This window comes from Eucyclogobius newberryi, unplaced genomic scaffold (genome assembly GCF_026437365.1).
Source record: "Eucyclogobius newberryi isolate DKJ021-1_F unplaced genomic scaffold, fEucNew1.0.hap1 SCAF_2, whole genome shotgun sequence".
In the NCBI taxonomy this organism is placed as follows: Eukaryota; Metazoa; Chordata; class Actinopteri; order Gobiiformes; family Gobiidae; genus Eucyclogobius; species Eucyclogobius newberryi.
In genome coordinates, this window is record NW_027315834.1 from 10,644,547 (window position 1) to 10,695,595 (window position 51,049).

A 51,049-nucleotide genomic window follows, 5' to 3' on the forward strand; every position below is an offset into this window, starting at 1 on the left:
GACGCATCTCTCGCCGCGCTGTGGCGCACAAGAGAGAACTTCACCTTGCGTCATGGACTGCTGGTGTTTGCCTCTGAGATCCTCACTGCACCCGCATTTGTGGTACCTCAGAGCCTCCGGGGGGTTATGCTGACGCACGCACACGACGCGCCAACAGCCGGCCTCCGGGGGGTCAACACTACATACAAACTCTTGACTGACCGACAGAGGACCCTCCCCCTACAAACCGGGAGAGGTTAGCATCGCAACCGCCTACACCACCCACCAATACATGTCGGACTTACAGGAGCACCTGAAAGCGACTTTCTCTTTCGCTCAGAAGAAGCTTGAGAAAAGTGCAAAGGATTGCAAGGCTTACTACGATCAGAAAGCCCCAAACGACGAGCTCCAGATCGGGGACAAGGTATGGTATTACATCTTAGCGCACCCGATCGGACAGACAAGAGACTGGCTAACCAAGCTAACCCGAAAGCTCCTCCCACGTTGGTCGGGACCCTACGAGATTGTCAACAAACGATCTCCGGTGGTGTACCATGTGAAGATCACCAAAGGACGCAGAGAACCTACTCTGAAGTGGGTTCATCGCAACCAAATCAAAGCGCACCAAAACCCCATGGGACATGTCAGGGATGCCGATAGTTCCAACTAGAACACAACTCTGACAAACACATGCCCGTTAGGGACTGTACTAACAATTGTTTTGCACGGATTGTAAAGTCTACTAACCCTAACCACTAAAACCTAATCATCAAAGAATTACGTGTTAGTGTCTCTAAAAACATCCCCAGATGTATGTTGACAGAAGCATGTGGTCACAACGCCTCCTCCTGATGGCATGTGACACTTACAGACCCCAGACGTTATTGCGTATCGTGATAGCAATACATGACAGTACCGGCGGCGTTTGCGGTTAAAAACCTGTGACCGCAGGCAGCGCGTGCCCAACCTTCGCGGCGGTGCGAGACCAGGTCACAGAGACCCGGGCTAAAATAGTTGGGGGGCCGTTGACTCGTGAACACTTCCCTCCAAGAGGCGACCCTCCACTATGACGAGCATGACACAGCAGCACGAGTTGTTCTGTCCCGACGACACCTAACACAGGCTCCACCTACTGGAGCTTGAAAAATTTTAGCCAAATCCCCGACTTACAGCTGGTCCTAAGCCCGCAAAGTCCCTACCACTAGCCTCGTATGTTAATCTCCCCTGCATGCAAACCATAGAGTAGAATATTCTGTCACCTGTTTCGAACAGAAGCGGTCCAACCTAGAAGTTGCCCCTTCGCTAGGGTGAAACGTATGTCAGGAACCTTGTTAACCACTTTCGTTTTTTCCAGACATCCACTTCGATCTAATTTTGTACCTTGATACTACGTAAGCTACCTCGGTGTCTTAGAATCTTGTTTCTACGCCCAAATTCTTGCACTAGGAGTCAAGAGCTCTTGCATGGTTTACCACTCCCTCTCAGGATGATGTGCTGAGAGCTAGTAGCCTAGGGATAGTGTAACACCCACTAGCACCTGCCCCTCAGCCCAAATAGGATAAAGCGACCAGTCCAGGTTCAGAGGTTTACCCAAATCATGCCACTCTGTGCCGCTCGCTGACTCGGTAAGGACATTCCCTTTGACATTTGCCCGATGCTTCTTCATCGGAGAACCAACGGCCAATCGGGGGGTTGTAGGGGAATGGAGATGGACATTCCCCGGCCAGATAACAGAAAATCTCTCTTTGAACATTGGGGGTTTTCGTTCTCCCTCTCTCCCTCACCGCAGGGAGCTGCTGTGACTTTTTTTTGTGTGATAACAGACCTTCTCCCCAGTGACTTTCAGGACGATGCCCCAATGAAAACCATGTTTTATGTGATTATGCCATGAATGTTCGTCTGAATCAACTCCATACACCGCATGTTTCACCTTGTGTTACGTATTTTTCCACTGTTTAAGGTTTATATTCCCAATGCTTTAACTCAAGTGCCCATCACAGGTGAAAGAAGATGTAAAATGTATCTACCTCAAGAAATAATGTGTACAAACTGCCCAAAAGTGTTCAACGTGTAAATGTTAAAACAGGGTTTAAATGTTTTGCCATTATTTATGTTACTCCAGCTTTATTTTCTCGGCCAGGAAAGGTTAAACGGGAAGTCCGCGCAGTAGCGCCCGCCCCTTTCGCTCCCAGCATGCCCTGCGGGTCAGGTATCAAAAGGACGCTCCAAGCTAGAAACGCTCTCTTGCTCCGCTCTTCTCTTCTCATCCCCTTTGTGTTCAAGCTTTTGTCTTGTCTCTTGGAAGCCGTCGCCACGGACGAGCCTTTCACCTTTTTCCTTTGTCTCAACGATAATCCGTCCGACACGTGGTCGACAAGGCCGGGCCAGCCCTGGACTCTGAAACCACCTGGAACTAAGCTTAAGCGCTAAACCGGCCTGAGACTATCTTTGCTACCTCGTTTTTCGCTTTTTGAAGTAACCTACGCCGTTTACGTGGATCAGCGCTAGGTTCTCATCTGAGGAGAGGCCGCGTGAGGAGCTAACACGCCGCCAAAGCGTTCTACCGCGAAGGAACTCCCGGACATCGCCCCGTTGCCACCGGCGACAAGGACCTTACAGCCGCCGCTGCCTCCTCCGCTCCACGCGACGCATCGCTCCGCGGCCGCCGCCCGCTTCAAGGACGTCGCAGCACACCGCTCCACGCGACGCATCGCTCCGCGGCCGCCGCCCGCTTCAAGGACCTCGCAGCACGCCCCCTGCCTCCGCCGCCACACCGCTCCACGCGACGCCTCGCTACAGATCTCGTCCGCGGACAAGGACCAGCCGGACCGAGTCTCTACAAACCGTAAGCCGAGTCCAGTGTGCGGTTCTTTTGTGGCGTGGTTTGGGTAGAGCTCAGCTGTTCCTCCTCCTTTAGCTTCTCACTTTCCCTCTTTTTGATATAGATTAGCATAGACACGTTTGATTATCAAAGGCAAAACCCTGGTTTAACATTATCTGCATGAAATATGCTGTTAAATCTGATATAACATCACCTGTGATTTACCTGTGCGCATTTCTGCTCCGATGTTTTTGATTACCCTTTTGATAAATAAACTACACGAAAGAGTTATTGACTATTGTTTGTTTGAATAGACTATGTGTAAGTCCCTGAATCGTGAAACACCCTTCAGACCTTTTTAACGAGCGCGATTAAGGACCGTGTCTTAGCTCTTTGGGTTTAACCCTGGTGCCCCGTCTTGTCTCGTTTCTGCTAAGAAATCTCCCTTAATCATAAACTGAATACCTGTAGTTTGAGACCCTACAACATTGTGGTTGCCTCTGACAGCCTCTCTGAACTGCAAAGCATTAAATCTGGTAAATCGGATCGCAGGCAAGATATTCTATACAGCATCTTCTATCAGATACTCTCTCTGTCCAGGAAGGATGTGAGGTTCTCCTTCATTGGGGTTCCTGCACATGTTGGGGTGGATGGTGATTTCTGGCTAAAAAGCTCCTTAGGCGGCCGTCAATTGATGTGGTGGTTGAAACTTCTCAAAATAGGTTGAAGCCTAAAAGACGAAATATTTTTCGTCTCTCTCTGGACCCCCTCCCCCCCTCAAAAGACTAAAAAAAATATGTCTGGCTTCACATAAAATTTTACGCGTTGATAAAACGATAGTAGTTTGATAGACCCTGCTCACCCCTAGTGAACATCCCTGAACATCCTTTGGTATGTTTATATTTAGAAGTTATGAACTCTCCAAATAATGTCACCTGTTGCGCATGTTTGTTTACTCAATCCACATGGTCCACGGGCCCTAGGGGCCCTACGGCCATTCAACCCAAACTGTGAGATGACCACATTGAGATAGTCTCAAGAGGATGAGAGAGTGAGAAACTAATGTTTCTTGTCAAAACCTGTAATTGTAAATTGCCTGTGTTTAGACCTTAGACATGATGTCAGAGTGACAGAAGCAGAACACGTGAGAATCTCACGTCTTCTGTGACGTGAGACTTGGCCGAAACCTCATGCGGGTTTGTTTTGTTTCCTTCTTCCGGGCAGTGCGTAGTCACGTTACTAGAGCCAAATCTCTTGATCATTTGCTGCGCCGCGTCTTGCCGCAAAAAGCTTTTCCAACTTTTCTGCACCAGCCGCATTGGCGCTCCCCGCACTGGCCACGGTGCGCCGTGCTCCCCCGCATGCACCCGCCGTGCTCTGCGCACGCACCCGCCTCCTAATGTTGTCCTAATGTTCGTTGCTGATAGAGTTTCAAAACAATTACTGCCACAACGATGTATTGAAGCTTCAAAGCAACAAGAGGAAAGCAAGAGGAAAAATATTAAGTATTTTCAGCTTCAACCCATTTTGAGATGATCCCTAAGCAAACTTGAAATCAAGCCTATTATTAAGAGTCATGAGTATAAACTTTGGCAGGACTTTTGGAATCCTTGTGATACTGGACGGCATCTGTATCAGATACAAAGTAGTGTTGTCCATGCAGATCATGGGCAGTAACGCGAGGGAAGACAGAGCCTTTCCTCGCATGATAATGGGCCACATTGGACTCAATTGGTCGCTGAGTAGGATAGGCAAACATCCCACCTTTTCAGTTGGCAAGAAGTTGTCATATAGGCGATACACTGATTCTTTTGATAGGTTCTTCTGGCAGTTCTTACAGTTCTTCACACAACTGCATTAGCTTTCTTGTATTCAATGAGGGCATTCGTAGTGTGAAGACCCTTTACCTTCTTAAATGCCTTATTTCTTGTCCTCAAGTAATAAAGCTCAACATCATTTGAGTGCTCACAATTATTTATTAAATTATTAAAATTCAACATCTTTAAGCGCAGATTGGACAATGGTGTTTCCAACTGAAAGATAAAAGAATTATGTGCGGTGTAAAAACATCACCATTGTCCAGGGTGGTGGAACACAGTCCCTCCAGTTATAAACATTTCTATGATACATTTTACGGTGTATTTGAATTATTTTGCTTTTAGCATGGCCTACAAGCAATATAGTTTTTCCAAAATTCTTACAATTTTGCACAAAATTCTATTTTGTCATCCCAATCATAAAAGTCCTGCCCTGTCATGTCTGTGCTCCTTTCCTGTCTGTCCTCCTGTCTGTGCCCTGTCTGTCCTCCTGTCTGTGCTCCTGTCTTGTCTGTGCTCCTGTCTGTGTCCTATCCTGTCTGTGCTCCTGTCCTGTCTGTGCTTCTGTCTGTGCTCCTGTCTGTGCTCCTGTCCTATCTGGTTAATTTATTTTAAATGGGTTTCAAATTATAAAAAACTTAGGACCGTATTGAGTAACAATGTAAACCGACATATTTATTTTGAATGGGGGAAAAACAAAACATAAAAAGCCAACAAGTTGAGGACTTTTCACAATTTACAGGTTTGCTTGATATTGTTAAATTGCTATGGAAACGGTCCAAATGTATCTTCCTTCTGAAATCCATGGACAATAATTCAGAGTAAAACAAATACAGTAATCAGCACAACTATTGTGCGTAAATTCTAGTGCTAGTGCCACCCAGTGGTCACTTACTAAAACCACATCTTCCAGCGTTTTAAGTTCAAACTGCTCCTTCTATAATTTTTTTCCAGGGTTTTGTTTGGCAGGCAAAATACACATACGGTAATGGAAACTATCAGTGCTCACATGTCGGGAACCTCTTGGAAATAGCATAAAATAAAAATGTGAAAAAATACATTGCAAAACAGCTCAATGTTGTGCTTTATTACACGTTGCGTCTGAACGTGCCTGGAAGACAAAACTCCGGACCTTTTGACAAGTTCTCCCGCAGGCAAAATCACTGCAAGACGTCTTAAGATTTCTGACGAACTTTATTAGGGCTAATGCGTTAAAACTGTCGCATTTTGATGCAATAGGAAGCGAGTTAAGAACCGTGAAATAGTTTTGCACGTTCCTACAGAAGCCTTTTTGGCGCTGTTTATTACACTGCCTTCTGTAAGTGACGCTCTTCTTCTTGACTCTTCAGAAACAACGCGCGCTCTCGTTTGTTTTCAGCTCGTTAACTGAAAATGAAGTCAGTCGTGTTTTGTAGTTTTCAGAAAGTTTTCCAGAAATCGGTAAACGTCAATTAACCCCCGTGTGTGCGTTTGTTGTGGGGCGTGCGTCATGGTTACGTCCGCTTACGCCGGGACCGTTTTTGCGTCTTTGAGTTGTGCCGTTCTCAAGGCAACGGACAAGTGTGAGGTCCAACAATCTGCAAAGAGAATGAAAAGAGAGGCGAGCTGCTGCTGCTGCTGGTGAGTTTTCAGGTTGTGTTTTATTTAGATGGCAGATTGAAGTGTTTATGTTGTGCGTTTGTCGAGTCTGACGCGTTTTGTCGCGTTGTGCAAAGTCTGGGCTCCAACTTTGAATCGTGTTCTTGTTTTTTGCTCCACGGATCAGCTGAGAACAGAAATACTGAGCTGTAAAGTGCACATTGTGTTCTTCTGCAGGGCTCTTCTTGCAGACATGTTTGGCTGATCCTTGTATTTATTTATTTATTTATTTGTGTTTGTTATGGACTTTTCCTCCTGGGGTCCACATAATAACAACTTCAAATGTTGAAATGTAAACATCAAAACATGACCAGAGATCAGAACAATAATTATAATCATAATCATAATACTACTAGAAATAATGGAAAATAATCATAATAATGTTAGAATGACATAGATAAAAATGATAAAAGTCCAATTGGGACCAAGTGTGTTGATTTTTTCTAAACTTTGATTTAAAGTTTCTGGTAGAAAACACCGGCTAAAACTGTTGCTTTTTGATCAGTGAATATTATATTGAAACTTGTTATAGTAACATTACATACACTATGTACTTACACTTACATTATTATTCAGCATCATAATATTCAACTGTAAATAATTGCTGATAATCCAATAAAGGTTCTCTTATATTAACATTCCCATTTAACACATTTTGTCTGTATATAAATATATACGGTATATATAACTTTTAGTTTGTACTTGTCACTTGTTTGAACTTGATTTAACAAAATCTGCAGGAAATAAATTATTCTTTGTCCTCAGGCAAAACACATAATGTGTCAGGGACTTTCCAAAGCGTCCAAATCCCCGCTCCTGACTGCAAACAGAACATGGACATGCAGGGGCCTCCAATTATATTCTCCTGGGGCCAGATTATTCCAAGGGCTAAGGTCCAGGGGCCGGAAATCACACCAACATTTTATGTTTTATCCACAAACAACTCAAACAACACTAGCACAATTCAACGACATTAATCCATTTAGGTCTAAAGCAGGACTAAAGCAGGACTAAAGCAGGACTAAAGCAGGACTAAAGCAGGACTAAAGCAGGTCTAAAGCAGGACTAAAGCAGGTCTAAAGCAGGACTAAAGCAGGACTAAAGCAGGACTAAAGCAGGTCTATAGCAGGACTAAAGCAGGACTAAAGCAGGTCCAAAGCAGGTCTAAAGCAGGACTAAAGCAGGTCTAAAGCAGGACTAAAGCAGGTCTAAAGCAGGACTAAAGCAGGACTAAAGCAGGACTAAAGCAGGTCTAAAGCAGGACTAAAGCAGGACTAAAGCAGGACTAAAGCAGGACTAAAGCAGGACTAAAGCAGGTCTAAAGCAGGACTAAAGCAGGTCCAAAGCAGGTCTAAAGCAGGTCTAAAGCAGGTCTAAAGCAGGACTAAAGCAGGACTAAAGCAGGACTAAAGCAGGTCTAAAGCAGGACTAAAGCAGGTCTAAAGCAGGTCTAAAGCAGGTCTAAAGCAGGACTAAAGCAGGACTAAAGCAGGTCCAAAGCAGGTCTAAAGCAGGACTAAAGCAGGTCCAAAGCAGGTCTAAAGCAGGTCTAAAGCAGGTCTAAAGCAGGACTAAAGCAGGACTAAAGCAGGACTAAAGCAGGTCTAAAGCAGGACTAAAGCAGGTCTAAAGCAGGTCTAAAGCAGGTCTATAGCAGGACTAAAGCAGGACTAAAGCAGGACTAAAGCAGGTCCAAAGCAGGACTAAAGCAGGTCTAAAGCAGGTCTAAAGCAGGTCTATAGCAGGACTAAAGCAGGTCTATAGCAGGACTAAAGCAGGTCTAAAGCAGGACTAAAGCAGGTCTATAGCAGGACTAAAGCAGGTCTAAAGCAGGACTAAAGCAGGACTAAAGCAGGTCTAAAGCAGGACTAAAGCAGGTCTAAAGCAGGACTAAAGCAGGACTAAAGCAGGACTAAAGCAGGTCTAAAGCAGGACTAAAGCAGGTCCAAAGCAGGTCTAAAGCAGGTCTAAAGCAGGTCTAAAGCAGGACTAAAGCAGGACTAAAGCAGGACTAAAGCAGGTCTAAAGCAGGACTAAAGCAGGTCTAAAGCAGGTCTAAAGCAGGTCTAAAGCAGGACTAAAGCAGGACTAAAGCAGGACTAAAGCAGGTCTATAGCAGGTCTAAAGCAGGTCTGAGGCAGGACTAAAGCAGGTCTAAAGCAGGACTAAAGCAGGTCTAAAGCAGAACTAAAGCAGGACTAAAGCAGGACTAAAGCAGGACTAAAGCAGGACTAAAGCAGGTCTAAAGCAGGTCTAAAGCAGGTCTAAAGCAGGACTAAAGCAGGACTAAAGCAGGACTAAAGCAGGTCTAAAGCAGGTCTAAAGCAGGTCTAAAGCAGGTCTAAAGCAGGACTAAAGCAGGACTAAAGCAGGACTAAAGCAGGTCTAAAGCAGGTCTAAAGCAGGACTAAAGCGGGTCTAAAGCAGGTCTAAAGCAGGACTAAAGCGGACTAAAGCGGGTCTAAAGCAGGACTAAAGCGGGTCTAAAGCGGGTCTAAAGCGGGACTAAAGCGGGACTAAAGCATGTCTAAAGCAGGACTAAAGCAGGACTAAAGCAGGTCTAAAGCAGGTCTAAAGCAGGTCTAAAGCAGGACTAAAGCAGGACTAAAGCAGGACTAAAGCAGGTCTAAAGCAGGTCTAAAGCAGGTCTAAAGCAGGACTAAAGCAGGACTAAAGCAGGTCTAAAGCAGGTCTAAAGCAGGACTAAAGCAGGTCTAAAGCAGGTCTAAAGCAGGACTAAAGCGGGTCTAAAGCAGGACTAAAGCGGGTCTAAAGCAGGTCCAAAGCAGGTCCAAAGCAGGACTAAATCAGGACTAAATCAGGACTAAAGCAGGACTAAAGCAGGTCTAAAGCAGGTCTAAAGCAGGTCTAAAGCAGGTCTAAAGCAGGTCTAAAGCAGGTCTAAAGCAGGACTAAAGCAGGACTAAAGCATGCCTAAAGCAGGTCTAAAGCAGGTCTAAAGCAGGACTAAAGCTGGACTAACGCAGGTCTAAAGCAGATCTAAAGCAGGTCTAAAGCAGGACTAAAGCAGGACTAAAGCAGGACTAAAGCAGGACTAAAGCAGGTCTAAAGCAGGTCTAAAGCAGGACTAAAGCAGGACTAAAGCAGGACTAAAGCAGGACTAAAGCAGGACTAAAGCAGGACTAACGCAGGTCTAAAGCAGATCTAAAGCAGGTCTAAAGCAGGACTAAAGCAGGACTAAAGCAGGACTAAAGCAGGACTAAAGCAGGACTAAAGCAGGTCTAAAGCAGGTCTAAAGCAGGTCTAAAGCAGGTCTAAAGCAGGACTAAAGCAGGTCTAAAGCAGGTCTAAAGCAGGTCTAAAGCAGGACTGAAGCAGGACTGAAGCAGATCTAAAGCAGGACTAAAGCAGGACTAAGCAGGACTAAAGCTGGACTAAAGCTGGACTAAAGCAGGTCTAAAGCAGGTCTAAAGCAGGACTAAAGCAGGACTAAAGCAGGACTAAAGCAGGACTAAAGCAGGTCTAAAGCAGGACTGAAGCAGGACTAAAGCAGGACTGAAGCAGGTCTAAAGCAGGACTGAAGCAGGACTGAAGCAGATCTAAAGCAGGACTAAAGCAGGACTAAGTAGGACTAAAGCAGGACTAAAGCTGGACTAAAGCAGGTCTAAAGCAGGTCTAAAGCAGGTCTAAAGCAGGACTAAAGCAGGACTAAAGCAGGACTAAGCAGGACTAAAGCAGGACTAAAGCTGGACTAAAGCAGGTCTAAAGCAGGTCTAAAGCAGGTCTAAAGCAGGACAAAAGCAGGTCTAAAGCAGGACTAAAGCAGGTCTAAAGCAGGTCTAAAGCAGGACTAAAGCAGGACTAAAGCAGGACTAAAGCTGGACTAAAGCTGGACTAAAGCAGGACTAAAGCAGGACTAAAGCAGGACTAAAGCAGGACTAAAGCAGGACTAAAGCAGGACTAAAGCAGGACTAAAGCTGGACTAAAGCAGGTCTAAAGCAGGTCTAAAGCAGGTCTAAAGCAGGACAAAAGCAGGTCTAAAGCAGGACTAAAGCAGGTCTAAAGCAGGACTAAAGCAGGACTAAAGCTGGACTAAAGCTGGACTAAAGCAGGACTAAAGCAGGACTAAAGCAGGACTAAAGCAGGACTAAGTAGGACTAAAGCAGGACTAAAGCTGGACTAAAGCAGGTCTAAAGCAGGTCTAAAGCAGGTCTAAAGCAGGACTAAAGCAGGACTAAAGCAGGACTAAGCAGGACTAAAGCAGTACTAAAGCTGGACTAAAGCAGGTCTAAAGCAGGTCTAAAGCAGGTCTAAAGCAGGACAAAAGCAGGTCTAAAGCAGGACTAAAGCAGGTCTAAAGCAGGTCTAAAGCAGGACTAAAGCAGGACTAAAGCAGGACTAAAGCTGGACTAAAGCTGGACTAAAGCAGGACTAAAGCAGGACTAAAGCAGGACTAAAGCAGGACTAAAGCAGGACTAAAGCTGGACTAAAGCAGGTCTAAAGCAGGTCTAAAGCAGGTCTAAAGCAGGACAAAAGCAGGTCTAAAGCAGGACTAAAGCAGGTCTAAAGCTGGACTAAAGCAGGTCTAAAGCAGGTCTAAAGCAGGTCTAAAGCAGGACAAAAGCAGGTCTAAAGCAGGACTAAAGCAGGTCTAAAGCTGGACTAAAGCAGGTCTAAAGCAGGTCTAAAGCAGGTCTAAAGCAGGACAAAAGCAGGACAAAAGCAGGTCTAAAGCAGGTCTAAAGCAGGTCTAAAGCAGGACAAAAGCAGGTCCAAAGCAGGTCTAAAGCAGGACTAAAGCAGGACTAAAGCTGGACTAAAGCTGGACTAAAGCAGGACTAAAGCAGGACTAAAGCAGGACTAAAGCAGGTCTAAAGCAGGACAAAAGCAGGACAAAAGCAGGTCTAAAGCAGACCTAAAGCAGATCTAAAGCAGGACTAAAGCAGGACTAAAGCAGGACTAAAGCAGGACTAAAGCAGGACTAAAGCAGGACTAAAGCATGTCTAAAGCATGTCTAAAGCATGTCTAAAGCAGGTCTAAAGCAGGTCTAAAGCAGGACTGAAGCAGGACTAAAGCTGGACTAAAGCAGGTCTGAAGCTGGACTAAATCAGGACTAAATCAGGACTAAATCAGGACTAAATCAGGACTAAAGCAGGACTAAAGCAGGACTAAAGCAGGTCTAAAGCAGGTCTAAAGCAGGACAAAAGCAGGACAAAAGCAGGTCTAAAGCAGACCTAAAGCAGATCTAAAGCAGGTCTAAAGCAGGACTAAAGCAGGTCTAAAGCAGGTCTAAAGCAGGTCTAAAGCAGGACTAAAGCAGGACTAAAGCAGGACTAAAGCAGGACTAAAGCAGGACTAAAGCAGGTCTAAAGCAGGTCTAAAGCAGGTCTAAAGCAGGACTAAAGCAGGACTAAAGCAGGACTAAAGCAGGACTAAAGCAGGTCTAAAGCAGGTCTAAAGCAGGTCTAAAGCAGGACTAAAGCAGGACTAAAGCAGGACTAAAGCAGGACTAAAGCAGGACTAAAGCATGTCTAAAGCATGTCTAAAGCATGTCTAAAGCAGGTCTAAAGCAGGTCTAAAGCAGGACTAAAGCAGGTCTAAAGCAGGACTAAAGCTGGACTAAAGCAGGTCTAAAGCAGGTCTAAAGCAGGTCTGAAGCAGGACTAAAGCTGGACTAAAGCAGGTCTGAAGCTGGACTAAATCAGGACTAAATCAGGACTAAATCAGGACTAAATCAGGACTAAAGCAGGACTAAAGCAGGACTAAAGCAGGTCTAAAGCAGGTCTAAAGCAGGTCTAAAGCAGGTCTAAAGCAGGTCTAAAGCAGGACTAAAGCAGGACTAAAGCATGCCTAAAGCAGGTCTAGCGCAGGACTAAAGCTGGACTAACGCAGGTTTAAAGCTGGACTAACGCAGGTCTAAAGCAGATCTAAAGCGGGACTAAAGCTGGTCTAAAGCAGGACTAAAGCAGGTCTAAAGCAGGTCTAAAGCAGGACTAAAGCAGGACTAAAGCAGGTCTAAAGCAGGAGTAAAGCAGGTCCAAACCAGGACTAAAACTTGACTAAAACTGGACTAAAGCAGGTCTAAAGCGGGTCCAAACCAGAACTAAAACAAGACTAAAACAGGTCTAAAACAGGACTGGTCTAAAAGGTAATTTCAAATATAATTTTCGGTTGTTGGTCCAAGATTGCCCTTGCACATGAGGGAAGCTGGTTCATGTTGTGTTCACTTTTTAAAACACCTTTGTTTTCTTTTGTTTTTAATTTATTTGAGGCCTTTGCCTGTTTCAATATTTATTTCCCTTTATTTATCATAGGTCTTTGTTGTTTCAATAGTGCATTATGAATAAATTGGATTAGCTCATTGGTCTTGCTGACGACGTCTCTCTGCTGGTCAGCTGAAAGTCACATGACTCCCGTCCGGCTGTGGGACAATACTGAACCCCCTGAGGGCTTTGGCACACATTAATCTCCATCTGTTTGTGTCTATGTCGCAGATAAACCCTGAGCTACAAGACATTGGCCCTGCATTTACCCAGCACAGCTACAGGTGAGTGACTACAGAGCTGACCAACTGCTCAGATATTTCTGTGATTTTCAACCACAATCAGAATTACTTTTATTCATTGCCTAGGGGAAATTCTGTTTATCAGACATGCAGCTGAGCAGCAGAAGAGTTTTCAAACACAGAAACTAAAATAAATATCTGTGTGTCTCTGTCTCTGTGGTAACCCTGCAATGAGCCCCTGTCCAGGGTGCACCTGCCTTTGGCCCAAAGTCACTGCAATAGGCTCCAGTCACCCGCGACCCCCTAAACGGGAACAAACGGTAGAACATGAATGAATTAAGTTTTCACCTTCTTATTGATTGTTGTTTTACCTGAAATGTTCCGCAAATGTCTGGGGGTTGGGACCCCCTGAGAGGTCGTATGAGTCATTCTCAATCTCGAAACGTGTCCAGATGACTCCTGGACGAATGGGGGTTGAAATTAATACTGCAACATTTTCATTCCTCCGTGGGGGTCCAGAGTTGGTTGCTGGGATATTTTGGGGGTCCTTAGTCAACAACAAAAACATTTTCATGAGACAAGCGTGTGTCCACCAGAAATTTTACTTAATACACATTTAAAAAAGTGTCATTTGAGTTTATTAAACAGAACAAACTAGTTGTTTCATTGTGTGTTCACTTTATTATGTGGAGAGACATTGTGTGGTCTGAGTGAGGGGCAGTGCAGGAACATGCTGTGTAGGCGACTGTAATCTGCTTGAGGTAATCTGGGTTATGATTGAGAGCAACCAGTAAGTCCTGGTTTAGTGAAAAAGAGATGGACGACGTCGGGACTTGAACGCCCCAACCACTGCACCACCGGCAAGCACCAGTTTCATCATTTAGAAATTCATATGAATATTATCCCAATATAAAAAATCATGATCACAAATCGCAAAGTGGGCGGGGCACTCTAGTCTGTTCCTGTAAAATCTAACACTGAACTCGAGTCACTGGTCTTCAGTTCTTAAGTCATCAGTATAGTGACTCAAGGCCAAGGCACTTGCCGGTCCTTCAATCATTTGAATGAGAGCTTTCTCGAAACAGAGGTTGTAGTTTAGTAATGTGTCGTGAGCACAACGTTCAGTTGATCCAAAACATATTGTATCATGTGTGCACTCTAGAAAAGAAAGTTGTCATTGACTTTATCCCTTCTCTCTGTTTATTGCTGCTTTGAATGTGTTTGGAGACATATTAGGGCCCAGAGTTGCTGTGCCTCTTGTGCCAATTGTTGTTGCGTTGCCATGACGACGGAAGCTCCTGGAGTGGGACTGTGGGACCTTGGGGTTTTCTCTAATTGCTGCGTTACACTCAGAATGACCCTTTAAGAGGAAATCAACAATTGTATTTGGTTTATTTTAGGATGTGTTTTGTTTCTATTCTCTTGATCTGGTTTGCCTTCAGTCACCTGAGAGAGCCAGTTACATTGTGATTTTAATGTTGGATGCCCTTCCTTCTAATAGAATGTCAGTTTTGATCACTACATTATTTCTTTAATATTACCATGTGGTTGTCCTTTAGTTCTGATATAGATCCAAACTACTCAGAAAAGGTCAAATGTTGTCCTGTGTGTGTGATTTTTTTTTTTTCAGTATCAAATGATAAGTGTTCAAATAAGTAACATATCTAGTATCGATACAAGTTTTACTATCCGGGTATTGATACTTTTGACAACCCTTTTCTTTCTTGTGACAGGTGGTCCATGTGACTCACCTGAAGATAGTGTTTGAGCGTTCGACCTCCATCATGACCTTGGAGTGTGGAGTGATGCCGCCGCGCTGCCCTTCTGCACCGAGCTGACGCCTGCAGCAGAGCCATGCAGACACACAAGACGCCCGGACGCTTGTTCTGGACACCGGCCCCGCTCGGCCGCTCCCTCTCCAGCTCAGACGCCTCAGGTCAGACGTCTGAGGAGGAGCAGGGAGCTGTCGGTGCTCAGGTGCAGCACAGCGGACTGGAGCAGGCCCTGGAGCTGGCTCTGGGTCAGATTGGGCTCAGGGAGGACGAGCTGGGACTGGGGCCTCATTGTGGAGAGGACCTGCACAGCTTCAGTCCACTTCCTGCAGAGGGCGATGGTGAGTGTTGTCAAGTCTGATAACATTTTATACTACGGTACTTTTGCTTGTCATCATGTGATTAACCATCTAGATTTATATTTGTTAAATACTGTAACTGTACATCCAATAGGATGTGACAATGACGAATGTTAATGTTTGGATTCACATGGGGCACATTTACATGGCCAGGGCAGAGCTTAGTGTTTTACATTTTTCTAAGCAGATGTTTTATGGACAATGTATTATTAGGCCCGAGCGCCACAAGCTGGCGAGAGGCCTATTAATCTCGTAAGGCCGTGCGAAGCACGGCTGCGAAAGTGCGCATGTAGTGCACACGAAATCGAGCGCGAAGCGCTCGCCCACTTCCAAACACTCACTAACGCACTCCTCCACTCATGCACGCCCCGTGCATACTAATTAGTTGTAGGAAAATGGAACATTACCGTTGTAAACGGGCGAAGCCCGTGCAAAAGTTCGCACTAAACGAGCACTTTACATTGGGATGACGACCGCGAAGCGGTCGTCATCCCCATATAAAGCACTCATTTGCGCTAAGTAGCTCACGAATACGTTCCCCATCTCTTGCATGTTCCGTGCATATAAGCATGTAATGCAAAAATTGAACATTATTACTGTATAGAGGGCCAAAAACACAAAGTGGGCGGAGCCCACTCAAAATTATCGAAAGTACCCGTCAGTGACCAGGGACCCACACCATGAGGTAGGAAAGCGCGAGCGCTTTCCGAAAATGTATAGTTTATGATATTTGAAAAATGGGAAACATTGTTTTCGCATCGGAATATTATTCTTTCTTTCTTTCTTTCTTCTTCTTCTTCTTCTTCTCGGGACCAACCCCCTTATTTTTCACCCAGTGAACATTGACGAAAAGTCACAAAAATTTGCACGCCTCTAAAAATCGTGCCTCTCTACATTCTGGCTATTTCCCTTTTCTAAAATTAAAAAAATTGGCGCGTCAGCGCCCCCAAATGTACCAAAAATTCATTGAGAGATGGGAAATGACCCAAAAAAAATCTGATCGTAGAATCATGAAATTTGGCGCAGAGGTAGATGGTGACAAGAGAAGTAAAAAATATTATTACGGCAACGCCGTCCGCCCAACCAAATGTCGGCCATATTGCTTCAAAAATGGCTAAACATGACTTCGGAGTTTTTCCAAACGTCGTACTTTTACGAACTCCTCCCAGGGCGTTGGCCCTAAAAAGCTGAAATTTGGTGAAAATGCTACTGAGGAGTGGGACATCAAAAGTTATCCAAATTACATTGATACCTCTCACGGTCTCTGTGCGGCGAAGCCGCAAACTGTAGCTAGAATTTCAGAAATCTCCCATATTTAAAATTTCTGCCGTTTGCGTAGATAAAGTCCGAATTGCGTCAAATTAGAATCAGTTGTTAAACTCTTTGCCCTAAACCTACTTGAAGTAAAATAAATTCATTTGGCGCCACAGCGCCCCCTACAGATTTTATATGGAGGTTAAATGTTAAGTTTTGCGAAATTATATGAAATTTGACAAACAACTCAATTTTAGCATCCCCATCAAAAAAGTCAATGACTCATGTCATAATTGTTATGGCGTTGCCGTAACGATGACCGAAACCTTTCATGTTATTCCAATGGGGAAATCGCCAGAACATGTTTACACTTTAGACTTTCACAAACTCCTCCCAGGGCGTCAGCCCTATTAACCTGAAATTTGGTGAGACTCATCTTCAAGACCATCAAAAGTTATCCACATTTTCATTCAAAGAGTCACGGTGTCTGTGCGGCAAAGCCGCACATTTTGCCAAGAATTCAAAATAAAATTGCTTTTTGATGGTAAAACAAAGGGGAGAAGATGTGACAGCGTCACAGATTCAGCAGTAGGCGTAATAAAAGGACAATTGGGACGCGTTAGCGCCCCCTCCTCTTGCGGCGTGGCGGCGGTGTGGCGGCGGCGTGGCGGCGGCGTGGCGAGGGCCGATCATTGCCGCTTGCGGCTATATTTTGTTGTTATAGTGGAAACGGCTATATTGTTTTTGCTAAAAATATTATTATTTTTATTATTTTTCTTGTTCTTCTGCTTTTTGAGCTCTAATTTGACCCCCTGAACATGCTCAAAAACTCACCAAACTTTACCCAAAATTCAAAATCGGCGAAAAATTTTGTTTTTTCTGGGCCATTTTTTTTTTCGTTAAAAAATGGCGCGACAGCGCCACCGACAAAAGTCAAAATACATTGTGGGAGACGCCCCGAGGTCAACTTTGTCGTAAAGCTACGAAATTCGGAACACGCATTCCTCTTGTGAGGACAAAAAACAAAAATATTATTGTGGCCACGCCCCCAGACTTACCCTATGGCCGCCATCTTCCTTTGAAAATGAAAACACGCTGTGTTAGCCATTTTGTTCACGTGAAACTTTGACGAACTCCTCCTAGGGCGTTTTGCCCACCGACTTCAAAATCAGCGGACGTCCTCTGGACAAGTGGGGCATCTAAAGTTATCCAATTTTTTGAGATACCTTTTACGGTCTGTGTGCGGCGCAGCCGCAAAGTTGGACAACTTATTTTGGGATATTGCAGATCTAAAAATTGTTCCCATTTGATCAAAACAAGTCCGATTAGGACCAAATTTGAATCAGTTGTTCAACTTTCTAGTTTGGACCAGTTTATGATGACAAAATTGAAATGGGCGCGATAGCGCCCCCTACAGAGTGACCTTTAAATTAACATTGAAGGTCAAAAATTAGTTTTACCAAAATTGTCTAAACTTTACCCAAAATTCTATTTTGGCGTCGCGATCAAAAAAGCCAATCAGACAAATGCCTTAATTTTTACGGCGTAGTCGTAGCGATGACATAAACCTCCCATTTTATCCCTATGGGAAAACCGCTAAATCTCTCGAATATCCACATTTTTATGTTTTACACTTTAACAAAGTCCTCCTAGTGCGTTTTGCCCACCGACCTCAAAATCGGTGTACGTCCTCTAGACAAGTGGGGCATCTAAAGTTATCCAAATTTTAAGGATAGCTTTTACGGTCTCTGTGCGACGGAGCCGCAAACGTTTCCCAGAATTCTGACTATTTGGCCTTCAGAGTGGCCTATAAACAATAGAGTTTTTCCAAATGACATGATATTTTGAACAAAATTCTAAGTTGCCATCCTGATCACAAAAGTATGAGAGCCAAAGTCATATTTTGTACGGCGTAACCGTAGCGATGACAGAAACATCCCATGTTATCGTTATGGGAAAATCATAGAATTGCTCAAATCACCACATTTTTACGCTTCACACTTTAACGAACTCCTCCTAGGGCGATTGTCCGATCAAGTTCATATTTGGAGAATATCATCTACACAAGCGGGGCATCAAAACTTATCCATATTTTGATTCTAAGTGCTACGGTCTCTGTGTGGCGGACCCGCAAAAATATGTCAGAAATGGGAAAACAGCGAAATCTCTGAAATGTTCACATTTACGCTTCACACTTTAATGAACTCCTCTGTGGGCAATAGCTCGATCAAGCTCATATTTGGGGAAAATCATCTACACAAGCGGGGCATCAAAAGTTATCCATATTTTTATTCCAAGTGCTACGGTCTCTGTGCGGCGGCGCAGCAAATTTGACTGACACTTGTGTTCATTTGCACTGGATTGGCCATGTCCAATGTGTCGCCGTCTGTCAAGTTCTTTTTTTATTCAACACACAATAAGGGCGCCATCTTTATCAAGTCGAAAGCGCAGAGTCGGAAGGCCGGCGGCCCGCGAGGGCCGTTGGATGCCGCTTGCGGCTTTAATATTCTTTCTTTCTTCTTCTTCCCGGGACCAACCCCCCTATTTTTCACCCAGTGAACATTGACGAAAAGTCACAAAAATGTTCACACCTCTAAAAATCGTGCCTCTCTACATTCTGGCTATTTCCCTTTTCTAAAATAAAAAAAATTGGCGCGTCAGCGCCCCCAAATGTACCAAAAATGCATTGAGAGATGGGAAATGACCCAAAAAAAATCTGATCGTAGAATCATGAAATTTGGCGCAGAGGTAGATGGTGACAAGAGAAGTAAAAAATATTATTACGGCAACGCCGTCCCCCGAACCAAATGTCGGCCATATTGCTTCAAAAATGGCTAAACATGACTTCGGAGTTTTTCCAAACGTCGTACTTTTACGAACTCCTCCCAGGGCGTTGGCCCTAAAAAGCTGAAATTTGGTGAAAATGCTACTGAGGAGTGGGACATCAAAAGTTATCCAAATTACATTGATACCTCTCACGGTCTCGGTGCGGCGAAGCCGCAAACTGTAGCTAGAAATTCAGAAATCTCCCATATTTAAAATTTCTGCCGTTTGCGCAGATAAAGTCCGAATTGCGTCAAATTAGAATCAGTTGTTAAACTCTTTGCCCTAAACCTACTTGAAGTGAAATAAATTCATTTGGCGCCACAGCGCCCCCTACAGATTTTATATGGAGGTTAAATGTTTAGTTTTGCGAAATTATATGAAATTTGACACACAACTCAATTTTAGCATCCCCATCAAAAAAGTCAATGAGACCCATGTCATAATTGTTATGGCGTTGCCGTAACGATGACCGAAACCTTTCATGTTATTCCAATGGGGAAATCGCCAGAACATGTTTACACTTTATACTTTTACAAACTCCTCTTAGGGCGTTAGACATATTAACCTGAAATTTGGTGAGACTCATCTTCAGGACCATCAAAAGTTATCCACATTTTCATTCAAAGAGTCACGGTGTCTGTGCGGCAAAGCCGCACATTTTGCCAAGAATTCAAAATAAAATAGCTTTTTGATGGTAAAACAAAGGGGAGAAGATGTGACAGCGTCACAGATTCAGCAGTAGGCGTAATAAAAGGACAATTGGGGCGCGTTAGCGCCCCCTCCTCTTGCGGCGTGGCGGCGGTGTGGCGGCGGCGTGGCGAGGGCCGATCATTGCCGCTTGCGGCTATATTTTCACTATTATTATTTATTATTTTGGTGAAGTTTAGGGCTTTGGAACACGGAACACTAGACTCGCCCCGCAATAAAATGAGGAACATTTTGGAATCCCATTTAGTCCGTTTTTTTGTTGTTGAATATCAAACCAAGAACTTGTATTGATCACAGGCTCCTGAAAATGCATCCATGTAGTAATTTTTCTTGAGTTATCGAGACCTTCCCATCCAAAAGTCACTTTCGTCAGATTGAAAATGACTTGAAACGTCTTGCTTTTTAAAAACATTGGTAACATTTAGTGGCTTTTTCCTACTCTGGACCACTCCTGGACAAAGGAGGGATTACTATTGAGAATAGTTCAATTAGTGTAATTATTTAGTCGACGTATCTTTCGATGGTGCCTTAGTTGGTCAATTTTTTTTATTCAACTGATGACTTTATTTTATTTATTTCGATTTTTATTTAAAGGTAAACTTACAAAACACAGGACAAGACATTCATGTAATTTCATCCATCATGTCAATGTCATCCAGCCTTTTTCGCTGCCGCCAGGAGAATGCTCCAGAGGTAACTGTTCATTGTGTCCATGGCAGGTCCTAAGGCCCAAGTACACATAATCTGCGTATTAGGCAATTTTATTTTCCATCCCATCAAATGTAACACTGTGAATTGTTTTTTATTGTCTAATATATTTGGACCAATGGTTCAAAGTACAAAGTAAACAGAAGGGGAGACCATGCAGGCACAGCCCTGCCTCACCCCTCTTTCCAGAGTCAGTGGATCTGTCAGATGACCATTGATTTTCATTTTTGATGTTGGGCTATTGTAAAGAGCTCCAATATTTTTTAGAATTATATAGTCAATTTGAACTGTATTTAGCACTATGAATAAATATAGCCAGCTTACAGAATCAAAAGTCTTCTCAGCGTCCAAACGAATCATCACAGCTTTGTTTTGTTGTATTTGTATATGATTCATTATGTATAAAAGGATCGTCTTATTTTCTTTTGGACATAATTGAGGTGTATATATGATAGTCCACATTCAGAATAGAAATAGGTCTGTATGAGGAACACTCGAGTCTGTCCTTCCCATCTTTAGGTATTAGGGATATGATGACTAGGAGGGTCTCGGTTTTCTTGAGTGTCCAGTTAAAAGTTGTTGAATGGAAAGGAGTAAGTGTGTCTTTTAAAGCTTCACTCTTAGGTGAACCATCTGGTGAACACGAACTGTTATTTCAGCTTCTAGTTTTTTATATTGTTCCTCTGATACAACGGGAAAATTGAGGGCGTTCAGAAAGGATTTGATATCATCCTCCTTATATCCTGGAATTTTTAGAGACATGTTTTAATAGAAGGATTCAAATGTTGATTGAATTTGGTCTTATTTGGTTATGATTACATAATTTTGCCTGGCCTGTATTTTAAAAAAAATTCTTTCAGCTTGTTGTTTTCTATGTTTCCAAGAGTAATTTAGACAATTTTGATCCACTCTCATAATATCTTTTTTGGCACCTTTTTAAAATCTTTTCTGTGAGGTCAGGTCATTATTTTCTCCTCTTATTTTTTCAATTTCCTGTAGCATCTGAGGACTTCCCATCTTGGCATGATCCACCTCCAGCAATTTTTTTTTTTAAAGCAGATCTTTTAGCTTTTTCTCCCTTTGTTCCTTTTTTGCAGAGACTATGGCTATAATTTTCCTCTCAAAACTGCTTTAGAAGTATCCCAGAGGATGTGTGGGGAAGTTTTCCAAGTATCATTTTCCTCCAGATAAATCTTAATGTCGTTTGACATTTTTCCTTGAACAAAGTGTGTTTTTTAGTCTTTCCTCCTAATGTAGTTAGGAGCATGGTCACTTAAATCTATTGCACCTATATCTGCCTCAGTGATTTTTGATTTGTCCTCCTGACAAAGAAATAGTCTATTCTGGAATAGATTACATGTGGATTAAAAAAAATTGTATATTGGCATGTGTTAGGGTTCATCTCCCTCCAGATTTCAAGCAGTCCTATATTCTTCATTAAATCACAGAACTTCCTATTGATTGTTCTGCCAGTGCCTCTTGAGCTCGACACGTTTAATGTAGGTTGGATGCGAATGTGCCAATCAGCCCCACAGATTAGGGTCCCTCAGAGTGGTTTACAATCAGGTCCATAATATCTGTATAGAAGGTGATATCACTCCCCGGTGGAGCATACACATTCAGCAGAATAAAGAGGGAAGAGCTGCGGTCCGCCGCATCGGGCCTGCTAGCCATGTTAGCCTAGTTAGCTTGTGAGGTGCGCTGTAATACAATAGAGTTGTGGGTTGGCAGCTCTGTTCTAAAAGTATGCATTTATTCCATGACAGGGACTGATGACTTTATTAAGAACATGACAGCAGAAAGGAGTGAGTTTTCTGGAGTTTTGTGACTGGACAGTTCTGACCTTTCACTTTTCTTCTCTGTAGTTTTTCCATGGGATTGTACTCCTTTTTGAGAGGTTTTGTAGTCGATTCACAGAGCATGTCTTTAGTCGACTACAGCCCAAGAGTAAAGTCTAGTTTCTTTGGCTGACGTCTGTTGTTGTGACTTCCAGCTGATGAAGGCTTGGATCGTGGTTCGAGTCCAGCGATGTTTGGCACTGACCTGGATGTTTCAGAGGAGGGAACGGAGTACTATCACACTCCTACCAAGTGTTTGGATGAGGATCTAACCCTTCAGAATCGCCCAAATCCTCTGGACTCCAAGCCTCACACTCCCTCCAGAGCGCCCAGTCTGCCCCTCATCAGCCCGGAGGAACTGGCCAGCAGCCCGCGCATAATCGAGGAAACCCTCCCCGAAATCTGGTCAGAGAGTTCCTCCGAGTCTAGCCCTCGACCTGCAGAGCCAAGTTGTGAGTCCCATAATCCACAAACTGAAACAAGGACTTTGAAAGAGCTCGGGGCTGTCAGTAAGATCCCCGTGAAGATGTCAGTGACCCAGAAGAGGCCGAGCTCGCCTGAAGATACCAGGTTAAGCACTACAATTCTCCCCAAAGCCAGGCCACGGTCGTCCAAGTCCAGCTGTCGTAGTAAACCCAGTGCAGAGAGAGAGGAGAAACAGAACCAGGCTGCTCTGTTCAGGTAATGCAGAACGCTCACATCAATTATCACATCACATGACAACCTAGTGTTTGACTGATGATTTAAAGGAGACATGTTACACAAAATGTACTTTTAAAAACCATGTCTTGTGCACGTGTCAGTATTCTTTATTGTCTGTAATATTATACTGCTGCATTTTAAGTGCTGTTATTCCAATAATGTGTCGACTGCTAAAATGATCATTAGTTGTAGCCCTCATAGGTTATAATGGTAAAGCAGACAAAAGCACTTCTCTTCTTTATGTTAACTAATTTCAGTGGAATTCCAATGTGTCAGAGTATTGTTTTATGTGTCGTCAAAGCATGAGTAAACTTTATAACATTGATTAAAGCGCATACCTTGATTTAATATATCACTTTGAATACAACCCTCTTGTTACCTTCTTTTGTGGGTCTTGTTATTTCCCAGCCCCATGGTTCCCAGCATGCACCGGTTTGACCTATCCAAAGTGGAGCCCAGAGTTCGATTCCCCAAAGACGGCTACACTCCCCCAAAGAGCCGGTGTCCCCTGAGGAGTGTCTCTCTGTCTCCCGAGCCTCGTCTGATGTACATGTCCCCGGCCGACATCGTGACAACGGTCCTGCTCAACCCTTTAGATGGATCGGACCCCGAGGGCGAGGAGGAGACCCCAGCCGCGCTCTCCATTCTCCCCCCGGAGTTCAGGTCCAGACAGCAGGCCATATCTCTGATGAATGAGCTGCAGGTAAAATCTACACTTGAGAAGGGCTTCATCAATTTTTAGCAGTAGTGGGTGAGGAGTCTTTGCCCCAAGTGGAGGAGTTCAAGTATCTCAGGGTTTTATTCACGAGTGAGGGAAAAGCGGATCGGTGCAGTGGGCTGTTGTGGTAAAGAAGGAGCTGAGTCGAAAGGCAAAGCTCTCGTCATGAGGTTTGGGTAATGACCAAAAGGACGAAATGTGTTTCATCCACAGCGAGGCTGTGCGCTCCCTTAGAGATAGGGTGAGTGGCCCCGGGGAAGACCCAGGACACGCTGAAGAGACTATGTCTCTCGGCTGGCCTGGGAACGCCTCGGGATCCCCACGGAGGAGTTGGAGGAAGTGTCTGGGGAGGGGGAACTCTGGGAGTCCCTGCTTAGACTGCTGCCCCTGGGACCCGGCTCCAGATAAGCGGAAAAAGATGGATGGATGAACTTTTCAGTTTAAATGGCATTGTCAAATCCTCTTCTCAATTCAGACTTAATACGTCTTTATGTATCTAATATTATCTCATTAGTTTCACCAAATAGGACTATTTAGGTATTTAGACAGAAGTTTACAATACATAATGAATAAAACTACAACGTAAAGCATTTTAAATAATGGAAAACAGAATTTGCAGCTCTCACCCACACTGCTTGGATCAAACTTCTGAAATAAACACCTTTGGTTGTTTGGAATGCAACTGTACATTTATCTCAACATGCTAATATACATGCGGCGTCTCTGACTTAAGACTTTGGAATAGGTTTCTTTGTTAAACTCCCTCTCTCTGCAGGAGGACAACTACAGGCTGAAACTGAAGTGCGCTGAGGCTGCGACCACCATCGATCGGCTGCGTCTGGAGGCAAAGGTAATGCGGAGCTCATTTGTCACTATCTAGAGTCGCTTTGTGTTTGTGAAGTGCACTTGAGTTGATCTAAACTGTTTTTTTCATGTGACACACTGAAGATTGGATCCTTTCTTTAACTTGTGTACAGTCCAACATTCTAAACATGATAGACACAATCTTTTCAAAGTGAACTATTTAATTTCATAAATATCTTAAATTTACAAACCTTATTCCAGCAAGATTACCAACAGTTTCATTCTTCAGTTCTTTTCCACTGCAGACGAAAGGCCATACCACCACCTGTGAGCTTGAGAATGTCAGGCAAATTAATTTAAAAACATATAGAAACAATAAGAAATATATACAGAGAGGAAAGTAAATACCGGTATTTGAAAACCCTGTGCTTTTGCAAGTTCTCCCACTTAAAAATGATGGAGGGGTCTGAAATGTTCATGCATTTCCCCAGTGAGAGACAGAATCTAAAAAAAAACATCCGAAAATCACATTGGATGATTTTTAGATAATTTATTGCTGCAAATAAGTATTTGAACACCTGGGAAAATCAGTGTTAATTTGGTACAGAAGCCTTGTTTACAATTACAGTTCTACAGAGTTCTATATTTCCTGTAGTTTTTGATCAGATTTGCACACACTGCAGAAGGGATTTTGGCCAGCTCCTCCACACAGCCACACAGATCATCTCTAGATTGATCATCTCTTGGAGTTTCAGCTCCCTCTTAAGATTTTTTATTGGATTTAGGTCTGGAGTCTGGCCGTGATATGCCTCTTATGGAGCCACTCCTTGGTTATCCTGGCTGTGTGCTTCGGGTCATTGTCATGTTGAAAGACCCAGCCACGTCCCATCTTCAATGCTCTGACTGAAGGTCTCACAATACAAGGCCCCATTCACTCTCTCCTGAATACAGTGCAGTTGTCCTTTCTGCTTTGCAGAAAAACACCCAAAAGCATGTTTCCACCCTCATGCTTCACAGTAGGGATGTGTTCTTGGGATGGTACTCATCTTTCTTCATCCAAACACAGCGAGTGGAGTTTATACCAAAATCTTGGTTTCATCTGACCACATGACTTTCTCCCATGACTCCTCTGGATCATACAGATGGTCATTGGCAAACTTCAGATGGGCCTGGACATGTGCTGACGTAAACAGGGGAACCTTCTGTGTGATGCATGATGAGCAGCTCCTCCCATGTAGTTCTGGGCTGATTCCTCACCTTCCTTATGATCATTGAGGCCCCACAATGTGAGATCTTGCATGGAGCCCCAGTCTGAGAGAGATTGACAGTCATCTTTAGCCTCTTCCATTTTCTTCAATTGCTCCAACAGTTGATCTTTTACACCAAGCTGCTTGTCAATTGCATTACAATTAGTAGTTGAAGTCTGATTTGTGGGGTGGACAGGTGTCTTTATGCAGCGACTAGTTCAGTTTAATAAGTGGATTGTGGTGGACTTTTTAGAGGCAGGCAAACAGGTTTTTGAGAGCAAGAATTCTTGCTGATTGGGAGATGTTCAAATACTTATTTGCAGCAATAACATGCAAAGGAATTATTTGAAAATCATACATTATGTCGTCTGTGATTTCCTTATTTATCAAGATTCTCTCTCTCACACCTACAATGACAATTCCCTGACCCCTCCATAATTTCTAAGTGCGAGAATTAGAAAAAATTGCAGGGTGTTGAAATACCTTTATTCCTAAATAGTTTCATACACCCTGCAGTCCCCTGGTTCCCGTGATTGGACATGTCCTTCTGTTTGCTCTCAGGTGAACTTGTATTCAGATCCTCCTGAACCCGGGCTGCCTCTGCACTGCGGCGTCAGAACACAGGCCTCCAGACCCGTGACCCTGGACATCCCTCATCCTCAGAGAGCAGAGTTCAGCCCCTCGTCCTCCTCACAGAGCAGAGCACAGCACCAACAGCACAGTGCGTACAGCTCAAAACAACTTTTAGGATTAATTGTAAGCAATCATTGAAAAAATCAAGTTAAGGAGAAAGAGGTTAATCACAAAGCTCATTCTGTCAATATGACACAAGAATACATTTTGTGATTAGATTAGAATATTGTTTTGTGAATATTCTCCATTATACAATATATAGTTGGCATACTGTGCAGCATCAATCTTAATTCATTGACTGCCAGAATAATAGTGTCTTTAGCTTCCCTTGAAACAATAATGAATCTGTTATAAAGAACCTGAAGTATAGAATAATTTGCAGTATACTTTCATGTTTTTGTCGTGTTTGTTTTTATGACTTTGTTTCTTCTACAGAAAGTCCTCTGTCTTCCACATCCTCCTCAGTGAGAAGGTTTTCAGACCTTATTGACGCACTGCGCTCACAGGCTCAGATGTTTCTACAAAATGTAAGTGGTTTAACTGATCCTAACCTTCACCATGGTCACTACCTGTCTAACTTAAACCCAAACCGTAGCCTGTTTTAGCTCATATCTGAACTTTAGACCACACTGTTGATCTGAAGCTGAAGTGTCTGTTGCAGGTGGAGGCCTGTGGGAGGAGCCTGCAGACGGAGAAGCAGATGGAGGTAAACACTTCAGAATATGTTGTCAGATACAGTATTCTACATCATTGATTTTTATGAGGTTTTAAGCATGTAATAATACTTTTCTTTCACCATTAGATTACTAGTATTTGTGTTTTGATTGGGTATATTATCTCAAAAAGAGTTGATAAACAAAAATAAACATGGAACAAACATGGAACAAAAATGAACCTCAGGACTTAAGTATCTGAGCATGTGCAATTAAAAAAACGTGCCAAATCAGGTAATGACACCCCTTTGATCTTGTAAACTGCCTGCAGCTCGTTTTTGGAGAATAATCACTGGGTTAAAAGATTAGTAATTTATGCCGTGTTGTTTGTCTTTTCACTTGATGACTCTCTTTCTTCTCCACACATTGTCCAGAAGATGCTTCAAAGGCTGGACATCTTAGAAAGATGCTACATGTTTGCAAAGGAGGAACATAAGCGACTACAGAGGGAGGGTGCACATTTGGGCAACTTTGACCCCGAGCGGTAAATATATAATAAAAAAACAACGTGCATTGAAAAGTTAGTGTAAACTTATTGATGTTTGTCTTGTTTGATTGTCAGGGAGCTGGAGAGTCTGATCTTCCAGTGTGATCAGCAGATGGACGAGCTGAAGGAGCAGGTTCAGCAGAAGCAGTTGTACAATGTTGCCACGCCCACTCACCATGACCCGCCCACGCACCATTACCCGCCCCCTCCACCTCTCCAGACCCCGCCTACTCCCAGCCACGCTGCGGTGCAGGTCCCAGAGCACAGTAAGTCCAACCGTTTTCACATACATAAAGGGAGAGTTGTAAAGGTCATGCAAGACTTTGTCATGTTTAAAATCCTTTTGATTATAACACATCATTAAAATAAATATGACACAACTTTTTCTTTCTTTTTTTTTTACTCAGCTGCCGTAAAAAAAAATCTAATTTATATGAAATAAGCGACACATGTTGGTTGAAATGCATGAAATAAAACTTTCTGTAATTTAGATAAATGCTAGTGCTGCTAATCGACTAACGTAGACAAGTTTCAGAGGTTGTGAAAACATGATAATCCAAATTGTATTTTTATGATCATAATCTGGACCAAACAGACTTTAAAGCACATGCATAAAGACCTTTTTGTGGCATTATTTTAGTGGTATTATGAAATAACATTTTCATCAATAATACACTTTATTTATAAATATTTCCTCTCTAGAAGCCTTTGGTCACATTGGATACCATAGAAATAATCGCTCACTTGTCGGAAAATCGATGCAGCTCCACCAAATACACAGTGAAGAAATAAGTATTTGACACCCTGTGATTTTGCCAGTTCTCCCACTTAGAAATGATGGAGGGGTCTTACATTTTCAATGTAGATGCATTTCCATTGTGAAGGACAATCTAAAAAAATCCAGAAATCACATTTTATGATTTTTAAATAATTTATTTGTATGTTATTGCTGCAAATAAGTATTTAAACACCTGCCAATCAGCAAGAATTCTGGCTCTCAAAGACCTGTTAGTCTGCCTTTAAAAAGTTCACCTCTGTTCCAGTTATTAATCCAAATTACCTCACTACCATGGGCAGGACCAAAGAGCTGTCAAAAGACACCAGAGGCAAAATTCCACAAGGCTGGAAAGGGCTCCGGGGCAATTGGCAAGCAGCTCTGTGAAAAAAAGATCAACTGTTGGAGCAATTGTGGAATTGTGGAAAATGGAAGAGGCTAAATATGACTGTCAATCTCCCTCGTACTGGGGCTCCATGCAAGATCACACCTCAAGGCGTCTCAATGATCATAAGGAAGGTGAGGAATCAGCCCAGAACTACACAGGAGGAGCTGGTCAATGACCTGAAGAGTGACCACAGTTTCAAAGGTAATACATTACGTCGTCATGGTTTAAAATCATGCATCGCACAGAAGGTTCCCCTGCTTAAATCAGCACATGTCCAGGCCCGTCTGAAGTTTGCCAATGACCATCTGGATGATCCAGAAGACTCATGGGAGAAAGTTGTGTGGTGAGATGAGACCAACATTTTGGTATAAATTCCACTCGCCGTGTTTGGAGGAAGAAGAAGGATGAGTACCATCCCAAGAACATCGTCCCTACTGTGAAGCATGAGGGTGGAAACATCAGAATCAGAAAAGGTTTATAGCCATTGCCAGTGAAGAGAATTCACAAACATAAGGAACTTGCTTTGGTGATACGGTGCATGATAAAACAACCTACAGTATATAAAGTAAAAAAGAAAAACAATTAAAATCGGCTATAGGATAAAATAAAAATAAGCTATAAGATAAAAAATAAAAATAGGCTTACTATGTACACAAAATGTACAGTTGAATTTACAGATGTAGTGCAGAAAGTGAACGGTGTAGAGTGATTGATTAAATTGTAGTTAAAGTGAGTGTTTAAGAAGTGTTCATGAGTCCAACGGCAGAGGGATGTTCTTGTGGCAGGAGGTTCTGGTCTGGATGGACCGTAGCCTCCTGCCTGAGGTCTGCAGCCGATCACCTTCTCAGCTGAGCACACAATGCACTGTAGTCTCTGTTTGTCCCTGGGTGTGGCTCCAGCGTACCACACGGTGATGGAGGAGGTGAGACTGCACCATCATCTCTGCTGGAAGCTTGGCTTTCCTCAGCTGCCGCAGGAAGTACATCCTCTGCTGGGCCTTCTTGATCAGATTTTTGCTTTAATCATTTTCTGGATTAAATGAGTCTAAAATGACTTGCTGATGTGGGCATAAACCCTGATATACTTCAGTCTCTATTATCTGTCCTGGTTTGACTCCTTTGTCCCACTCTCAGGTTGCTCTGCTTCCTCCTCGTCTTCCTCAGTGAGAGGCGTCGCTCACAGACTGCACCAGCAGAAGGTGAGCCAGCGAGTGGCTTCATTTAAAGTCCTTTCAAACAATAACATACTTTGGACTCATTCATTTTTGTCAGGAAATATTTTACTAAAATCTTTACAGTGTTTTCAGTGTCTTCAGTTTAATGTTAAATGTATTAAAATATGACTTTTACCTTCTTTGGTTTGCTGTGTTCTATATGTGAATTATTCTGTTCATACTTTCTGCTAGTGTGAATAAATATAACAATAGTTTTGTGTGTTTTCAGTGTCCATCTGCCTCTGTTCTGCCTGGTTCTCCATTCACCACAGCCGCTCCAGAGGGCAAACCCCAAACCACTTTACCTGACCCTCTGTGGAGCGGTGGACATGGTGAGCCGGACCACACCGAACTGTGAGTGAGCAGAAACACAACAGATTCTCCATAACCTGCTCTAAACCATTTGAAAAGACTGTACATATATTTTGAAGCTATAACCTCACGGCTGATCTCACACTGTCACCTCATTCCTCAGGTTCCTCAGCCTGAAAGAGGTCTGTGTGCCTTTAGTGCGAGAGCTCAGCTGTCACCATCCCGTCGAAACAGCAGGTCCACAGTGTGAATACGAAGAGGCCAAGAGGCTGTCCAAGGTCAACACTCAAACGCCACAAAGATCTAACAACAGGTCAGTTTTAAGACACAACAAGAAGTTTTAAAATTGGACCATATGAAACAAGTCAGTGTTTTTATAATGACTAAATGGTTGTATTTCTGTATATTATGTTGACACTGTAAGTTAAAGTCACTGTCACCTAGGCAACCCAATAGTTTATAACCTTTTTTAACCTACTGGATCCTGAACTTGAACCTGCAGTTAAATCGTACAAATTTAGATCCACACAGCAGTTAGTTTTTTGTATCACATGGGACATCATTGCTCTAACTACTGTGCAGGTTGTGTTAGGCTTTACTTGAACCTTTACTTGTTTCTTGCAGATTGTGAAATATATTCTGTTACCAGGATAATCCCCAAACAATTTACAATAGCATTGTCGGCCAAAGTTAAAATGCGTATGTTTTCTTCTGGTTTCGATAACAGGGAAGCAGACCACAGCGCTCACTCAAGTCCAGCAAGGTCCAGTCACAGTTGGGATCTTCCGCAGCGCGCTCCCTGCACCAGTACACCTTTGACCTTTGAGCCTCATGCACTGAGCCGTGGTCCCAGCAGACGGGGCTCCACGGTGAGACCGTCCCCCAGCAGTAGCCCGAGGGAAGCTCTGCACACGACGGACCACAGATTGCCCTGTGAGAGGAAGAAGCAGAGGCGAGCTCAGGTCTGAAGAGGCTTTTGGCTAAATTAGTTCAATATAAGTGGATTGGATGTAAGGTCTACCAAAGCTAATGTTTTGAACAGATTATTTGGTGCTTTCTCTGTTTAATGCAAAGTCTTTCTCACCCACTCGTTCCATTGGCCAACGTCTATCACGCTCTGTAATATGCAGTTGGCTAATGGGTCTTCTGGCTGTTTTTATTTTTAATGTTTTAATATTTTAGGATTCTGCACAAATTTGAATGTCCAGTCTCAAACCAGGGTATCAAACCTTGAGTCAAAGGTGTTCAGTTCTTCGGCCAATTTGCAGTCGTCTGCAGCATAGGGGGCTCAGGCTTGTAGTTGGTGAGAAGCTGGAGTCCACTCTACACAGAGGCGGGGTTGTCTTCTGCTCCAGAGAACTTCTGCTCCAGACGTACTTAGATCTTGCTCCCGACACCTCCCTGCTAAATCCATACTTGGCAACTTTGTAGCGCTTAACTTTCTCAGTTTTGGTGTGAACCAGGGTTTGTCATTGTTGAAGGTGACTTTGGTGTGTGATGGTATAATGCTGTCCTCACAGAATCGAATGTATGCCGCCACAGTGTCCGTGTACTCATCCAAATTATCTGCGGCAACTCTGAAAACGTCCCAGTCTGTAGCGTCCAAACACGTGCGTAGCTCCTCCACTGCCTCATTGGTCCACTTCTTAGAAGTCCTCTCTACAGGTTTGGAGAGCTTCAGCCTCTGTCTTTACGTAGGCATCAGGTGGACCATGAGATGATCTCAAAAGCCCACGGCAGCTCGGGTCACGGCGTGAAAGGCATTACTGAGGGTTTCGTAACAGTGATCAAGCCTGTTCTGCTCTCCGGTCGGGACTTCAACTATACTTTTGTAGTTCATGGCTCAGATTTCCCTTGTTAAAGTCCCCTAAGATAAGAAATAAACAAGGAGTAGGGAAGGTCCACTCCACACTCAGAACCTGGTCAACGAACGCGCTCTGCCTCCTGCACGTTCGGGCTAGGTGGAATGTAAACAGCGGCCAGAATCAATGAGGCAAACTCTTGTGGCGAGTGCAATGGTTTGTGGTTAATGAAGAGATATTCCAGAGCAGGAGAGCAGTGCTTGGCGATCACAGTCACATCAGAACACCAGGCGCTCATGAAGAAACAAATGCCTCCGCCTCATGTTTTTCCCCTTGAGAGTTCCCTTTGTGTATCGGCGCGTAGCAGCTGGAAACCCTCCAGCACTGCTCTCTGCTGAGCCACTTCTCTGTGAAGCACAAAAGACTCTGTTTCTTCTCATCAGCAGTTCATCCGTCTTGTTGTTGAGTGAGCAAACGTTGGAGAGGAAGATATACGACATTCCAATTCAACAGACATCATTTTCCAGTCATTACTCTTGTAACTCTTGACTTTGTGTCTTAGGATGGACTGATTTCCCCGGAGACGGACAGTGGCTTTCTGGGCTCAGAGGAAAGTCGCCTGACGCCTGCTGCAGCAACCAGTCCAGTCCACCAGAGGGAGCCACCAGGGTGAGGAGGCGGCATTTTAGTAGCTCTTTAAATGGAGAGCAACTTCAAAGTCTGCTGTGGTTCCAGGAGTAAATTCCCCATTTATTTATGCCATAAACCATAGAACAAAATCTAATATTAAGAGTTAAAATGCATTCCAGAGGCTGATTGTTAATGTATAAAGTTTCAGACACAGATTTCTTTAGTTACCACACACCTGAGTAGCCCCAAGCAAACTTAAAGTTAATTTAAAAAACAAAAAAATACAGAAAGCCTCTGGGGAAATTTTTGGGAAATGGGAGCTCCATTAGAGGTGGCAATAAAACCCCCAAATTATAAATCAATGATAATATCGTAGTTAGAATATCAAGCTTAAGCTATTCAAAAGGCTACAGTTAAATCGAATCAAAAATAAAAAGTGAACAAACGAAAAGTAATTGTTTTTGTAAGAAAGTCTCCAAATTTCCCCTTCATTAACGACTGATTACATTATTTGAGGAATCGAGACCCAACCACTTTACAGAGCATTTTATGGTTATTCTGGTCTGTCATTCTGTTTTCCTCCAGTGTCATGGGAGTGCCCCTGGTCAGTCCTTCCCCTGGACCCTCACTGAGTCGGCAGTGCACAGAGGGGCCGGCGGTGAGGCCACAGCCCAGCCGGAGGGGCCGCAGAAGGGAGAAGAGACGCAGCTCCTCAGCCTCCTGCTCGCAGCTCCTCAGAGGCAGACGCAGAGCAGACACAGACGGTCTGTGTGGACACTACAGCAGGCACGGTCAGTCTGGTCAGGAGCTGGCTGCAATCACAATCTGAGCTCCTGTTCATGTTGACGTTCTTGATCAAATGTGTGGTTTTGTTTTGGAGATGTTCTAAATCCAAGATCTAACTAACTTCTGCAGGTTCGTTATTCTTTTGGCTGGACTGGAAACATAAAACGTCTGATGTTGAAATGATTGCAGTCACGTTGGAAGAGTTGTTTGGCATACTTGTTGCTTTTTAGTGCACACATTTACAAAATAATAATACAAACATTTAAATTTGATTGATATTATGCAAATTTGACTTTGTGAAACTATGTGATAACTTTCCCTCATCAAAAACATACCTGGAGTTTTACTTAGCTTCACTCACACTTGTATGATTAATCCTGTTTATGGAATAACTAAATAAATGTATTATGAATTTTGCTAAAAATAAAAAATCCCACATTTTTTAGGTTTACAATTTCACTTTCACTCAAATGTCACATTTCTTTTGTTTGATAAATAAAAATCAATGAGAAGCGACTTCATTTTGTTGAATTAATGTTTGTGTAAATTCTGCATAAACTTGAGTGTGGAATGAGTGTCCCAAATGTGATGTCACTTCCTGTCATTGTCTACAGAATTTTCAATGTTTTCTCCACAAATATCTACTCGATTGGTGTCAATCAATAATTTATATGTACGACAGGTATAAATACACCAAATAAAGTCAAAACTATAAAATCGTAAAAAACTGTCATAAACTTATTAAACATGAGACGCCAAAGCAGTGGTACACGAGCATGTTTAAAGGACAATAAAAACACTGGTGATACATAACGTGGCTTATTCTGAGCAAAATGTGATATACTTGTGCATTCGTTACTGTTTTATATTTGTCATGTCTACTAGAACTAACAATCTCATTTCTCATTTCACAGGCAGCTCTACATCTGAAGAGGACCAACGTGACCATTCCTCTGGCTCCTCCCTTTCCTCCTGTGGCCCCTCCTCCCCTCGCCATGGTGACCCTCTCAAAGCCACAAACACTGGGGGAGGGGAAAGGCTGGAGTAAGTGGATCCTGGCTTGTGTTACACTCTTGTACAATTCTGATGAACTTAGATCCTGCTCTGCACTTTATAATGCCAATGATGTATTTGAATCCACCTAGAAGTTAGAGATAATGTATATGTTTGTATGTATATCAAATTGTTCTATAGGAGGTATGCAAAACTAAAATATCAAGTGTATCATTTATAATTAAGACTATTACAAAATTTGCTGAAAAAGAGACATCCAGTAAGTGATATTTCGGCACTTTTATGGTTTTTTGGGACTTGAACCTCAACAAGACACATTTGATCAAGGCTGTTTCTGTATATTGTTGCCGTGACAATGGGAAAAAATACTGACATACATATACTCACTCTCACTGAGTTAAAATACCCAGGTTGAAATATCTCTCATGTCTGAATAACAGTGTTTAGAGCTTAAATATGCCAAAATCCTGTGCTGTTTCTCATAAATGTTTCTCATAAATGATAATCATAATAAGTTATTTCAATGCTTCACTTAGAATTATTAACGTTCTAAGTTTAGTCCTTTAGTCCTGATTCCGATTTCCTCCAGACCAAACAGATACAATGACAATAGAAGTATCCAGCACAAAATATAAAAAACAAAATATTCTGCTTTATCTTCACTTACGTGTACTAGTGTGCGCACACCAAACTCAGACTTGAATCCAGAAAAGATAAACCTTCATGTGCCTCTTTGTCTCACCCAGAAGCCGCGTCGGGGCAGTTTTGTGACGCGTGAGTAGTGGGTTTGCGTGCGGTGCAGTGTGAAGCCAAACTCCTCACTTTTTGCAGTGCGCTCCTCACTAACGACACTTTTGAAATGAGTCGTTATGGATATGATCGCCGTTTACCGGTCTGTTCTGTGTGTCAGGGCGTTTGGCGAGCTGCAGGCTGAAGTGCTGCGTCTGAGGGACAACATGGACTGGTTTGTGAGGGTCAGAGACGACGGACGCTTCTCCCCCTCCTCCACCATCAGCAGGTCTCTTCTTCATATCGATATTTATTTAGCTCGTCTTCATCATGCAAAAGAGTCAGAATGTGGAATCAAAGTATACAAGCTTAAATCTGTGTTGTCACTTTTCATGATATGCATTGATTTAGTTTAACTCTTTTCTCCTGCTCTTACCTTAATATTTAGTATTTATTTCATGGTTTGCTTTCTCCTTCATTTATTTAGAATCCTGGCCCCGCCTTATTCTTCTAATTTATACATTTTTCGGTTCTTGTTTTGAGTAATTTCTTTTTTGTATGTTTCCTGTTGTTTTTATAGATTTATTTTTGGTTATGATTTTGGTTGTGTATTTACTTATTTTTCTGTATTTTTATTGAACCATTTCTTTTTTTCCTCTTGACAATTTTCTTCTAACCTGAAAATAATAGTACAAAAAAAGGTGCACTATGTCACTTGTCCTGGTGGAGGGTCAGCCAGTCTCCATGGAGATGTTTTTGCTTGTAGGGCTGCTGTCGACTAAAAAAGGCACGGCCCTGGCAAAAGTGCTCAAAGTAATTTTAAAATGTACATACAGAGAAATACAGCGCATAAACAACATCAGTGAAACGATGAAAATGCAGATTAAACTCTTCCACTTCCAAAACGACAGCTACTCGCTCGACTCATCTTCACCTTTCTGCTGTTGAGCATAAAAATCCATATTATAAATAATGAGTTGATTGATAATACATTTGGTCCACTAAGACACCATCAAATGATTCATTAACTAAACAGCGTTCAGCCCCAACGACTAGTGGACGACACAAACTTATCCATGCTTTTCTTTCTTTCTATTCCCAATTTGAATAAATAGAAGATAAAATACTTGAACGGTCCAAATGTTGAGATACTAAACGTGACGTTGTCTCTTCTTCTGTTCTGATAGACAAACGACTGTTCACCGACGCAGAAGAGACGAGGACGCAATGTCACAAACAGACCACTGGAGGGCAGTGTCCAGCAAAGTCTCACAAACTGACCACAGGAGGGCAGTGTCCAGCAAAGTCTCACAAACTGACCACAGGGGGGCAATGTCCAGTGATGTATCACAAACTGACCACAGGGGGGCAATGTCCAGTGATGTATCACAAACTGTCCACAGGGGGGCAGTGTCCAGCAGTGTCTCACAAACTGACCACAGGGGGGCAGTGTCCAGCGATGTCTCACCAACTGACCACAGGAGGGCAGTGTCCAGCAGTGTCTCACAAACTGACCACAGGGGGACAGTGTCCAGCAAAGTCTCACAAACAGACCACTGGAGGGCGGTGTCCAGTGATGTCTCACAAACTGACCACAGGAGGGCATTGTCCAGCAAAGTCTCACAAACTGACCACAGGGGGGCAGTGTCCAGCAAAGTCTCACAAAATGACCACTGGAGGGCAATGTCCCGTGATGTATCACAAACTGACCACAGGGGGGCAGTGTCCAGTGATGTCTCACAAACTGACCACAGGGGGGCAGTGTCCAGCAGTGTCTCACAAACTGACCACAGGGGGGCAGTGTCCAGCGATGTCTCACCAACTGACCACAGGAGGGCAGTGTCCAGCAGTGTCTCACAAACTGACCACAGGGGGACAGTGTCCAGCAAAGTCTCACAAACAGACCACTGGAGGGCGGTGTCCAGTGATGTCTCACAAACTGACCACAGGAGGGCATTGTCCAGCAAAGTCTCACAAACTGACCACAGGGGGGCAGTGTCCAGCAAAGTCTCACAAAATGACCACTGGAGGGCAATGTCCCGTGATGTATCACAAACTGACCACAGGGGGGCAGTGTCCAGTGATGTATCACAAACTGACCACAGGAGGGCAGTGTCCAGCAGTGTCTCACAAACTGACCACAGGGGGGCAGTGTCCAGTGATGTATCACCAACTGACCACAGGAGGGCAGTGTCCAGCAGTGTCTCACAAACTGACAGCTGTGAGTCTGTTTTTCTCCTAATTTAACATACATTCTTGTCTGTTTTTAAAGACACAGGCAGAACATGCAAAGTCCACACACAAAGGCCAAGTGAGGTCAAGTGAAGCCTAAGATTAAGCCATGAAATACTCTTGTGTTTTTAAAGGAGACATATTGTGCTAAATTAACATGTATTTGATCCTTATTGATTTATGAATACTGAATCACTTTTGTTATTTCAACACATTTGCCACAGTGTTTTATCGTATGAAGTCAAATAAAACATGATAAACCTTGTGTAAATGTTGTACTGTTCCAGGTTTGTCTCAGCTTGTGTCCAGACTCACACAGACTTCTGCTGAGCGCGGCGCACACCCAGAGACTGTCCACGACCACCAGAGTAAGGAACGCTTTATTCCAGGGACAACGCTGCTGCTTTCAAGTGCTGTGGGTCACCAAAGTTTGTCAAATATGAAAACAAATCAAGCTAGATTTTAGCGATGTGACAATGTTTCATTATATTGTGTGAAGAAACATAACAATTTTACGATCGTATGTGACCAGCTTTATGAAATCAAAGTGTATGAATACAAAGTTAATTTAACATCAAATTTAGGGTTTTTGTTGTATAGATTGAGTTGGAATGACTTCTTTTTCCTTTTGGCCTTATGATTAAATAATTGTGACATTTTATATATATCTCTTTTCATAAAAAAATAACAGCTAACACAGACAAATAATAATAATATTTAAATATTAATTAATAAAATGTGTGTCCCACATGTAATTCATTCAAAAGACAAAGTAGTTGTATTTATTTTAAACGAACAAACAAAAGTGTTTAATTGCCCCACTTGCACCTGAAAGTAGCACGAGACCTTCTGTTGTTAGATTAGAGTTAAACCTGAGTTACACTTCCAGGACACAGCTCAGAGAGAACTGAAGACGGAGACGGCAGGGCTCACGTTTGTCTCGAGTGTCCCGTTTGTCCCGAGTGTCAGTGGAGAGCGAGGTCCAGGGGTAAGTTTGATTTCTGTGGTGACAGTTCTGAATACACACATTCTCTATACTAAATCACACGTTTTTCCTGAAGATGGAGGTGTTAAAAGCTGTCACCCCTGCGGCCTGTGCGGAGCAGCTGAGACCGGCCCGAACATTAGAGCTGAGCCGGACGGACAAAAATGTGAGATGAGATCCATACTGTGATATTTTGATGTACTTCGAGACACGATTTGTTGATTTAAATGACAACTATATCTGCCTAATTTACTCAAATGTTTCTAATTAAAAGCTTGATACTAAACCAAGCCCAAAACAAGGCAGAACGAGGAATTCATGAGGAAAAACGTGGTGCTGTTATTGTTTTGCAAGATTAATATTCTGACATGCAGCCCTTCTGAAAAACCTTTAAAAAAAAAAAAAAAGGTACTAGTGCTTATGATCAAATTATAGCAATGTCAGGATTATAAGATTGTTTATAAGAGATCTTCTACTGAGAGTGTTTTTCAAACTTCCTATAAGTGATCTGTTCTTTTCTTCTGTATCTACCTCTGTATCTTCCTGCGTTGCATCAATGAAATTTCCCCATGTGGGACAATAAAGGAATATCTTAATCTTATCTTATCTTATCTTATTAAAGAAGATCCTGTATGGAAGTTTTCTGCAAATCTGTTGTGTTTGAAGTGCTGGAGTAGTAAGATTATGTCAAAAGCACCAGGTATCCCTTTTTTAAATATATTTTATATTATTATTTTTTTTTTAAATTATTATTATTCTATTATTTTCTCTTCTTTTTTATTCTATTTAATTTTGTTCTATTTAATTTAATTTGTTTTTATTATTTTTTGCATTTTTTTTGGTATTCAGTCCTGGTCATACTTGTGTTGTGTTTCCAGACTCCTTCAGCCACTCAGACGGAGCAGTGCCCTGTGTTTCTGTGTGTCCTCATCAGCCTCTGCTGTAAGTACTACACTCCTTTTTTTTTAAATGTACTTATGACATTTATGCAATATAGAATTTAGATTCCCATTTCTAAAAAACGTGTACAGAAATGTCTGGAATTCAACATTTCTTCAACTTAATGCTCCACCGTGCTGAGAGTTATGAAGCTGAATGTCGCATCATATTAGAACTATAAATGCTGCTCAGTGTTGGTAATATGGCCTCCAGTTAAAGTATATTATTATCTGATGTGAAGTGTCCATGGGTTTCAGACGGATGAAAGCTTCTGACCATTGCCATCAGATGACCGTAATCGTTATCTGGCCTCTACAGGCTCTAAAACAGTGGCAGAAATGTAAAAACTTCAGAGTTTCCTCAATACTACACGTTATTCGTAAATATTCTCTATCTAGAAGCCTTAAGTCAACACATTTCAACCTTTATTGGATTAAAAATGTATTTGAAATGTCCTGATGAACAACTAATTGTTTGTTGCAGCCCTAGTTGTCATAGCAATTATTAATTAAAACAAAATAACTAACCCACTCTTTTGAATAGTGAAAAACTTCTTTATATGTCTATGGTGAAAAGTCTGGGGGTTTTAAGTGTTAAGTCATCACTCTCACTTAAGGGTCCAGTCCGTTTCATTATAATGGCAGTTTGGTGATTTTAAGATGCTCCAGGGTTTTGAATAAAGCACAAATCATTAAATTCTAGTCTTCCTCTAAGCCTAAAAATACTTACACCAATTGGTATTATTTTGTGCAGAGTGATTTCTATTCCCCGCTTTTGTCTCACTTTCATCAGGAGGCCCAGACAAAGTCTATTTCTGCTCTGAACATTTGGACTTGTGATGTCACACTTAATCCTATAACATGAAGCTGAACAGAAAATGGCGTGTATTTGTTAGGAATTCCTCAGCCATACTTAATTTATTACATAATATCATTGCAATATTGTTGAATCTTAAACATGATATCTGATGTGTGTTTGTCCTCCTCAGGCTGTGCGCTCACCCTTTGCCCGTGCGCCCGTCCCTCACTCCGAGCGAGGCCCAGAGCGAGGTCCGGTCCAGGCTCCGGAGGCTCAGGGAGGGCAGGTCCAGCCGCCTTGTGCCCACAGACACACTCTATTCCCTGGACGAGCCGCTGAGCCGAGCCCTGAGAGCCGCGCGGAGCATGAAACACACGTCCAGACACATGGTCCAAACACTGGCATCAGGACTGCAGCACCAACGCACACTCACTCACACGCACTGACACGCCACTGACATCTCACTGACACGCCACAGACACGCCACAGACACGCCACAGACACGCCACAGACACGGCACTGACACGCCGCTGACACGGCGCTGACACGGCACTGACACGCCGCTGACCTCACACTGACTGTAAACAGCCACATAAAAGCACTTTACATGCAGGTGCACTGTTTTGGAGACCAGAATTGAAACCACTTAATTTTGCTTCTAAAATAGTCACGATGATTATGTTTCAGTTCTTACGATCACGCTTCTCTCAGGGGGGTTTGTCCTCTTCACCAATGATGTTGAGCCGTTCAATTTTGAGCATATTGATTGTTGAATCCGTGGACTCACATGTTAGAAATATTTTATTTCAAATTCATTTCATTCAGAATTGTATTTCTCTTTCTAGAGTATATCTTGCAATAAAGCTGGAATCGGTTTATATTTTATCACATTCCCACTTTTCTGGAGCTAAACCAATTTGACTCAAAGGCAGCTTGTCTTCTGTTTGTTTGTTTGTTTGTTTGTTTGTTTGTTTAGAAATGCACTGATGAAAACAGGATTCATAATTCTCAAAATGAATCTTAGGGTTTTGTTACTTGATAGATTTAGCACATTTGTATCAACTTAATATTTCTTGTCTGTTTAAATAGTCTTTGTCTATAATGTTTTTTTATACTGTGATATTTTTACCATAATGTTTTATCTTTTCTAAATAATGTACTTTTTCTAAAAATGTTGTGTTTGGATGAATTAAAAAATGCACAATGTTTACTATGTAAACATTTGCAAAAAAAAGTATATGTATTTTAATTATAGCAATGTTACAAACATTACACCATGTAAGGAGAAAACATCCATCTATAATGTTTTGTGGTAATAAACTTATTTTTTTCTTCAATGTAAAATGCATAAAGTAGTAAAATACATGAAGTAGTAAAATACATGAAGTAGTGAAATACATGAAGTAGTGAAATACATGAAGTAGTAAAATACATGAAGTAGTGAAATACATGAAGTAGTGAAATACATGAAGTAGTGAAATACATGTAGTAGAAGTAGTAATGCAGAACAGAGAATCTAAAGGAGATTTATTTGTAAATTGCATTAGCATCTCATGATCAGTTCAGTCAATTGACCACAAGAGCGCATGTGATTGGTTCAATAGCTGCTTGATATTGCTTTCTGCTGTGTCCAAAATACTTCTCACAGCTTGTTTCTTCGGGATGGGCATCTGGAGTAAAAGTCTTACCGGTTCAGTCCAGAAGACACCGATCTGTGCTCGCGCCTGGAATGTGTCAGAAAGACTTCAGTGACAGATAAAAACCTGTGTGTGTCCAATGTTCTGGTGCAGTTCATCTTTGTCTGTCAGAACATAAAAGTACGTTTTACTTCACTACATCTGAGAGCGCATATCTGTTCTTTCTGCTCCACTGAAAAGTAAAGTCTTTTTCTCTCGGGTTTGAAATGGCCATGGTGACTTCCTCTTGCCTAAAAATATTTTTAGGCCCGAGCCCCAGCAGGGCGGAGGGCCTATTGCTCCCGCAACGCTGCCAAAGGCAGAGTTGCAACTGTCTGACCAAACATGCGGGCTGCGCCCGCATGTTTGGTACCCCGTCGCCCCTGGCAAGTACAGTGAACTAGCCCATGCCGAAGGCATGGATCATGCATACTTACTCCTGCTATGACAGAAATAGTCAATAATTAGTGAATGGGCGTAGCCCATTCACTAATTGTTGACAACAGCAGCGCGAAGCGCTGCATTCCTCCAAAATCACTCCTGGCATCGTCCCGTACGCGAGAATCCATGCCGCAGGCATGGGCCATGCTGGGTGGGGCACCCCGACGAGAAAGGGAGTGACGAGCGCGTAAGCGCTCGTAATGATGATTCCACCCCATGGCGGCATCGGGAAGGCTTAGAGCTTTCAAACGATGTATAATTTGTTGTAATAGTGGAAACGGCTATATTGTTTTTGCTAAAAATATTATTATTAGGCCCGAGCCCCAGCAGGGCGGAGGGCCTATTGCTCCCGCAACGCTGCCGAAGGCAGAGTTGCAACTGTCTGACCAAATGAGTGAATGGGCTACGCCCATTCACTCATTGTTGAGAACAGCAGCGCGAAGCGCTGCATTCCTCCAAAAACCCTCCTGGCATCGTCCCGTACGCGAAAATCCATGCCGCAGGCAGGGGCCATGCTTGTATCTGCTCAAATCAATGGAAGTCTATGGGGAGTGGGCGGGGCATCCCGACGGAATAGGGAGTGACGAGCGCTTGATGATTCCACCCCATGACGGCATCGGGAAGGCTTAGAGCTTTCAAACGATGTATCATTTGTTGTTATAGTGGAAACGGCTATATTGTTTTTGCTAAAATATTATTATTATCTTTTTTATTATTAGGCCTGAGCGCCACAAGCTGGCGAGAGGCCTACTAATCTCGTAAGGCCGTGCGAAGCACGGCTGCGAAAGTGCGCACGTAGAGCGCACGAAATCGAGCGCGAAGCGCTCGCCCACTTCCAAACACTCACTAACGCACTCCTTCACTCATGCACGCCCCGTGCATACTAATTAGTAGTAGCAAAATGGAACATTACCGTTGTAAACGGGCGAAGCCCGTGCAAAAGTGCGCACTAAACGAGCATTTTACATTGAGCTTCGCGGTCGTCATCTCAATGTAAAGCTCTCATTTGCGCTAAGTGCCTCACGAATACGTTCCCCATCTCTTGCATGTTCCGTGCATATAAGCATGTAATGCAAAAATTGAACATTATTACAGTATAGAGGGCCAAAAACACAAAGTGGGCGGAGCCCACTCAAAATTAACGAAAGTACCCGTCAGTGACCAGGGACCCACACCATGAGGTAGGAAAGCGCAAGCGCTTTCCGAAAATGTATAGTTTATGATATTTGAAAAATGGGAAACATTGTTTTCGCATCGGAATATTATTAGGCCCGAGCCCCAGCAGGGCGGAGGGCCTATTGCTCCCGCAACGCTGCCGAAGGCAGCGTTGCAACTGTCTGACCAAACATGCGGGTGCAGCCCGCATGTTTGGTACCCCGTCGCCCCTGGGAAGTACAGTGAACTAGCCCATGCCGAAGGCATGGATCATGCATACTTACTCCTGCTATGACAGAAATAGTCAACAATTAGTGAATGGGCGTAGCCCATTCACTAATTGTTGACAACAGCAGCGCGAAGCGCTGCATTCCTCCAAAAACCCTCCTGGCATCGTCCCGTACGCGAGAATCCATGCCGCAGGCATGGGCCATGCTTGTATCTGCTCAAATCAATGGAAGTCTATGGGGAGTGGGCGGGGCATCCCGACGGAATAGGGAGTGACGAGCGCGTAAGCGCTCGTAATGATGATTCCACCCCATGACGGCATGGGGAAGGCTTAGAGCTTTCAAACGATGTATAATTTGTTGTTATAGTGGAAACGGCTATATTGTTTTTGCTAAAAATATTATTAGGCCCGAGCGCCACAAGCTGGCGAGAGGCCTATTAATCTCGTAAGGCCGTGCGAAGCACGGCTGCGAAAGTGCGCACGTAGTGCGCACGAAATCGAGCGCGAAGCGCTCGCCCACTTCCAAACACTCACTAACGCACTCCTCCACTCATGCACGCCCCGTGCATACTAATTAGTTGTAGGAAAATGGAACATTACCGTTGTAAACGGGCGAAGCCCGTGCAAAAGTTCGCACTAAACGAGCACTTTACATTGGGATGACGACCGCTTCGCGGTCGTCATCCCCATATAAAGCACTCATTTGCGCTAAGTAGCTCACGAATACGTTCCCCATCTCTTGCATGTTCCGTGCATATAAGCATGTAATGCAAAAATTGAACATTATTACTGTATAGAGGGCCAAAAACACAAAGTGGGCGGAGCCCACTCAAAATTATCGAAAGTACCCGTCAGTGACCAGGGACCCACACCATGAGGTAGGAAAGCGCGAGCGCTTTCCGAAAATGTATAGTTTATGATATTTGAAAAATGGGAAACATTGTTTTCGCATCGGAATATTATTAGGCCCGAGCCCCAGCAGGGCGGAGGGCCTATTGCTCCCGCAACGCTGCCTTCGGCAGCGTTGCAACTGTCTGACCAAACATGCGGGCGCAGCCCGCATGTTTGGTACCCCGTCGCCCCTGGCAAGTACAGTGAACTAGCCCATGCCGAAGGCATGGATCATGCATACTTACTCCTGCTATGACAGAAATAGTCAACAATTAGTGAATGGGCGTAGCCCATTCACTAATTGTTGACAACAGCAGCGCGAAGCGCTGCATTCCTCCAAAAACCCTCCTGGCATCGTCCCGTACGCGAGAATCCATGCCGCAGGCATGGGCCATGCTTGTATCTGCTCAAATTAATGGAAGTCTATGGGGAGTGGGCGGGGCATCCCGACGGAATAGGGAGTGACAAGCGCGCAAGCGCTCGTAATGATGATTCCACCCCATGGCGGCATCGGGAAGGCTTAGAGCTTTCAAACGATGTATAATTTGTTGTTATAGTGGAAACGGCTATATTGTTTTTGCTAAAAATATTATTATTTTTATTTTTCTTGCTCTTCTGCTTTTTGATCTCTAATTTGACCCCCTGAACATGCTCAAAAACTCACCAAACTTTGCCCAAAATTCAGAATCGGCGAAAAATTTGATTTTTTCTGGGCCATTTTTTTTTTCGTAAAAAAATGGCGCGACAGCGCCACCGACAAAAGTCAAAATACATTGCGCCTATGGGAGACGCCCCGAGGTCAACTTTGGCGTAAAGCTACGAAATTCGGGACACGCATTCCTCTCGTGAGGACGAACAAAAAAAATCATTGTGGCCACGCCCCCAGACTTACCCTATGGCCGCCATCTTCCTTTGAAAATGAAAATACGCTGTGTTAGTCATTTTGTTCACGTCAAACTTTGACGAACTCCTCCTAGGGCGTTTTGCCCACCGACTTCAAAATCGGCGTACGTCCTCTGGACAAGTGGGGCATCTAAAGTTATTCAATTTTTTGAGATACCTTTAACGGTCTGTGTGCGGCGCAGCCGCAAAGTTGGACAACTTATTTTGGAATATTGCAGATCTAAAAATTGCTCCCATTTGATCAAAACCAGTCCGATTAGGACCAAATTTGAATCAGTTGTTAAACTTTCTAGTTTGGACCAGTTTAGGCTGACAAAATTGAAATGGCCGCGATAGCGCCCCCTACAGAGTGACCTTTAAATTAACATTGAAGGTCAAAAATTAGTTTTACCAAAATTGTCTAAACTTTACCCAAAATTCTATTTTGCCGTCCCGATCACAAAAGCCAATCACAAAAATGCCTAAATTTTTACGGCGTAGTCGTAGCGATGACAGAAACCTCCCATGTTATCCCTATGGGAAAACCGCAAAATCTCTCAAATTACCACATTTTTATGTTTTACACTTCAACGAACTCCTCCTAGTGCGTTTTGCCCACCAACCTCAAAATCGGTGTACGTCCTCTAGACAAGTGGTGCATCTAAAGTTATCCAAATTTTAAGGATAACTTTTACGGTCTCTGTGCGACGGAGCCGCAAACGTTTCCCAGAATTCTGACTATTTGGCCTTCAGAGTGGCCTATAAACAATAGAGTTTTTCCAAATGACATGACATTTTGCACTAAATTCTAATTTGCCATCCTGATCATACAAGTATGAGAGCCAAAGTCATATTTTGTACGGCGTAACCGTAGCGTTGACAGAAACATCCCATGTTATCCTTATGGGAAAATCGTAGAATCGCTCAAATCACCACATTTTTACACTTCACACTTTAACAAACTCCTCCTAGGGCGATTGTCCGATCAAGCTCATATTTGGGGAAAATCATCTACACAAGCGGGGCATCAAAACTTATCCATATTTTGATTCTAAGTGCTACGGTCTCTGTGTGGCGGACCCGCAAATATATGTCAGAAATGGGAAAACAGCGAAATCTCCAAAATGACCACATTTTCACGCTTCACACTTTCACCAACTCCTCCTAGGCCGATTGCCCGATCAAGCTCATATTTGGGGAAATCATCTACACAAATGGGGCATCAAAAGTTATCCATATTTTGATTTTAAGTGCTACGGTCTCTGTGCCGTGGAGCTGCAAATATACTGTCACAAATGGGAAAAACGCCAAATCCTTGAAATGTTCACATTTATGCTTCACACTTTAATGAACTCCTCTGTGGGCAATAGCTCGATCAAGCTCATATTTGGGAAAAATAATCTACACAAGCGGAGCATCAAAAGTTATCCATATTTTTATTCCAAGTGTCACGGTCTCTGTGCGCTGGAGCTGCACATTTGACCGACATTTGTGTTCATTTGCACTGGTTAAGCACAGCATTGTACATGTCCAATGTGTCGCTGTCTTAGTTCTTAGACAATTGCGTTAGCGCCATCTCTGTAAAATGCAGAGAGCAGAGTCGGAAGGCCGGCGGCCCGCGAGGGCCGTTGGATGCCGCTTGCGGCTTTAATTCTTTCTTTCTTTCTTTCTTCTTCTCGGGACCAACCCCCCTATTTTTCACCCAGTGAACATTGACGAAAAGTCACAAAAATTTGCACACCTCTAAAAATCGTGCCTCTCTACATTCTGGCTATTTCCCTTTTCTAAAATAAAAAAAATTGGCGCGTCAGCGCCACCAAATGTACCAAAAATGCATTGAGAGATGGGAAATGACCCAAAAAAAATCTGATCGTAGAATCATGAAATTTGGCGCAGAGGTAGATGGTGACAAGAGAAGTAAAAAATATTATTACGGCAATGCCGTCCGCCCAACCAAATGTCGGCCATATTGCTTCAAAAATGGCTAAACATGACTTCGGAGTTTTTCCAAACGTCGTACTTTTACGAACTCCTCCCAGGGCGTTGGCCCTAAAAAGCTGAAATTTGGTGAAAATGCTACTGAGGAGTGGGACATCAAAAGTTATCCAAATTACATTGATACCTCTCACGGTCTCTGAGCGGCGAAGCCGCAAACTGTAGCTAGAATTTCAGAAATCTCCCATATTTAAAATTTCTGCCGTTTGCGCAGATAAAGTCCGAATTGTGTCAAATTACAATCAGTTGTTAAACTCTTTGCCCTAAACTTACTTGAAGTGAAATAAATTAATTTGGAGCCACAGCGCCCCCTACAGATTTTATATGGAGGTTAAATATTTAGTTTTGCAAAATTATATGAAATTTGACACACAACTCAATTTTGGCATCCCCATCAAAAAAGTCAATGAGACCCATGTCATAATTGTTATGGCTTTGCCGTAACGATGACCGAAACCTTCCATGTTATTCCAATGGGGAAATCGCCAGAACATGTTTACACTTTAGACTTTCACAAACTCCTCTTAGGGCGTTAGCCCTATTAACCTGAAATTTGGTGAGACTCATCTTCAGGGGTGGACCATCAAAAGTTATCCACATTTTTATTCTAAGAGTCACGGTGTCTGTGCGGCAAAGTTGACATTTTGCCAAGAATTCAAAATAAAATTGCTTTTTGATGGTAAAACAAAGGGGAGAAGATGTGACAGCGTCACAGATTCAGCAGTAGGCGTAATAAAAAGGACAATTGGGGCGCGTTAGCGCCCCCTCCTCTTGCGGCGTGGCGGCGGCGTGGGGCGGCGTGGCGAGGGCCGATCATTGCCGCTTGCGGCTATATTAATTAAAGAGTTGCTGCTACTTTCAAGTGCTGTGGGTCACGAGTTTGTCAAATATGAAAACAAATCAAGGTACAGTTTAGCGATGTCACAATGTTTCATTTTATTGTGAGAAGTATGTCGTGTAATCCCTCATTCGTCCAGGCGTGTTCCATAGTAGAAAAAGCTTCAGTTGTAGTCATCTGGACTCAGTTTGAAAAAATAGACGTTTCGACTCTCATCCAAGAGTCATTGTCAATAAAAGAATTTAGATCGAGAACTCCGATATTAATACTGTTCTGTGGTAAGACCCGCCCATTGGGCGGAGCCTTCCTGAAGTAGAAAGAGTTGTTTGTTTCAACAGAAACTCCCCCCTTGTATCTACCGAGCTAGCCTATTCAGAATCTTAATGGGCTATTAGAATCCTCTTTGTCTTTGTGAGACCCTGGCTCAACCACCCTGAGTACCTGATTAGCATCCGAATGTCCTGGTCCTGGTCCTCTACCTTTCCAGGGGTTCAGTATACCATTATAGATACTAGGAAGATTGAATCTTAGCCCTCCATTTCTGTTCTTTCTTAAGGTCTTTCTTTTTTAACAAAAATAGCTTCCTTGACTCCTCTTTCAAACCATCTTTTCTCCCTGCTTAAAACCTTCACCTCACCGTCTTCAAACGAGTGATTAGAGGCTTCAAGATGGAGATGCATGGCGCTCTGTGGTCCTGAACTTGTATTTCTTCTGTGCTGATAGAGCCTCTTGTGTAGAGGCTGTTTTGTCTCACCTATGTAACGCTCTTTACAGCTTTCTTCACTGCATTGGATCGAATAAACTACATTGCTCTGTTTTTGCTCTGAACTTTACAGGAGAAATTAACCAGCATACTCCCTGAAGAAGCTTTCAAAAGAGTGCTGGATTTTACACAGACAGCACAAGAAGCACAGCACAGGAAGAGCAAAGAACGCCAAATCAAGAAGTTCAACATTCTTTTGAACAAAAAGAATGCAGGTGAGGTCGAGCTAGACATTAGGACTGAGACAGACAATTTAGCGACCAGCAAAAACAATTGGATTAAGAACCTATCAGATCGTGTTCTGACACAGGCAGAAAAGGAGGTGCTCTCTAAAGGTCTCAACTTTTCTGTCACCTCTAAACACATCCCTACAGAGGACTACATCACAGCCACTGAAACTGCAATTAGGAACAACAAAATGACTGAATCGGAGGCTGCAGACCTGAGGTTACGTGTCACAGCGACTCTGAAGAGTGCCAAACCACCGCCTTCAAATATCACATCTGAAGAGAGAAAAGCACTTTCAGCACTAGAAAAAGATCATAGCATCAACATCCTCCCAGCAGACAAGGGACGTTGCACTGTGATTCTCAACGCAGCTGATTACGAAGCCAAAGTCCACACCCTCCTCGAGGACACGACCACATACGAACGTTTGAAAAGAGATCCGACCAGTGGCTACAAGAAGAAAGTGATAGACTGTTTACAAAGGCTGGAAAAAGAGGAAGCGATAGACCGGCCTCTGTATTACAGACTGTATCCTGGTGAAGCCATGCCTTGCATTTATGGCCTTCCAAAAATACACAAAAAGGATGTTCCACTCAGACCCATAGTGTGCAGCACAGATTCCATCACTTACAATGTGGCCAAGCATTTAACAACTATATTGGCTCCGCTTGTGGGGAATTCGGAACATCATGTGGAAAACACGCACAACTTTGTGGATAAAGTGAAACATTTCCAACTGGACCCAGATGACCTCATGGTTTTATATGATGTTGTGTCCCTGTTCACCTGCGTCCCGACCTCTGATGCAGTAGCAGCGGTGAGGATCAGACTGCAGGAAGACACCACCCTACAGGAAAGGACCAAACTGACACCTGAACACATATGTAAACTGTTGGACATCTGTCTGAACACCACTTACTTTCAATTCCGGGGACAATTTTACAGACAGATTCATGGCTGTGCCATGGGCTCGCCCGTCTCTCCCATAGTGGCCAACCTGTACATGGAGCACTTTGAGAAGAAGGCACTGGCCTCATTCTCAGGCATAGCCCCAAAACTGTGGCTTCGCTATGTCGATGATACGTTTGTAACAATCAAGGAACAAGAGCTGGAAACCTTCTCTGATCACATCAATGCTGTGGACCCACATATCAGGTTTACAAGAGAAGACGCTAAGGAGAATCGCTTGGCCTTTCTTGATTGTTCCACGATCAGAGGAGAGGACGGGAAACTCCAAACAGAAGTATATAGGAAACCTACACACACGGACCAGTATCTGCTCTTTGGCTCCAACCACCCACTACAGCACAAGCTGGGTGTGATCAGAACCTTACAACACAGAGCTCAAGGTGTGCCCACCAGCTCAGAGGGCAAGAAGAAAGAGGAAAAACATGTCTGAAATGCCCTCTCAGCCTGTGGTTACCCCGCTTGGGCTCTCAACAGAGTGAAGAGAACCAAGAAGCAGGACAAAAGGGAAACTGAACAGAGAAGGAAGGGTGTTTCTATCCCTTATGTGTCTGGCCTGTCGGAAAAAACTGCAGAGAATTTTTAGTCAACACCAAGTCCCTGTTTATTTTAAACCAGGAAACACTTTAAGACAAAAACTGGTTCACCCTAAGGACAAGTTGCCGACTCAATAACAGAGCAATGTAGTTTATTCGATCCAATGCAGTGAAGAAAGCTGTAAAGAACGGTACATAGGTGAGACAAAACAGCCTCTACACAAGAGGCTTTATCAGCACAGAAGAAATACAAGTTCAGGACCACAGAGCGCCGTGCATCTCCATCTTGAAGCCTCTAATCACTCGTTTGAAGACGGTGAGGTGAAGGTTTTAAGCAGGGAGAAAAGATGGTTTGA

At 43.2% G+C, this 51,049-nt stretch overlaps 1 protein-coding gene across 1 annotated transcript; it reads left to right on the forward strand.

Annotated features, from left to right (window-relative positions):
• Window positions 1-14,461: 14,461 nt before the first annotated feature.
• akna (AT-hook transcription factor) lies at window positions 14,462-38,904 on the forward strand. The gene is made up of 21 exons (XM_072453245.1): window positions 14,462-14,834; window positions 22,342-22,867; window positions 23,297-23,591; window positions 24,382-24,456; window positions 26,219-26,378; window positions 26,726-26,817; window positions 26,952-26,996; window positions 27,378-27,487; window positions 27,566-27,756; window positions 29,787-29,851; window positions 30,096-30,220; window positions 30,342-30,491; window positions 30,828-31,140; window positions 32,543-32,649; window positions 33,196-33,401; window positions 34,311-34,440; window positions 35,321-35,428; window positions 36,327-37,360; window positions 37,659-37,739; window positions 38,261-38,359; window positions 38,433-38,904. The coding sequence occupies exons 1-21, from the start codon at window positions 14,576-14,578 to the stop codon at window positions 38,543-38,545; spliced, it is 4,284 nt and encodes a 1,427-aa protein (XP_072309346.1). The 5' UTR covers window positions 14,462-14,575; the 3' UTR covers window positions 38,546-38,904.
• The last annotated feature ends 12,145 nt before the right edge of the window (window positions 38,905-51,049 follow it).

Bases quoted from the DNA above. Each gene is read 5' to 3' on its own strand.
- akna (XM_072453245.1), top strand. From the start codon at position 14,576: ATGCAGACACACAAGACGCCCGGACGCTTGTTCTGGACACCGGCCCCG. The intron at 30,221-30,341 runs GTGAGTGAGCAG...CTCATTCCTCAG, and splicing joins GAGCCGGACCACACCGAACT to GTTCCTCAGCCTGAAAGAGG. The intron at 34,441-35,320 runs GTAAGTGGATCC...TCTGTGTGTCAG, and splicing joins GGGGGAGGGGAAAGGCTGGA to GGCGTTTGGCGAGCTGCAGG.